The sequence below is a fragment of the Brachionichthys hirsutus genome, chromosome 3 (genome assembly GCF_040956055.1).
Source record: "Brachionichthys hirsutus isolate HB-005 chromosome 3, CSIRO-AGI_Bhir_v1, whole genome shotgun sequence".
Lineage (NCBI taxonomy): Eukaryota > Metazoa > Chordata > Actinopteri > Lophiiformes > Brachionichthyidae > Brachionichthys > Brachionichthys hirsutus.
In genome coordinates this window covers 10,364,666-10,436,754 of record NC_090899.1, presented here as the reverse complement: position 1 = coordinate 10,436,754, position 72,089 = coordinate 10,364,666, and the positions used below count along the sequence as shown (strand labels likewise).

General features: G+C 41.7%; 4 protein-coding genes across 4 annotated transcripts in view; all 4 read right to left on the bottom strand.

Moving 5' to 3' along the window:
• adcy2a (adenylate cyclase 2a) overlaps positions 1-12,439 on the bottom strand; it is a 39,818-nt gene extending 27,379 nt beyond the window's left edge. The window contains exons 1-2 of the mRNA XM_068756344.1: positions 11,807-12,439; positions 9,276-9,473 (exon numbers count right to left, since the gene is read on the bottom strand). Of these exons, the coding sequence (XP_068612445.1) occupies positions 9,276-9,473; positions 11,807-12,346 (738 nt within the window). The 5' untranslated portion in view covers positions 12,347-12,439. The remainder of the gene's footprint in view (positions 1-9,275; positions 9,474-11,806) is intronic.
• Positions 12,440-27,463: 15,024 nt separating this feature from the next.
• LOC137917352 (terminal nucleotidyltransferase 4A-like) lies at positions 27,464-33,384 on the bottom strand. Its single transcript, XM_068760137.1, has 12 exons — positions 32,768-33,384; positions 32,142-32,265; positions 31,444-31,490; positions 30,600-30,720; positions 30,389-30,496; positions 30,171-30,299; positions 29,352-29,565; positions 28,905-29,031; positions 28,715-28,818; positions 28,396-28,577; positions 28,126-28,263; positions 27,464-27,895 (listed from the first exon to the last, which is right to left on the bottom strand). Exons 1-12 carry the CDS (start codon positions 33,382-33,384, stop codon positions 27,464-27,466), a joined length of 2,343 nt encoding a protein of 780 aa, XP_068616238.1.
• Positions 33,385-34,313: 929 nt separating this feature from the next.
• ice1 (KIAA0947-like (H. sapiens)) lies at positions 34,314-43,023 on the bottom strand. Its single transcript, XM_068758720.1, is given in 13 exon segments — positions 34,314-35,066; positions 35,355-35,453; positions 35,576-35,676; positions 35,796-35,986; positions 36,256-36,416; positions 36,516-36,678; positions 36,882-39,224; positions 41,677-41,759; positions 41,873-41,910; positions 41,980-42,056; positions 42,176-42,284; positions 42,697-42,761; positions 42,934-43,023. Coding segments are annotated over 13 exon segments (3,702 nt in total). The 3' UTR covers positions 34,314-34,884.
• A 552-nt stretch (positions 43,024-43,575) lies between these two features.
• On the bottom strand, positions 43,576-71,679 carry LOC137917857 (focal adhesion kinase 1-like). Its single transcript, XM_068760595.1, has 36 exons — positions 71,607-71,679; positions 68,126-68,412; positions 67,603-67,769; positions 66,877-66,964; positions 66,517-66,596; positions 66,376-66,438; positions 66,235-66,289; positions 65,777-65,917; positions 65,568-65,645; positions 65,160-65,267; positions 64,507-64,624; positions 64,122-64,152; positions 63,585-63,655; positions 63,206-63,223; positions 62,462-62,518; positions 62,126-62,146; positions 60,863-60,960; positions 60,637-60,721; positions 60,407-60,507; positions 59,644-59,759; positions 59,462-59,562; positions 59,230-59,319; positions 58,890-59,094; positions 54,946-55,057; positions 53,777-53,815; positions 52,955-53,032; positions 52,428-52,616; positions 52,007-52,132; positions 50,358-50,420; positions 48,409-48,448; positions 47,834-47,937; positions 47,582-47,590; positions 46,284-46,439; positions 46,078-46,158; positions 45,824-45,909; positions 43,576-45,387 (listed from the first exon to the last, which is right to left on the bottom strand). The coding sequence occupies exons 1-36, from the start codon at positions 71,677-71,679 to the stop codon at positions 45,261-45,263; spliced, it is 3,462 nt and encodes a 1,153-aa protein (XP_068616696.1). The 3' UTR covers positions 43,576-45,260.
• Positions 71,680-72,089: the final 410 nt, after the last annotated feature.

Sequence of the window (72,089 nt, the reverse complement as noted above, 5' to 3'; positions counted from 1 at the left end):
GTGGCAGCCCGTGTTATAAGCCACTGTGAAGGAAGTAACATTAATTTTCTAATTTGATTCAGTATCAAACGTGAATATATATTTATATATATACACACATAGTAAATTAAACAATTAGGATTGTCTTTAAATCATATAAGGGAGAACTTGGAATTTATTTCTATACAATCTCCATACAAATTGGCAATTGCTTTCAGTACTATTGTGCTGCATGATGCATAACTTGACAAGTCTTGGGGAGAGAGCAATCCTCCAGAAAGGCTTTATTTCTCCATTATGTTAATGCAGCAAAGCCATAATCCCATTATAGTTGGTCCCTCATAATATGACTTGTTGACAATGAAATCCTACGACAGTTTGAGTTTTTATTTTTCATTGCAGAAGGATGACTCAGTTTGACATGATGGATACAGAGCACTTAAATTCACAGGCATCATAAGCATCATAGCATAATTTATCCGCATACATTTATCAAATGAAACAAGAACACAAAAAAATAAAGCCTGTAATTTTGACTTTGTTCAATGCAACGAAACATTTCCCTTGGCAGACTGTTGCTTCTCACAATAAAACGTGCAAGAGAAATGGCACCTAGTAATGGCAGAATCGAGAAGACGAAGAGAAAGTTATCATGGTAGACGTCTGACACAAATCATCCCTTTGTTATTATGGCGCTGTGTTTGATACCCTCGAGTGCAAAACTGTATTGTAAAAGACTAAATAAAAAATGAAAATAAGGTTAGTTATTGGCAAAGCGATGCAGGCAATTTAGCAGTTATCTGTATTAGCAGACTTTAAATGGTAAATAAGCAAATTATAAATGCTAGACTTTATTTTTCAGTGCGGTGTCATCTTTACTCAAGCCAGAATGTGCTGAAATGACTGACCAATCATTTTTAGGTATCAGCTCCCCTCATTGTTTCCTCCTCCAGTTAGCTGCTGTAGCTGCCCACACTCCAACAACAGCGTGGGCAGCTTCTGCACCTTCTCGGGATAATACTTTCCGTCTCCTGCACTCATTAGAGAACAGCGGTTTTAGAAGAAATGTGACAGATGATGCAGTGCAGAGTTATTAGGGCATTCCCCGTCTTTCATATTAATATGAATGAGACTGGCCCAGTCAGACTACTGAAGGAAAACGCCAGGTCTGGTGTAGTGTGTGTGTGTGTGTGTGTGTGTGTGTGTCTTCATATCCTGTAACTTACTATTTTATAAAATAGCTAGTCTTAGTAAAAAAAAACAGTTCAGAAGAGCAAGGGGTCCCAAATATCACTTTATATGTTGTGTTTCATTTATTTTCACACCTTTTCCAGCAAAAAGCTTTTTGTAATCTGTGCGTCACTGCCTGACCGAGCTTTAATTGGGCACAGCCTTATTTCATTCTTACAGTGTGGTGATATATGACTAACAACAGAAGCTGGAGTCCAATCGCATGCAGACATTTGAGAGCTTAATGAGACAAGGCTGCAGGAAACGAAAACGTGGCTGGAAATAGAAAAGAATGAATGGAATTTACATAAACTAACAAAACTCTCCTCTCCCTTCTTTATTTCTTTCCCATTTGAGTCTGTAAAACACATTTACCATACATTTCTTTCCAAGGTTATTCCTTATGTTTTGAGTTCCCCGTGATTAAAACAAACCAAATAATTTATTTGCATGGTGGCCATTACTAGATTCTAAAATGTCAAAAATCTTGTCTTGGAATTAAAAACACCTTGAAGGGTGGAAATGAATATAACACTGAAAGGTTCACTGTCTCAGTCCTACAGACATCTGATTGACAGACACTTTCATTTCAAAGCCATTTCAGATTTCTAAAAGCAACTGCGACAAGAACGTAATATCATTTTCCCCACAAAAATGCAAAGGAAAACAGGAAGTCAGGTTCATGGATCTGCTGTTTAGTAAGATTGCTCACACAGTGATTTTTGTCTCTCCCCCCCCCCCCCCCCCCCCCCCAACACACACACACACACACACACACACACATGACCCAGTTTAAATGAGCAGTTGCCATGACGCATTAGGTCAAAAACCAAGGACACTTTGTCCCCGGATGGGTAAAACAATTCTGAAAGTTGATATCAAATCTATTTAATAGGAACTTCAAGCTTAAGGATGAGAGAATACAACTAATACAGCTCTTAGTGGTGAGCATTCATGAGACTGACGTGTAGTATGACTATAACTCATGAAGCTCAGACACTAAGCACCCTACAGATTCAAAGCTATGGCTGCTGTGCAGCCGCGTAAATATGGAAATGCTTTTGTGTGATGTCTTTAAATAAACCCAAAGATCAGTTTATGGCCAACTGTGGGCAACAACCAGATGGCATTGAGAGTCAAAAGATTCAAACAGTAATAAAGCATCGCAATCATTCAGACAAGCATTGGGTTAAAGCACTGGAGACAACTCGACTCACTGTAATGCAACTTCACTGATCTTATAATATCTACATCCCATGGCCTTACTCTGCTTCATTAAAATATCTGTTTGATGGACTAAAAATATGCAGGGCTAAGCTAAAAAGCTTCACGGCTGGAGCAGCACGAGTCCCACAGCACCTACGGGACATGAAAGTTGGCGTTGCACTCGAGGGTTCCGAGTTCACCGCTGCCGACATGAATTCAAGCAAGATTTGGAGCATTTTCTTTCAGTGATATATATTGTAAAAATATTTCTTTACTTACAAAATAAAAGAATTGTAATAAATAAAAAAGAAATAACTCCCGAGTCACATTAATATTTCAGAGGAAGTTAAACAAATACATCTCCCCCCTTCTTAAACAGAAAGTGCCAATAACGCACTCACTTGCAGAAGTTAATTGCTGACAAATATCATCTAGTGCTGCAGAATAATTTGCTTAGAGTGCAGAAATCCTGCTTCCAAATTAATGCTGTGAAATCCAAATTCATTACTGAAATAAGAAACTGGACGAAGGATGATTAAAAGTCTGCAAGGGGATAATCACTTGATAAATACTTGACACTTAATGCAGTAATAAAACTGAGGAGCTACATTCACAGCGGCTAAAACAAGCATAGGACCCTCTGACAATAAACCTTTTTATGGTTTACCAGTATTCAACTCTGCCCCTGCCCATGAATCAATTCCTTGATAATGACAGAGGATGGGTCATAAAACACATTTAAGAGACAGAGTGTCAGATTGCATCAGGCGTTTAATGTACCAACTGTAAGAGTTTAGTTTACAGGCTAGATTTACTGTGCTTGTTAAAGAAATACATTTACATTTCTAATTACTGACCAAATCTGCAGGGGATATATTAAAGATGCTTGGCACAACACATATTTTCTCTTTTTGCCACAATCAATTAGATTCTTTTTTTAAAAGTGGCTTAATTACCCCTTTTAACACGCTCCTCTCAATCTTTCTGCCATTCATTCCCTTTTTCTTTTCCCATCTCTTTTAATGGTAGTCCCTCTCTGATTTCTTTCCACCGACTGTTCTTAAATATTCCACCAGAGCAGGGCTCTACCCTCAGCCCAACTCCCCTTTCCTCAACTCTTCTTGCCATGCCCACCTCCTCTTCCTAAAGCTTAAGGAAGCTGGCTGCAACCTCAAAATGGGAGCGTGTGAGTGTATAAGTGTGACGGGGAGGGATTGAGAATGAGAAAGGAAGAAATAAAACAGGTCCAGACATCTCTCAGCAAGGGGTAGAGGCTGGACCACACAGATAAGCCCATCTCCTCACTGTCAGCAAACACAGAGGCCTTTGTGCAGAGAGGATAAACATCCCATTGATGTGAAAATGGTCAATTATGCACTGTATACAAATTCATTCGGAAGAGATAGTATAATAACATGCATTCCCTACCAGCTGTTAGGATGCCGAGGTCAACACAAACAATGTAGTATAATGCAGTTATTTTAACAGATGATTGTATTCCCATTATGGAGTAGCAGCTTCATGCCACTGGAGTTATACAAAAAAATATATATATATGAAGGATAATGCAGGAATCTAAACTGCCTTTGCCAAAACCAGAGCAGAAAAGCAATTTAAATATATTAAATGTTAAGTTCCATCTGGACTCAAGCTGCATGAGTTATGTTTCTTGAACAGTCCAGCCAGCTTGTTAGTATGTAAAGGATTTGGAGAATCTAATATTCACCGGTATAAAAAATAAAATGAGAGGGATATGTTTAATGGAATATTGCTGCTGTATAAGTTGGGTTTGTCTCACTCATAGCTCTTCAGCAAAAGCCAATACAACATTAAATAAGTCTTAGTAACTGTAAAGAAAGTGCATTATTCTGTCCGGAACTATAAAACAGTGTTTTATAAATGAAGGAAAAATAAATCGAAAAGCACTCGGAGAGCGCAGACCTCCGCCGAGCAGCTCATTCCCCTCATAATTAGATTTACACTGATTTGGTTCATCACTAAAACGTTCTAAATTGTTATTGGTATGTTTACTGTTACATTTGGATTTTCATTTGGGTCTAGTCATCTTGGTGAAATCATTAAATCAGACAACCTTCTCCTGCAACTTAAATTATTTTCTTCCTCAACTTTATGACACAAATGCCCTTAGACAGTACACAAATGGTAAAAAAGATCAGCACAGGGTATAAAAAAAAATCTAAATTAGGCTTGAAATGCAAAAACTTATCCTTGAGAAAAAATTAGAGAACTAATCATTAATTATTCAGGAATCTACATCGAATGATCAATTAAATAAAAACTGGAGTAACAGGCAGTGAGTGGTTCTTCAAATAATCCCTGAGCAATCGCTAAAGTTTTCATCTTTTCTGAACAGTCATCTTTTGTATTGAATCAATCACCATGCAATCGGAGTGCAGCTTTAATTCTAGAGGCTGAAAAAGGTTTTAGAAACTGCAACCTTTCATGTTAGAAGTACGTATCAAGTTTTCCTGGGCACACATGTAAATTGACATAATTACCTTTATTATTAAATATTTATTTAATTTAAAAATGGTGTACTTTTGGGAGAATTCTTTGAAGACAGAAATACATGTGCATTAAAGGACGCTGGGCTCGTCTTCAGCAAGTCCAATGGACGGTTTGGTTCAACTCTGCTGCATATGATTATTCATTCTGTCCCAACACACTTCAGAATTCATCCAACTACGTCTGTTAACCGTCACATCAACAGACAATGTGTCCTACTGTATGTACTATGTCATCACACGACTGCCACCATCATTTACAGGCGATGCTTTAGATCAGTCATTCCTTTTGTGCACTTTGTATTTTTGTCTTTCCATCACCTCTCCCAAACAGCTCCACTGTGCATCTCTGATTTGTCCATAGATTCTCCATTTCCTAGGATTATTCAGGGAGGACTGCCGCCTCTGTTTGAGTCGTTCTCTCCTGTATTTAGTAAGGGAAGTATAGGAGTTGGTGATTTGTCCCTATTTTGCTAGGTGAGTTAAAGATACACGATGGTGACTCACATCATAAAGAATTAGAAAAGTTACATTTTTAATCAACATGGAAAAAATATAGACATAGAAAAATAATAGAAAATGTCTGCAAACATCCTCTGTAAACATTGGTAATGGTATTTGAGAAACCTTGTTCAGTTGGAAGCATGATGCACACACCTCGCACACGATGACAGGCAGAACTCTTTGAGGCATGTGCATGTGCTGCATCATGTCCAAGGAATGATGACAAGGCCTTGGACTTGCCCGACAACGGTCACCCAGGAGGGCTCTACTAACAGAACCAGTACATCCATTAGCCAACAAAGGGCCCAGTGGTGAATCTGGGAAGAAACCATGCTGCAAAGCAGATAACTCAACGGCGAGCCGAGGTTCCCCCTGCAGGAGTTCATTGATCAAACCTTCAATGGATCTGCACTCTGATGTAACACCAGAGTAACAGCAGAAGCCACCCCAACTAATCACATCACCAAGTTTCTCAAGCCCCTGAGGGATGAAGGGGTAGAATCCACACATAGCTGTACCCCAGCTCTGTAAAGCAGAACTGTAGATTTGGGTGTCAAAACAAACAAAAAAAACATCCCACTAGTGATGCCTCACATATCACAGCCTTTTAATACATTTTTCTTAAAAAAAAAAAAAAAATATTGAAGGAAAGCTATCTGAACATTCACTGTTGATTTATCCTCTTTCAGCATTAGCGCCACTCTCGTTTTGCTTTCACGACTTAATATATTTCTAATAACTTCTCCCAATACTCCTGCTTTGTAAATGATTCAGACACGGAAGCCAGTTATTTAGAACCTATTACTGGCATCTCAGCAACATATCCACAAGTCCTTCTCACATTTCTTGAACTTTGACTATGAGATGCAACATTTTGAGCCAGTGATGAGGAAGAGTGAAACCGCTTGAGAGACAAACTAAAGTCAACATCCTGAATGATGTTGTGTCGATAGATTTTGACTGATTTTCCCCATTACAGCTAGGAAGGAAGGAAAGATGAACATCAAAAGACTGAACATAAAGATAATCACAATGAAAGTCATTTTAGCCTAAATAAATCATATATTTCTTTTGAATCTGGGAGATGCACTCCAAGTACGGCACTCCTTTCATTATGTTGAATTGTGCATTTCAAATATGTCTAAATTCTCCATATGGACTAATCCTGGGTTACTGACCAATAGCACAAACATGCTCTCTAGATTCTACATTTATTCTTTAGTTTTTTGATTCTTTTTTTAGCTTTACTGACTGCATGATGGGATTATAATATATTTCCATGATGGCTGAAATGGATTCACTGTTCTCCCCTAGCATTAAATTAAAATAAATAAAACATACTGCATATATTTCATCCCAAGGTAGAGCTATGTGAGTCTTTTATCAATTTATAATCTGTCTTTAAAATCCCAACAGAGTGCAATGCCTTCAGCATTAACGTCCCTTTAGATAAGTGCTAATTAATATGGCTAAGTAGCAGCAGTCTGCGAGAATGAATAGCGTTAGGGTTAGCCTGATATTTTTTTCCAAAGAAAGGAATAAATGAAGCAGCTACCTCTTTGTGATCAGCGATGCCACACAATCCATGTGTCATGCCGATCCCAATTTCAGCTTTCAAATGATGAGGGCCTAATGTACTGCGGTGTTTTCAATGGGCCCCGTTACAGGAAATGCATACAAGTGTAGCAATGAAGATAATACTGTTTGTCCATTTTGCCACATTTCCTTGTGAATTCAATAACGCTACAGGATTTATTATACACAGTTTATAAATGCAGCACATGAAAGAACGCCAAGAGCAAAGAACAATACATACACTGTATTCCCATGTTATTTTACTTCATACCAGCCGACTGGTCCTTTCGATCACTGTGACTTTGAAATATGATCCATCTGTGTCATTAATGCTTAAGATGTAGAGTGATCAGCTCTCCCTGTCAACATGCATCCGCTGTCAAACTGAATTTGCTACCTCCCATTAGCGATCGAGCAGGAAGCATGAACTATGACGTTTGGTGAAGTCAACATTAATACAGTTTTGACATGTATGATTTGAGTTAAGTGTGAAGCATAAATTACACCTGCCAACCTTGGGGAAATAGAGCAAGTCAGTAATGTCACCGATCTTTCACACTACTTTAATTAACACCAAGTTATTAACCTGCTCACCACCATAAATATATTTACCCGACTCTCCAAGGAAGGAAACAATACAATCATATTCTTTAGAATAAATTCGTAATGAAAACAGTGACTTTTGGGAATAGACAGGCGTTTGTGGGCACTTTATCTCCTCTCTTTCCAGGCTTGGCTAAAATAGTGATTATGAATAATGTGTTTGAAACAGCATGTTAAAAGATCTGCAATAAGCAGAAAATAATTACTTTATGTTAATGACTTAAATGCATGATCACCAAGGAGGCTACCGTAGAAATTCTAATGCGAATGTATATTTGCTTGAAGATATCAGGTGTGCATCTTTTTTCAGCTCACTTTCACGGTTTCAGCTTTACTCATCCAACCCAGCAAAGGAGTTAAAAGCACCACATTTAGAATCAGCTGCAGTGACGAGTTGTTAATGAGATGAAACTGAATTCATGTTTTTATCAATCTGATAAGGGGCCGGTTCCGGGCTCGTACATGTAACACCACTATAAACTCATGTTCAAGGTAACCCAGGCATCTAATCCAACTGAAACGAAATACTCTGTGGGAGTGACCTAACTTATATTAATTTGTCTGTGATAATTATCTACTGATGACGTGACGAGTGGTGCCATTTTCTAGATAACTGAGTGGCGGGTTTAGACAAACAGTGAGGGTACAAGATGTATCGTTATTGCTCGCTCATAGGACATATTTATGAATTCAGTGTCATTAAAAAAATAATCTACTTTTAGCATTTTTCAGGAATGCCTGGTTGAACTCAGGAACAAGGTTGGACAGACACTTTGGTGAGGCTTGTGAGTTCAATTGTGTTCGCGCAGTATGCAAGTTTAAATGCAAGATGCAGCAGAGCTTCATCTGCCAAAAGCAGCTTTATGCAAAGTTCATATAAACAAAACATAGCAGTACATTTGTATATGAAAATGCTGGCAGGTCTGCATAATGTCTTCCTTCATAATTGTTTGAGTTTTATAAGATATCAAAGAGGAGACTGATAAAGAGCTATATCATGTGGTGCATTTCAAAGAATCACCTGGCTCTCAATAGGAACAAACCCAATGAGCCCCTGATGAACTGCAAGGTTTCATATAAGGATGCTGCTGCAATAAATACACTGTACATAATATATAAAATCTACGTTACTCCCAACTTTAGCGTACTGTTAGACATCAAAAACCTGAAGACGTAATGCCTCCAGTCACAGCTGTCAGTGAGTAGCTGTTTGAGTTTATCATTAGTTAGGAGCAAACTTCAGCAGGAGAGAAATCGAGTGAATCGCAGCCACCATAAATCGATCATGCTGATCGATTTCATGCTGTTCTCAGCTTATCACGGAAATAATTTTGGGCGAGCATAATTTTTTAAGGCTTACTGTTAAATCTATGAATATGTTTGACAAATACAATGATCAATGTCCGGATTTGCACGTGATTAGAGTCACCGCCACAACAAATGTCCTGCATTGTAAAATAATGAATATCAATAATAAGTCCTTCTTAGTAGTGAACCATATGCTGTGTTGTATATTAAAATTCTCCTTAGCCCTCAAATTACCAAATAATACAAGGTAAACTGATTAAATAATTTACAAATAACTTTTGCTACATTGTGATTTTTATAGACCCATTGTTACATTGACTACACCACAAAATACATTTGTCTTACCTGATCCCAAGGACAGATGATCCCCCCAAAAAACATAAAAAGGTATCCCATGGCAACCAGGCATGCCCAGATGACGAGGGAGAAAAAACGCAGAAGCTTCTTGAAGACCGACTCAATGCAGACAAGCACAAACACCGCCAAGAAGATGCCCAGTGCCGTGGAAACGGTAATTAGGAAGGCCACATGGTCCTCGACATTCTGGAGAACAGGACAGAAGAGTAACAGTACACAGATAGACAAGGTGTTTACTGAGGCAGATGTATGCAATGCAACAGAAACATTAGAGTGAATGTTAGTGGTGCTAAGATCATCCTGTCAGAAGGCCGGTCAAGGTTAAAGATCATTTCAGTGTGACTGAATGTAGAATTCAATGATCTGAGTGAGGGAGCAGCTCCAAAAAGCCCTCTGTGTTAACCGGCAGCAAAGCTGAAGCCCCATATATAATGAATTTGCTGCTGCTCGTCTGAAACTCACTTAGATATGAAAGTTGCAATGACATTTTCAGGAGTTTCTTCAAGGTGCATGAAGGAAACCGCACAGTGAAATGAATCTTTGGTGCTCCCTGCCATTGCACATCATTGCTTTCCCAGTTGTGTGTCAGAGTGCGGAAAAGGGTCCGAATATGGAAATGCAGGCAAGGATGTCTGTGAAATTCATAACTTCTCAGACCCCTTTGTATTCGTTTTTTTTATATATATATATATTTTGTTTAAATTCAAGGTATGTGATTTTCTTACTTTGTATACCCATAAATAAAGGCATGGCTTTGTTTTCTTTCCCTTCAGTCTTTGAAAACTCCACATACTGTGTAAGTGACAGCACATAACCCAAATTAACGAGTAGATTACTTCAAAGTCTTAATCACATTGTCATTTCAAAGTATGGAATAACTGAACATGCTGTATAATGTAGATTGATGTGTTGGTTTTATTTATATCACTGAAACATTCCTCATTCTGTCATGGATTTCAGAAGTGAGCTGACCAATGGGTTTTCTTTTTCTGCCAGTCAATCCCATGTGGCTTCTTGTTGAATTTACCCTCCTTCTCTCCATCTCCTGCTTTCTCCTCCGTTATCCCCTTCCCCCCCACCTTCCCCCTGTCTCTTTCTCATGCACACAGTCAATGCACTGGGACAGAAAAGGATACGAGTGCTGCAGAGAGCCAGAGAGAATGTGTCGCCCAGAGCAGAGCTCCAAAACAGAGCAGGATTTAGGTCAGCCAGCAGGATGGAGGGATGATAGGATGAAAATAAAGGGGAACGACAGAAATGAGAGATGGAGAGAGATGACAGACACACAAATAAGTAAAAAGAAAATAAGGGATGGGGGGAGAAATAATGGACAGACAGGAAAATGTATTGAGATACTTGTTTGTTGAGAGCCCGCAAAAAACAGAATCTACAAAATGTCAAGTAGGAGATTACTATAACCGAGCATTTTAAAGGCATTAGCTTCCATTATGGGTCATCAATGCATCTAACTACATTAATATTTAATATTTATGCAATTCCAGTTAATCTGACAAAATCATCAATTATGTCATTAATCTATGGCTGAAAAAAAAAAGTCAAAAGAATGATGAATTATGACTAACCAAAATGTCCCACATGTGCCAGACAGGGTAAATGAAACAATTCGACAAAGACATTTTGTTGGATGTTATAAAAACACATTCAACTATTAGACAAGGTAAATTATATCAATATAAATATACTTCAGATATTTTGTACAATTGACTTCATTTTCTAAATAATTGGTGTTTCGGCTCGACTGCATAGAAACGCAAGGGTCGGGTTTCCAGGCTCTGGTGTCACAACAATCTGATGATTCCAGGAAAAAAAGCAAAAAACCCTGTGCAAAACTTTTAATTCTGTCTTCAATCAGCAGCACAATCTGTTGTCACTCTGTGCATTTCATGATGTGCATTACAGTGTTTATTCGTGTACGTTTGTCAATGCTCTTCTTCTCACTGTCTTTCAGTGCGTTTTAGACTAATCCTCCTTAACAGGAGGTGCAGCAGTGAACGGGAGCGTGTACTCTTAATGCAAAAATGTGATATCCTGACGACAAGATTATCTTGGTATTGTAGTGTCCTCTGGAATGATTTATTTGTTGTGTTAATTTTCAAAAACTTTTTTTTAAGAAGCATATAATTAAACAGATTATGTTAAATGAAAGTGTGCATTTAAAAATGTGTATTACTTGAGAACCTTTATTTTAGTGCCTGCCTTTCACCGCTTTCAGGCTTGTTGAGCAAAGATAACTTTAAAACCTCCACGGGGAAGCAGACCTCCATTCTGTCATGCAGTCAACCATGAGGTCAGACAATAACTAAGCCCCTTATCCCCTCCCTTTTATCTCACCCTACTCTTTACATTAGTGCTGCAACGAGGAGCGCATGCTGCAAAGTGCTTGCATGTGTGTGTATACTGCTGGTGTTAAACCGGCACAGCGTGAGTATACACATCGTCTGAGTCAATGAGAGAGCGAGAAATATCTCGTTTCTGCATGTTGTGAATGAGAAACTTACCAGTCCTGAAGCAAAGAACACAGTCAGCAGAGCCAGGCAGGCTCCCATCACTATGAGCAGCAGAAACACAATCAGGGGATGCTGCTGGCTCATACAGTAGTAGGACTCATACAACCAGTCCGGGGACTTTTTCCTCCTCTCTGGACCGCTTCCTCCTTTATTCTCTTCAATAGAATCCCCTGCCTGCTTCAGGAGATACCGTTTCCTCCTTATTGCCTCTTGCCACATGGATCTGGGAGCCGAGAGGGAGTAAGAGGAGGGAGATAATCTAGAGAGGGCAGAGGAGGGTGTCACTACTGAGGAATGAGTATTTTCCACCACAGATGAAGAGCAGTTGTTCTGTTTCACTCTCCTGCTGTTGCTGTTCCTGTTCGGGACCCTGGTCCGAGAGGTCCTGGTATCCAGTGTATTGTCTGGTTCCTCTTTCACCTCCTCCCTGAAGTCCTTCAGGTGGAGATGACTGAAGGCTGAGTCTGAGTCTGAGGCAACATGCTCCGGCTGGAGGGGTGGCAAGAATGCACCGAGGGTAGAGCGCAGCATCCTCCTCTTTCTCCTCCTGCCAACATGTTGGAGCGGTAAATGAAGGGGAGCGCAGAGACAGAGCTCTTCAGAGTGAGAGAGAAAAGTGGGAGGGAAATGAAGGGAAAGGGGAGGGAGAAAGGGCCAGGGGGGTGGGGAGAAAGAAATAGAAGGAGTAGCAGCAAGAAGAAGTCAATGAGTCAAGTCAGAAGAGGAGAAATTACTATACTGACATGTACGCTTTATATGTACAAAGAGAATAATCATTTGAGCACATTAGGCATCGTAACTAAGTGGTTTCTAAATGAAGACTCAATCTATCTGTGCACGTCCGCAGCTCAGAAAGAAGCACAAAAAGTAAACGAAACAACCGGCGACCTTAAATGTGTGATTTCATGAAGGAGAGTGTGCAGCCAAAAATGGTGAAAGTCGTTCTGGCTCAAACACTGCTCTTACAAAGATGAATAAATAATGACTCTGAAGCACCTCAATGTAGCTCTGACCTTAAACCATCAATAATTCTGTCAGTGCCTTGATGAAGACCCCCCCCCCCCCCCCCCCCAAAATGAAATGCTTTACTATATCTTGTTTACCAAATGCGTGACTCAGCCATTACAAACCAACGAAGAATAAATCTATTAAAATGTCAAACTTGGGGACGGGACAACGTCCGGGAGCTCCGATAGCCGACAAGCGACACTGTCGTGTAACCGGGAAGGTGGGCTTTTATTTTCTTTTAGGCCACATTGCTCAATAATTTACCAAGTGCTGCTCTGTGCACATGAGTCACGCCAGATGAGAAAGCTGCATAGATGTATAGATAATATCAAGACAGTGCCGAGGTGGAGGAAACAAAGTGAACGTTGAATAAAGTGAGAAGAAGATGGATTGCACAGGCCAGTGTTTAGCACAAGCACAGCGACAGCGTAAACGCCGCCCTGCACTCTTTCACTGCCTTCCTTATGAGCAGCAAAACATCTTTTGTGCTATCAATTAGTCGCCACTGTAATTGTTTTGTTCTACGTTATCCTTTGCATTGGCACATTATCTGTACCATTTTCTCGCCTGATAGATTAATGTCCCGATGGTGAGGATTACAGCCTCATGTAATCTCATTAAAGAGCTCTCTACAACAGGGTTTGTGGATTTGATTAACGGATGAGAACTGATGGAAGAGCCTTTAATAAAGCAGGATGCAGAAAACAGGTCTTTTCCACCAATGAGATGAATGGGGGTGGTACAGAGAGTAGACTAATCATTTTATCCTCACACCATTTCCCACTTCAGCAAATCCCTGTTTCACATGCTTTTCATTTTCCCTTTATCCTCCCTCCATTCACTATAAGGCAAGTTTTCCATCTTTGACCCACTTCCTTTCCCCTACTTACATTTACTGCATCTCACACACCTTCTCTCCCATCTCTTCTCCAGGACCTCATTATTATTGACAGGGTTTGAAGTAGTAATCATGACCCCGCCACTCTAGACAGTGCAATTTCATGGTGGAATTATTTTTCCTGACTACGCCAGATGCAGAAGAAAAAGTGCATCTCGCAGACAAGAAGCTCATGACAGAAGACCAAATCAGTGACGGTGGCTAACTTTGTAAAACATTAATTGTCCCAACCGCTTAATTCATTATCGGGTCGCGGGCCAAGCTGGAGCCAATCCCAGCAGTCAATGGGCGAGAGGCAGGGGACACCCTGGACAAGCCGCCAGTTCATCGCAGGGCAACACAGAGACATACAACCAGCCACACACACACACACTCACACCTACGGGCAATTTTAGTGTCACCAATCAGCCTAGGCTGCATGTCTTTGGAGGTGGGAGGAAGCCGGAGAACCCGGAGAGAACCCACGCAGACACGGGGAGAACATGCAAACTCCGCACAGAATGGCCACAAGTCGGAGACAAACCCGCAACCATCTCGCTGTGAGGCAACAGTGCTTACCACTGCGCCACCGAGCCGCCTTTGTAAAACAGATGCCAGTAAATGTTTTGAATAAACAGCTTTAAAAAAAATGTCATTCAAAAACAGCTGCAGTTCTAATGACATAATAACAGGCCTATTTCAGTGCAGCCATTTTCACGTGTCACAGTAGGACAAGCACAGGTGTAGACAAGAAGAGTTATAATGCATGCATTTCATTTAGTTTCAGTCTTAATGCGCTGTCGAGTGGGAAGCTCGAATACAGCAAACCACTGCTAATATAATTAGTAGTAAACCATTAGCAGCAAATGTAATCAGTTGCACCCAATCAGTTAGTTACTCAAGCATGGCAAAACTGGATTAAATTCATACTGTAGTTAAGCAGCGATTCCGTTCGTGCAGTACATCGCCAATGCGCATCGTCAACAAAAATAAATCACAGCGGACTTGCACTGATTTGCTCACAAGTCCTTCCATTTTCTTGTAGATGAGACAACCGTCTCAAATTTATATCATATCTCTAAATAACCTATAATTTGTTTTAAATTATGTCGACCCAAAAAAACAGCAATTACACTGAAAAGTGTGCTAATGACAAACGTGTTTGGTGTTGTGTGCTCATGTCTGTGTTAAGGTGAAAGCTTCTTAGACCACAAAGGAGTCAGAAAGTGGTGAGATAAATGCAAGGCGCAGTCACAAGATGAAGATGATGAATGCAGCTGGCAGATCTGACCTCTTCAGGGTCAATAGGAAATCTGAAAAACTGTGTGTTTCATAGTATATTGTCAAAGACATGCCGTATGATCAGTAGTTGCAGATAATGAGAATGCCATCATGTTTATACTTTGAGTAATGCGTCTTTAGAGATTTCAGAGTAACGAGTAAGTGCTCGACAGACACACATGCATTGAAAACTTTGTACCTAGGATTTCCAAATTTGGCCAAGAACACAAATCTGTGACACTCCATGCAATTTCTCAGGCCAGAATGACATGAGAAATAAACTAAAGCCAAAGTGTGCAAAGGTGTTAAGTGCTTCTTTACCACAATCTATCTGCAGGAGACTCTCCACACGAAGTGTCCACTCCGACATCACGCCACAATCCATCTGTCATTACCAAGAAGCTTATGGCTGCACTTCCCTTACCAAGAAAAAACAACGAGTCAGCAGCTCTTTATTAGAACATTATTTGACCTACATGAATTGCCTCAGACTTATTAACCTGAAGTGGCAGGTTAATAAGTACTAAATACTATTAAAAGTTATTACTTTTATCGTCTCTTTACCTGGACACACACTTTATGTCGCCGTTGTTCACTTGACAGTAAATAGAAAGAGATAGATACTTTGATTCTAAGGGAAATGTTGGGTCTCAACACAGGGTTTAATTATAAGGTTATGTACTGTATGTGTGATTTCATAACAACTGGGCAGCCAAATATTTTGTCTCATGATGGCAACTATGAATCCAAATATGTGAAGATGCATGGACGACAAACGCTGTTTTGTACATCTGTTCTGAGCTACTCGAGAATCAATGCAAGTGCAACAGGCAGAAGGTCTGGCTTCCTCCATGGACAAAAGAGACAACAAATAAACGTGTTCATTTTATGTGATTGCACCCAAATTCGGTAACAATTATAAATATACAAATAATTTATGAACCAAAATGCATAAAAATCCAGTTAAAGCCTGTCTTGATCCAGTTGTGTAGCCTTCAATCCATCAGTCACTTATCTAAGAATGCTAACGGGGGGAGTGTTGTCCTTTGAAGTGTGGAAATCTGATGCACCTTCCTGGACAGATTAGGTTGCGTTTATGACTTTGACATAAATCTATTCACTTTTTTGTCTTGTGGTTCCCTCCTTTTCAACTCCCTGTTCCTCCCGTGACTGTCCTGCTAACCTCTCCCTCCCATCTTTGCGAGTTTATTTCATCCCCTGGTGTCTTGCAAATGCAGATGAGGAGATTTAATAACAAAGAAATACACAGACTTACAGGCAGCAGTGTCTGTAGATGCAGGGAATGGAAGAGAACCAATCCTGAGGTGTAGATGAACCGAAAATCCAAGTATGAGTCAAAACCAATCTTCCAGGAAAGATAAAAACTCACAATAAAGAAAAAGTGATAATTTATGAAAATTTACAAAGGGCTGAGACAAAAGCAACTGTAAACATCGATCACTGACAGAACAAACTGGAGTCTGAAGGGGGGGGGGGGGGGGGGGGGGTGATGGCAGCAGACTGGGAACAGGTGGGGATGAGGCACAGGTGAAAATAATTAACTGAAGAGGCACAAACAAAGACAGGAAGTGTACATTTAAAGCAAAGCACATAACTATCACAATAAAACAGGAAACAGAAAGCACAGGACTTTTCAAAGTTAAACTGACATGACGTTCGTTCTCATTCTGAAATGTGTCGTAATTCTGTCATGCAATCGGGTTGAACTTGACTTTTACTTAACAGAACTATTGATGGTTGTTTTACATTTATAGGCTCAGTGTCAAAAAAATCATACTTTTAATCTAATCAATTCAATATGTAAATTATTCTACACGACATACTATGGATTAAAGCTCTGTAAGATTTCTAAACTGTTTGTTTCTAAATGTCTTCAATTCTCATCTGGCATAACCTAAATCTTAAGATAGAAGTATATCCCAAGAGTATAAAACTTTAACCCTTCATTGTCTATGCATAAACGCATACATTTCCACTTGTAAGTGTGAATCAATTATGTATTTTTTAAAAACTCATTATTTCTCTCCATATTTATGTAAATTATATTCTTATACATGATTAATAGCAATTATGTTGACCAGTGAAAAAGTATGAATACCTGGGAATATGGACAAATATATTTGGTTAATAGATAATTTTTCAACTTCCTATCTTTATTCTGTCGAGTGTGTGAACGTGCTGGAGGCTTTAACCCAATGCAGCTCTGTAAGAATATGTATATGCACCTCTATACTAGTTATGTGATATATTCCTCAGCCCCAAACTGATACCTTAACTGTAATCTAATATCAGCATCAGACCTTAAACATCAGACATCCCTTTGAACCTAGTAAAAACCTGGCAAAATCTCATTGCGCTGAATTTTTCCAGCAGGAACCACATGAGTCGTGTTTATGCTGATAAATAACACACAAGGTGCAAGAATTAGGATGTGGAGGAAATATTCTCAAAATGAATGTTTTTTTTCCTGCTTCTCTTTGAAAAGGACCTGAATTATTCAAAGCTTCTCCGTGGCACGAGGAGAAAAAATTGCTGTCGTTTACAGTTGAGAACGTGTGACGCAGTTTGCCTCAACCGTAATTCATCTTTTATTCTGTGATTTACTCCAAACAACTTCTGACACTCTCTTTCATATACCCCCTTGATTATTAAATGCATTAGATTTACACCGTAACATAGCACTGATATTAGTCTTATAATACAGTGTTAAAACATTTAAGAACGTCAGTAAAATAAAGATTAAAACGGAAAAGATGAGGCAGTGAATGCGTCTCTGCCACTCTAAGGTGAGAGGATCACCTGACAGTTTGATGTAGCCTTGTGTGTGTGTGTGCATGTGTGTGTGTGTGTGTGTGTACCTTGTATGTGCCTTGTGTGACAGAATGAGAACAGCCAGTCCGTGGTCACGTCAGAGGACTTATCTTTCCCTTTCACTCCCTTTTTACAGACTCAGTACACAAAGAGAGAGTCACTCGGCTGCTGCCCTTCGCAGTGTAAACGGCTACACTTCTTCCCTCTTCCTCCTCCTCTGTTATGGTATTTAACATCTTGTATGTATATATATATATGTCTCTTATGTCCTCTTACCTTAATATTCATCATCTCTTGCTACCTCTCCATTTTATCCCTGTTTTTTTTTTTTTTTGCCTTAGTAACACAATTTGCTCCCATGCTGTTGGGTATTTGGGTGGATCCAACCTGCACTGTACAAGAGACAGTTATCAGGACACATGCATAATATATTGTATAGCCCTTTCAGTATGCCTGTCACTCCTGATGTGTTAGTTACCTTGACAACATTTATTTATAGACTTTTCTGTTGCCACAGCCATTTTGACGGGTAAAAAAAGTGGCGGGCAGTGGCAGGAAATCAAATGTCAGGTGTTCTTGTTGAAGTTCAAGAAAAGGAAGGAACACAGCTGATCTCACAGGATAAATATTCAAATAAAGGTCAATCATAAGAACTCTATTAGCATAGAAATTGCAATTTCAGACTAATTAAAATCAAGAATACAACCAAGTTACTAAAATATCCAGCTTGTGCCCTCTGGCCTGAAAGGAGAGCAGCACTCTTTTTACATAAATCTTTCTTCTTCAGTATGTCTACTTGTCTCTGCACATGTGAGAAGCTACCAACAAGAAAGTAGAACTGGAAATTCAACAAAAGTATATCATCAAGTGTATGAATGTTTAAAGTATAGAGATAAAAAGACAAAAGAAAAAAGGTAGGCTCTTTCCAAAGATTGTTGGAGCAGGCCGTGGTCCGAGGGTGAAATAAGCCACTTTCTCTTACAGCTCCTCGCTCCACACGAGCGTTTCGCTTCATATACATTTCTGATCATCCTCGATATTCTCATAAATAAAAAGGTTTGAAGTATAGCTTTTCCAAAGCTGAAGTAGCAGCTGCAGTAGGAAGGCATTTCCTAGGGGTGGCAGCTGTCACCCAGCGCCACCCCAGTAGAAGCCACACGACATTCTGCCCATGTCATGGAGATCACAGCAGAATAGTGTGACCGAACACAGACAGACTCTACACACAGCTTCTGGAGCAGATTGTGTTACTGGACACAAACTGTGGATAAAGCCTCATCATCATCATCATCATTTAAAGGACTTGTTTTCAGGTGAGTGACACGACATCCATTTTCGGAACAAACCTGCCGTCTTGATAACCATCAATCAGTCGTGGCCAGAAACGTTCTTGCTGGTTTTTATTTATTTTTATTCATTATTTATTGTTATCTATAATTAGGTTTTAATTAATGTTGTTCTGCCTTTTTTTCAGCCTTTTTTTACTCCCCTTATTTTCTTCGTGTGGCCCACATACTCCGTCGTACTTTTTGTGAGTGATGTGGAGATTAGAATTAAGCAATTAGATGCCATCCAATATTGTCATGAAAATTCATTTTCAGTGACACTTGAGGAAGATCTGGATCTTTGCCAGAGGAAGCTAATCATCCAGCAGTCAATTTACCTATCATTCTCCTCATCCCAACAGCTTGGGCTATATCCAGCTGTCAAACTGAAATGTTGTCAAAGAACTATAGTTCTATTTCACACTATGATGCTTTTAATCTCATGTGAGACCTTGAATTTAGATGAGGTCGGCGCTAGTTGCAGCAAAGACTTAGTATAGTTTAGTGCTGATCTGTGCAATATAGATTTAAGGCTGACAGACCATTAAACCTTGAACACATCCTGTTATAATGGTGAATGCTGCCCATGCAGTACACACCCTCCCCTCAGTGTGAGAACCTGTTTACCCCTGTTCCATGCAATGAAACAGAACCAGCCCTACTTTGGTGAAAGCATATTGTACATGTGGAGTAAACTGATATGTGTTATGATGAACTTATGATGTACATTAAACTAGAAAAACTCTCAGAGAGCGCAGACCTCCACCAAGCAGCTCATTCCCCTCACAATTAGATTTACACCGTCCACATGGTGATCTGGATCATCACCAAAAGGTTATAAATTGTCCTTTGTATCTTCATACACCAACTATGAAAAGTAAAAATGAATCGGAGTTGATGTGCATTTGTAACTGATTCTTTAATCCATAAATGGGTTTTTCAATGTTAAAATTCACTATTTTTCCCTGACTTCATTCTGGACGCAATCCGGATGAAATTTGGAGGTGAGATAGATGTCCGCACCCTACATGACTGTGTCAAATGCCATGAATATTGGTCAATAATCAACCGAGATATTGAGGAACACATTTTGAAGCTGCATTGACTGTAATGTTACCGGAGCCAGGATCGCTTCTGGATTATCACCACAATTTAATCATCTGTTCCTGGGAACATGCCCATCATTTCCTGAAGACAGACCAATGCTGGTGAAACCCCGCCTAGGCGGAGATCATTAAGTCATTTGCATTTCCACTTTATTGCACTGATTTATCATCAGATTTAGAATACCTTTATTGATCCCAGAGGGAAATTCTGTTTGCGGCAGTGCTCCACTCAACAACACTTAGAAATGAGAAATTGAGAGTAATAATAGAAACAATAGAAGGTTTACAATGACCCATTGTATATTTGTATTGCTCCAGGAAGGAAAGACCTTCTATTGCATTCAGTTTTTGAAATGGGGCGGTCCCACTGAGCCTCCTCAGGAAATAGATGCGGCTCTGGCCTTTCTTTTAGAGGGCTGCAGTGTTCCTAGCCCAGTCCAGTTTACTCCCAGATATTTATAGTCCTCCACTGTGTACACGTTGACCTCTTGGATGGAAACTGGGGTCATTGGAGACTTTGCTCTCCTTAAATGTAAATGTAAATGTATTTCATTGTGTGAGTTTGTACTTTGTATCTGCATGCATAATGACAAAGAATAAAAAAGATTTAAGAATAAAAAGATTCAAGATTCTAAGATGAATTTTGTTTAGGTCCGCCACCGGTTCCTTTGTCTTTGCCACATTGAGCTGCAGGTGGTTCTGTCCCTAACCACACCCCTGTACTCAGACTCCTCCCCCCCTGATGATACATCCAACAATGGCCCAGTCATCAGAGAACTTCTGAAGGTGGCAGGACTCTGACCGATAGCTGAAGTCTGTGGTGTCGAGGCTGAAGAGGAAGGGAGAGAGAACAGTTCCCTGAGGTGCCCCAGTATTACGGATCACTCCGTTTGACACGCAGCTCTGCAGGCGTACATACTGTGGTCTGCCAGTCAGGTTATCAGTAATCCTGATTGGCAGACCGCAGTATGTACGCCTGTAATCATTTAATAACTCAGGCAGACTGTGCAGCTGAATATATTTATCACGAAGCCCTGACATGATCGCTGTGTCCCTCTCCGTTATCTGTTACATATCATATCACACAATGCAGCATGATGTAATTTAAATCTGCATTATTAGATATTTTTGGGGGGTCTCCGGGGGTACTACAATAAGTTTGATGGCCTGATATATTGCATTAAAAAGTTAACTTAACCAAATAAGTTAGGAATGAGAGATACAGGAATGACCCCAGGAAGACTAGCTGATGCCACGGTGTCAACTAATGGGGATCCTTTTTAAATAAATAAATAAATGTACAAATGAACTGAATCTATCCTACTTCTAATACCCTTATATTTAAGAACACACAGGCTTGTTGTGAGTCGATTAAGGCCATGCTGCAGTGATGTTTCCAATATTTATTGACACATGACATTCATTTTCCCCCAGATAAATGAGAACGCCAACCTACAGGAAGAAATATAAAACATTAAGGCACTGTATTTGCAAACACAAAGGTAACTAGAGTCTACTCTGCCCCCCAAGGGTCTTTAGAGCCGAAATGTTTCTTAGAGCTGCAGGAAAAAAGATCCATTACTAAGAGAAAAGTGGATCGTGTGAAGCAGCTGAGTACTGATGGCCATAGGTCTGTTGTGAGCTTTACGCTGGAGGGAGGCTGAAGGGAGCTATTTCACGAAGCAGAATGCAAAAGTCATCCGGCCCTTTTTGAATCAGAGAAGAAAGAAAATCTCAAAAAAGAACTAAATGTACACAAATTGATGACAAGAGACTTTGCATACAGTCGAATCACAGTGATATATTTGAAATTATGAAACAAGTAGGAAAATGAATCTCTATGAGGCTTCAGCAATCCACTGGATGAGGAGTTACCTTTACAATCAAAAGGAGTCCTTGTGTTCGATGGTAATTTCAGTGTCAATATCTTTACACATGACACAACTAGAGATTTTGCATGAACTAATATGGGGCAGCTGTGGATTAGGAGGATGTCCAAGACCTGGAAGGTTGGCGGTTCAAATCCTGCTCCATCCCAGTCGTTATCCGTTGTGTCCCTGGGGAACACACTTCACCATCCAGTGTCTCACACTGGTGTATAAATGTGAATGCATGCTTGGCGGTGGTCGGAGAGGCCTTTGGTGTGCCTCAGGGCAGCTGTGATTAGAGATGGGTGTGACTGTGGAGTGAATGAATAATGGATTTGGCACTTTGCATTCTTAGAAAATCCAATCCATTATTATTATTAATAATATTAATAATAATAATGACTGAATTAAGGAGCTCTCTGCAGCCTGAGCTGCTCATAACGTTGAATGGATACGTGAGAATAGACTCACAGCATAAACCACAGCTATTACATTCAAGGCCAAACATTTCACTAATAATTTATGTCTATGAGGATCGTCTTATGAAGACAAAGCTGCTGGGATTGACTAGATGGGCAGCAAACGTGAGATAAAAATAGAGTTTACATTGATATCATGCATTCAAAGGTATTACTCTCTTCCTTTTTAGTGACACCGGTATTAGTTTCCATCTTTCCCTGTTCCAGGAAGCTTAGAATAAAGCTGCATCACGACAACCACCTTCTTTGGTTGGTGTGAGGTGGAGCGCGGAGAGAATTCATGCCAGTCTGCCATGACATCGAGTGGAGGGTATGTATCCGTTGGGTTTCTGTAGGAATATCGAAATATCGATCAGAGCAAAAATAAATAGATTACGTGAGAACCCATCATGCTCCCACCAAGAAGGCCGGCAGGGGATATATAATTTAAACAAAAAACAGCCAGTAAAATTAGTTGAAACAGTCAGAAAGTCAAGTTATAAAAGACTACAAAAACACATTAACAATGATTCAACTTCATTTGATGTGTTGCGTTCAAATTTGTTTGCTCGACATGTTCCTAGATCTTTTGCTAGAGAGTAGAGCTACTTTCGTGATAAACACGGTTGCAACTGAGTAAACAATAAACTATGTATCATTCGATTTATTTTACTGCATTTGATGTGTGACAAATGTTAAATGTGTATTTGTTGCTTTACGGAGCTACTTGGACAGTGATCCTATATCAGAGGACAGTTGGGTAAGTAAAGATGTTTCAGATGCAATATAAATGAAAAATACAAGTCTGTGACCCTGCAATCACAGACGGGTCCATTAGCATGGAAAATGACTGTTTCTACCCTCATCTTGATTTCCTTCTGTCATCTCGTCAGTCCACTGAAACAAAAACATGTCAGCTGTTATCAACTCCATTTGGTTCACTTTGAGATCTCATCATCTGCCTTTATGTGGCTCCATGCTGTGAGAATCGTAATCGTAGAGATGTGTCTTCCATCCATCCTGGGAGCACAACAAACAGAACCGTTCATACTTGAGACGGTGTCTTTGATCACATTTTTCTCCCTGTCTGTTTTTGATTAAAAAAAATATGAAGGGACAGAAAGAGAGTCAGACGGACCTGAGGAGCAAGAGAAGAAAAACTGGGCTGGGCTGGGCTGCTGGGCTGCTTGATGTTTGACACTGAAGGACAAACAAGTACCACACAAAAGCCACATAGAAACCATGCAGACAAAGAATGGCACAGTAAACTTCAGATTCTGATACAAGATAATGTATTTAATGTTATAGATTCAGAATTAATATGTAGAGAAAGGGATGATGATATGATCTGATGTTTACTCTCCACATTGAGAGGAGTCAGCTGAGGTGGCTGGGGCATCTATTTCGGATGCCCCTTGGTGATCCGTATATGTCCCACTGGGAGGAGGCCTCAGGGAAGACTATGTCTCTTGGATGGCCTGGGAATGCCTCGGGATCCCCCTGGAAGAGCTGGAGGAGGTGGCTGGGGAGAGGGAAGTCTGGAAGCCCCTGCTGAGACTGTTGCCTCCGCGACCTGGCCCCGGATAAACAGTGGAAGATGGATGGATGGATGGATGGATGGATGGATGTTCACTCAAGAGTGAACCAAAGAAGCACCTGACCTACGCATAACGCCGCTAATTCACTTTTCATGAATGAATGCACATTTAAGGAAAGGCTGCAAGTCTGAATAAAGTAATGCAGTGTAACACATCTGGCAACACGGACATCTCCATTGTCCTGGCAACAGACTGTCTTTTGAACAATAATTGCAAACATAATTTCATCCAGAGAAATTTGCATTGTCAGAGTGGGACTTGAGAATGTCCAGACAGCTTCAGGATAGACATAACTGAGAACTTCATACCAGAGCGATTTGAAAGGAAGGTCCTTGTATACTTTTTTATACCTGTATTTATCAATCATACAAAGATTTGCACAGAAAAAGTTGTGAACACTTTTATATTTGTTGCCTGTGCAGCTATATTGAAAAGTAAACTGCAGCGATCACCTTTCCTCATCCATTGATAGGAGAGGATAATTTACACCAAAATAAAGTCCTGATTTCATTTTCTCTGTTAAACAGAATCTTTTTGTGATTTTGTTTTCCAGTGAAGTGCAAACAAACCCACAATTTTTTTATTTCTTTTAAATAGCAAAACAAGTGTTCTCTTTCCTAACCATTGATCTCAGAGGCTGCCGGCTGGAGGCCGTTCCTCCTCCCCCTGAGGACGGTGCGTGCGTCTTCCAGCTGAAACAGAGGTGTTTAAATAATCACACGCACATGTTGCACCACTAAAGAATACAGATAACTGCTGTATGCAGTTAAATGGTTTCACATCTAAACACTAATGCGTGTGTCATGTGTGGGCACAATTTCATTACTGGATCACTCCAGCCCTTCCCAACTAATCTGGTTAATACATCCCCGGGGAACAGAGCCAGCGACTAACAATATTATAAACTATAGCCTGTGCCAAAGTATCACTATCATTTAGTCATTAATGAAGGAGGCAGGATTCAACAGTGCTTTGGTCAGCAGTTCTGAGGATGAAAGGGATTCGTTGAAGACCGCTTTAGCACTCTATTTATTTCAATAAATTGAAACTGGCTCCTGCCACCAAGGCTCAGACGACTGAACCTCAGATCCCATTTCCCCTCTGTAACACTACACTTCCATGTAGCCTGCTTGCAATCGGAAATGTAATGGTTTTAAAAGGACAACCAAGCACTCAACCAACAACGCCGCCATCAGAGATCATGAGGACAGAGCTTCCAAATTGTTTTTCGGGCATGACATTGAAGGTTTTTGGAAACTGTAACAGAAATGAAGTTCCGTTATGTTCTTCAACAACACTACGGTTGCATTTTATAATGTGGAGGCATTTTAATGTGTGCCCTATAAATGGATAATGGGACAGTAAGTTGTAATACTATAACAAGCAAAATGCACACACCAAACCAAGTGGTTTTAAAATGTTTATTTAAAAAAATAGAAAAACTTGCATTACAAAAAAAAAAAAAAAAAAAAAAACACACAAGTTATACATCTGCGTCATTGAAACATAGCCCATCCATAATTGCACACAAGCTGGGAATTTTGGTCTGTGGCAAAACGCGACAATCCATTATCCTCTAGATGGTTGTTAAAAGTTCCACCGACAAGAGGATGAGGTCGCCGATACCGTGGTAGTCCATCAGTTCAGTATACCGGGGGGGGGATTAAATTCAGCAAATCTTGGCTTTGTTATTGGCTCTACTAAAATGCCTGCGATGTTGAACCTATGATGTCAAGAATTCAAGTTCTGACAGGCTATTGTATAAATTATTTAACTCGACACGCTCGCCTTTAAAATACTGACATGAGATATGAGAGAGGAAAATCTCTTAGGCAACTGCCTTCTACCGAGGACCTTTGACTTACAAAAATAGACAGACGTGAAATTATACAAGTACAGTAGAGGTTTACACCTAGAGAACACATCTACAAGCTGAATGTAAAAATGAAAGCCAAGTAAACATGTCAGTGCTTCCAACAAAAGTGTCATCAGGAGCGCTGGCTTACAAACAGCACAGAGAGGAGATCTGGTCATTCCAGAAGGCAGCTAACCTGTTGCTTTCACAAATCATAGGCGATAAGGCCAAACACAGGACGTCTGCTGGTAATAAGTAGCACCAATGGATCGAAATGGCATGAAAGTAAATTGCCAAAGACAAAGTTCCACATTTCAGCCCACAAGAGGAAATACACCCAAATCAAGTCAAACCACCGAGTAGCGTGATACGTTTAAAACGAGGAAGAACATTTGGACAAACTGGGAACATTTTCAAGTAATCATAATGCAATGGTAAATTAAACACGAGTTAAACGTTGGCTTTCATGGGATTTTTGGCACATTTCTCATATTTCTATACCACAGCGCCCCCTGCTGTTGGAAAAGCAGTACAAACATTTCCTTCAAGGCCTTTTACATCCAACTATTGCACAGATCAATGTACTTAAGAAATAAAATCGCAAACTTGGATGCGGGGGAGAACCCCTAAAATAAAACTAAAATGTGGAATAAATTAAATAAAAGCAAGTCATTATTGCACACAAATGCAACAAACAAAGTGGTAATGTTGACAAACAAAACACAATAGTGCCAAAGTGACTGAGAAAAATCCCACTGTGACAAAAACAGAACAGAAATATGACTTACAAACACACACACACAGACAAAAACAAAAACTTGGTACATTCAAAAGAGTCATCACAGTTTAAGCACTTAAAGATAAAGGCTCTTTTTGTGCCATCACACCAAAACATCAAGTCAGCTTTTTGCTGCATAGGTAGAAAGGTAGTGATTCGCTTCAGTTCAGAGAACTATTTGTAGATGATAGTCCAAGCTGTAAAAAGCTCTAAAGAGCGTAGCCACATGACCAAACGAGCCCAATGTCCGATCATACGGAGCCAACAAGAGGATTGATATTCTGGTTCAGTACTATGGCACATGATGTGGCTTTTTAAGACATTCAAGTTCCATGGAAACTATATACACACACACACACATAACTGAACTCCATCCAGCCAGTGGTTATTTGCAGCTGGAAGGAAGTGACAGTGATGACAATCCCCAGTCAGCGAACTACGGTAGTAAAGGAACTCTGTGCTGGTGTGCATCCAATAGAGAGGAAGGGTTTCTGACCGTCATCAGGCCAGTGTAATCAGAAGGAGAGCAGATCCGTCTTTCCTCACCTGCGAGTCCCTTCAAGCATCACTTAGTGGCTGCACAATTTGAACGCGTTCGACCTCAGGAGAGCTTCAACCGACAGCTTCACCACCAACAACTCAAGGTTTACCAAGTCCGGCTTTCATCGGCTCTGGTTGAAAGCAAGAGGACTGTCCCGCTTTTTGCGTCGCCAGGTGTTGCGGTTAAACGGCTGCTGGTTCCTGAAACCGGTTGCCGTGTTGTGACCCTGGAGGACAAACCGCCGTTGGGGACTGAAGTTACCTTCAGAGTGCTTTTGACCTTGGTTGTGCTTGAAGCCAGCTTTGTGTGGCTCCGGTGACACATCGGAGTTGGATCTCATGGTGAAGGTTTGGCTCTGATGCCCTCCTACCTGTGGATAGTGAACCCGGTGGAGAGGGCTGAGGAGGGGGCTCGCGGCGTGGGTGCGCTGGGGGACAAGTGCAGCTTGTGCCACGTGACTGTGCACAACACTGATTGATGGTCGATTCTCATGGTAGAACTGGCGATGTGACAGAGGGGGGATGCTTAGGTTTTCTGGGAGGGCCATCCTAACCTGGGGGGGGTTACACAATAAGAATTCTGCTAGGAGAACTTATTGCAGAATCATTCATTCATCTCCCTGACCGCTTTGACCACTACCAGGTCAATTGATTGTAAAAATGTCATGTTGGAACAGAAATGAAGGGGAAAAAAAGTCCTGTCCCGTCAAGCTTCCTGAATTGAGAATTATTAATCAAATTTTTTGTCCCTGAATCTTGTTTAAAAAACAACAACAACACTAACCTGAGGAAGAGGGTGGAGGAAGCCTGCTGGGTGTGTGGCTCTCAGATCAGTCCCCATCTGGATTACTGAGTGCACTGAAGCCAGTGAGAGAGGGTGGAGATGGATATGTGCATTGCCGTTTGAGGGCGAATCAGACTCCTAGAAACAGACAAGCAGTGTTGCACAAATCAGAGAGCGATCATGTTAATCAATGATCTTGAGCGCCGCTAAAGTGGTTGGGAAATCCCAAAGAGTTAATCCTCTGATGAAAAGAACATCCTTCAGCCTTACGATGTCACTTCCAGAAGAGGAGAGCGAGCAAGCAGAGGATGATGATGACGAGTGGTGCTGAGGGCTGGAGAGGAAGACTGGAGAAGGTGAGAGGGAGTCACTGAGAGGGGAGGCAGTGTCTCTCTGATCCTCGTCAGAGCCCAGCATCAGCTTGGCAAGGTCTTTTTCGCAGAGCTCAATATCTAGGATGACACAGAACACAGCTGTTGGACGAAAGTTGGAACTGATCCAACATCATCTGAGAACAACACATCCGACTCAAGATGGAGAAGCACGCAGGATCATGGTAAGACAGAACGCGAGGTCGTCGTTGGGATACCGTGGTTCTCCAGCTTGGTAGACGGTTTAGCTCCCCACTTCTTGATCACCCATTCCCTGTAGGCCAACACCTCTGGGCTGACTTTGATGATGCGTCCTAAGGTACTGCAACACAGAACAAGGTCATTTTACCAATACTGCAACAACAACAAAAAAAGGCAAAGGTGGAAAAACGCCATTAAGATGCTAACCTGTCATACTCTTTGTTGGGGTAAGCACGTGCAAGAGGCGAGACACCATGACTCAGAACCATGTAGGCAAAATCAAACACCTGCTTGACTTGCAGAATGCCATATGAACTCCTGCCCACATCGTTACCTGTGAGGATGACAGAATTAAAAACATGGAGATCACAAACTGGTACAGTTATACAGTACTATGTTTACTAACGCATGGGCAGGAAACGTGAATTTTTTTTTTTTAGATTTGAGGGAGGAGGAGAGAACCCACGCCGACACAGAGAGAACATACAATCTCTGCACAAAAAGGAATGGAACCCTTAACCTTCTTACTGTGAGGCGATGTCGCTACCCCCCGTACCGGGACGGAAACATAAATACTTATATTCCTCATGAAAATGCGATTATTTCAGATAGTAAATATTTGCCACTGGGGGGGGGTCATAATTCCAATCTGACCTGATTGTATCGGATCTTCTATGCAGAGCATGGATGGCCTGTTTCCACTTCCCAGGCTCTTGAGCATGTCCTCCTTGGACAGATTAGCCCCTCCATTCTTCACCCTGATGGCGGTCTTCATGTAATTAAAATGACGGCCATACAGCTCAAAGAACTCGATCAGGAGGAAGCCCAGGTTGATGTTAGAACGCCGCGTGTCAATCCGAGGGTGTAACTGTGAGTGGGATGAAGAGGATAGCTAATCATCAGCTTCCAGAGAGAATGCATGACAGGAAAATAAACTACACAAAAATAATAATAAAAAGGAACACCTAAACAACAGCGCAACTCAAACTCGGACACTCCTGTGAAATCAACCTGTCCAGAGAGGAAGCAACGGTTTGTGAATCAATTTTAGCTGCTGAAAGAGAAAACAGCTGGAAATAAGAGGCAAGTAGAAAAACAACCGCGAACAAGGAGCGCTTCTGCAGACCATTTCTCTGCTCTCGTCCTCTCTGGCTGATGTTTGGGTGATTTTTGCATTTTGACATCAATGTGATGTGATTTAAATAAGAAATGTGATCTTCTAAAACACATTCACATCATATGTCAATATACTGTGGCTTTTACTGTACATGCATTGTAATGTGTAATTATACAAGTTAAATTGAGCATCAGCAACACCCTCCTCCATCTCGTGTACAAATGGAACAATGTTGACGCAGCAGCAGATCAAAATACCAAAATGGAATCTATTCAAAATACTGACAATTGTGTAATTTGATAAGAATGCATTTATACAAGTAAAGAAATAAAGGTAGAGTGGAACCATGCGTGTACCTGCAGAAAGCTGATGGCCATTAGAATAAGGCTGTAAGAGCTGATTCCTCCAGTGAAGACTTCATTCAGATCTCGCTGCAGCAGAAACTGCTTCAGGACGAAGATGAGGGGCGGAAGAACCGTGTACTTCTACGAGACGGAGACAAACATTAGAAAACATCCCTAGCATGGGGTTAGGGCTACATTGTGTTGCAAGTGTCGAATACTATGAGGAGTACCTTCAGATAACTTTTGATCAACTGTGCTGCTTTGACAGCAGTCTCTACGTTGAAGCTGATGTCCACTTTGACCTCGGTCTCCTGGTCAGTAAGTTTAATGATCGGCACCTGGGGAAGGACGAAGAGTCAATATTTCACCTCGAACATTCGGTTCTGAATACAACTCGGTGGGCCAGAGAGGTCAGAGGACACCCCGGCCCGAGGGACTGACCGTAGCTTTGTCCAGCACCTTGATGGGATACGAGCCAGCCACGTTGTCCCTCTTCAGCGCTTGTTCCAGCTCCTGCAGTGGGGGGTGGATCCACTTCCCAAACACCACCAGGTCAATGTCACTAGAAACAAACACAAAATCTGTACATTTAAAAACTGGAACTTTATCATGCGTTCAGTCAGAACGTGTTGAAGACGTTTGAAAGGGGGGGGGGGTAGTGAAACAGCATTTTCTGACTTGGTCCCAATTCATGGTGAATGTTTATCATTCATTTTACTGAATTGGCGCTACGTGGGTGAAAAATAAAGGCGGTGATATTTTGATTCAGCCAGTAAGGTAAGAAAAGGGAAGGGGGGGGGGCATTGCATTGATTGGAGGACCCTTGTGAACTGAAGAAACAGGATGTCCCAAAAGGTAGTCGGCCCCCTTTTTTATTCCCCAAGCTGGGAAACTGAACCGAATGTTCCCATAACAGGAACTGAGTTCATTGTGAATCCCCCCAAAATAAATGCAATTTACCAAGTTACAATACTTTACTTTGACATCAGCAGCTTAAAACTGGCTCAAGAAAGTAACTTTTAATGCAACCCCCCCCCCCCCCCCCCAAGTATAATTGATTTAGCACAGCACATATCCACACCCAGGCAATAAAGTTAGAATTAGATTATGTTTCTTTAATTGTCTGGTAAGATCAGCTCATCAGGAGAATGAATCATGAACAATATGCTTTTATGACATTGTCAGTCGAAATGTAATGTTCTCAAAATCCTTCAATAACATTGTGTTCAAGGGATATCACATTGTGGGGCCTCTGTTGCGTCCCGTAGCAACACACATGGATTACCTGGTTGGAAGATAAAGTCCTGTGCTGAAGCTGCCAAATATCTCCACCTGCAGAAAATACAACAAATCCAAGAGAGGTTCAGCTCATTGGGACAATTATCAGCTCGACAGCTCATGTCTCAATTAGTTTGGTCTGTAAATGCTGGCAGTTTGGATGCTGAAAAATGTTTGGGAGCACAGCGCCAAGGAAGACATTTTAGTATTCCCCAGAATGTTTTGTTACGTGATGACAAGTTTCAAATGTTTTCTAAAACAAATAAAAGAAATAAAAGATCTGGCCGACAGCCTCTGGTTAAGTTACCTAAAAACTCTAATGATATCACAACTAATTTAACGTTAGGATTGCTACACTGCTGCAATCCTGAAGGACTATAATCAATAGTTTGAATGAAGCAGAGGTTTAATACGCGGACCTATTTTACCGGAAGTTTCAAACGCTAGGAAAATCTAAATTCCAGGTTCTGTGCAGCGATATTCCATGTTATTACGGACAGAACTTCGGTTTACTCGGAATGATATTTCCTGGCCAGCGATCTCCCAAAGCAAATGACACAGATGCACAACCAAAGCTTGGAATAGTAACCCAAAATGCTCTTTAGAGGAGCGAGGGAAGGAATTAAACCCAGTGTGGCCCAGTGGGACATCCCAGAGCTACCGTCCCGCAGCCCCACACGGGAGCGACGTCCTGCAGACACTCACCCGCGCCGTGGGCCACAGGTCTTTAATGACACCCTCTATCCTGCTCACCACGCCTCTTCTCATGGCTTCCTCCTCCGGTCGTGGTGAGATGAAGTTAAAAAAGTCCACAATTTCTTCGTGAAGCCTGTAAATATTTAAGGAAACAGAACTGGTGTCACGGTTCCGTTTCAGAAGAGGACCAGCAAGCCAACGGATGTGTAGGAGAACCTGCACCAGCAAACAGACGAAACTCACCCGCGTGATTTATCCGGGAAATATTTAAATGCAATGTTTTGCATAAAGAGAAAATATATATAAATATGGAGAGAGAATAAAGTATCTGACAGATAAATGTTTGTTTCACTAAACCTGTTTTGGGTCAGCCGGGTCAACAATTCTGAAACGAATTGGCAACCAGATGCAAATGCGTCAGCAGATGTGGAGACAGATGTGGAGACAGACGTGCACAGATGTGAGAGGAAACGTTTGAGGTCCTCCTAGTGAATATTGGACTTTATGATCGTGACTCAAACGGTGACCGATAAACCCGATGGCCGTTCCTGGGGAGGAGGAGGAGGAGGAGGAGGAGGAGGAGGAGGAGGAGGAGGAGGAGAACCAACAACCACTTCTGCGTCCCACGCCCTCACCCATTCACGCCCGGGCTGTACCGCCGGGTCTTCCACAGGCTGCACGAGGAGTCTCTGCTGCGGAACGCGTCGGCCCGATTCCCCGGCCTCCTGCGGCCGGACGAGTGCGACTGGTTCCCGTGCTGGTGCTTCGTCCCGGTGGGGGTGTGGCCCGCGCTGCGACAGTGCGGCGGAGCGCCGTGGAGAGGCCGCCTCAGGTTCACCTCGTTCAGCTCGCGTTCGCCGTAGTGCAGGAACCGGCCGGCCTCTTCGGTCACGTTCATAATGTCGACCCGCAGGGAGGCTCTGGAGGGCGAGGAGCTCTCGGCCTCGGAGTCGAGCGAGGAAGAGGACGGCGACAGGGAGCCCTTCCTCCGGACGGTCCCCCGCTCTCCTCCGCCGTGCCGCCCGGGCAGCGTCCCGAACACTCCCCCCGTCAGCGGCGCTCCGTCGGGGCAGAACTCGCCGTGCGAGGACGTGGAGTTCGCATTTCGCGCTGCGGAGTTGCGTCGGTGGTGAACGTGGTTGTCCACGCCGGAGGTCACGCTAAATCCCTGAGAGGTTTCCCAAATGTGCATCCACAGGGAATTGGCTGGTCCCTTCTGCTCCGGCTGGATCCAGGCGGTCCCGGGATCCATCGAGTTGAGCCAAAGAACCTCGGCGAGGAAAATGGCGATCAATTCAGCCAGTAGTCACCCAGCAGTTTCGTTTTGTTTCAAACGAACAAAAAAGCTCGAATCCTACCGCGTTGATTGACTAACCGTCCGCGCAGCGCTTCATGTCTGGGAACTAGTTGGGCTTTCTCATCCGGATCCACTCCCCATGCGAAGCAGCCAACATGGCGCACCCAACCGGACAGATCGCAGACTGCGCATGTCCGAGGGATTTAAATCTTAATGGACACACCCACCAGCTTCAACAATAAACGTCATCACGTCACGTTCCGACGGACACCGGAAGTCGGACACGCCCACGGCAGGTTTAAAGAGAACAAAGGCAGAATCAGAGGATTAATATATCTGTGCAAATGAGCATAATAGTTTGAAGGCACCAACATATTTATTTCCATATATTACACGTTTTTAATGTATTTCGTGTATTTAAATTTTAAGGTAGGAAGTTCTGTTATCCCACAAAATTTTTACGTTTGCCCCCTCCAAAAAAAACATTTGCCTATCACAATTGAAAAAATAAGAGAAGCATTTCAAGAAGTGATTTTGTGCTCAAATATAGTTCTCTAAAGAGTACAGTACTATGTTTCGCTGATACACGCTTCTGAGAGCATATGCATTTCTCAAATTTGGCAACTTCATTTCAAATTACAATTTAAAACACATCTGAAATGTTTTCAATTGGTGTTTCGCTTATTTAATCCCACACAGCAATACACATTAATTAATGCTCTTATATTGTCTGAGCTTTTGTTTTGAATCCAGTTCCCGTAAATCTTACCACACAAACAAAAGAGATGAATGAGACGTGATTTGTTTAGAAATATAACTGGGTCATTGATCGGCGCCTAAGTTTTAATAGTGTTTATGTTGTGAGCAAACAAGTATGAATGGCCGTTAAAGCCACATTAACTATTGGGCTAATATGTTCATTATTTAATCCTATAGGATTAAATTATTGACTTTAATATTTCATACTGATGCAAACAAGAACATAATCTGAACAATTCACTTCTGAAACTTTAAACTGTATAAAATAATTGTGGCATTTTCATTAAAAACTACAAACTGTCACACCATATTGACAAAGACTTGGATGATGAAACATTTACAGTGGTGCTACAACTAAAACGGAACACACGTACACATTTAACAATATTACCAGCATTACCTGAGTGTAGCAGAAGGAAGGCAATCATGCCAGTACATTCATTACAGGAGGACAATTAAAAATAATGGAAGAAACATTTTCAACAAAGTCAGACATATTAACTGTAAAGTGAAAGTGCACATAAAAACAAATCAAAGGTGCCTAAAAGACAAACAACTCCTATTATGACCAGTCAGGAAGATACAATGAGCTACAAGTTGCATAGTGCGATTGTCAATCATACCGTCTACCGTCTACACAATATGTACAGACTGGCATACGTGTCCATGGGGATGAGTACAGCATGTGCACCTCATTCAGCAATTGACTTGTCTGCAAATAGATGCTAGCTGATTAATGCAGCTGGTTACAGCAGGAGGGACGTGCCGAGATGTTTCTCCCCTCCATCCTGCAAGGGCATCCAAGGCTTGCTTGGGGTTGCAAGGGGAAAGGTCATATATGGAGTAGATGGCTGCAAGCTGGACCTCCCAGGGGACACCTAGGAAGGAAAGACATTATCAGATTACTATATTTTAGTAGATTGAATTACGGTACTTGTTTTGTTTCCCCAACCTTTTAAGCATATATATTTAGATATGCCGCAATGGAATGTAAATTTAAAATCTACACAAAGACAAAGCTAAATAAATTCATAAAATGGTAAAATATTAAATGTGTGTTTCAAACTCCACAATCGGTGAAAGGCATGTGTAGAATACATTGGAAACATTCTCAGTGCACAATCAGGGATCATTCTGATTTCATTAAGGCTGCTCATGTTTCATACCTTCCGTTGTTCCATGCCTGCCAAATGTGTTGATGATACTGGCTACAGTTTTCACAGAGGAAACGTGGCGCTCTTTAATTCCCAGCTGACCGAGGAGACCTATTTAAAAAACAAACGAGTAAACAAACAGAAATCCTCAGCCGTCTTCTGCACATTTGTAAATTACACATCACTTCAGGTTATAGTTATAACCAAAGTATGTTTGTGTAAACATATCCGACCTATGAGGCGCAGCACAGTGGCAACCGTCACATCAGAGATGACTTCTTTTTGATCTCTGGGCTGTGTCATCCAGGAGTTCATCAAAGGCCACAGCTCCTTGCTGTCAAAGGAAAACGGATGACACAGGGTAACATTTGTTCACGTCTTTGAAATAGTTTGTTTCACAGGTAAAATACACCATTAAGCACTGCCAGCTCATGTAAAAGTAAAAGAACACACCCCAATAGATTTTCATAGGTCCACTCCCACTTCTTGTGTGCACAAAGGATGTGCAGCGTGAGGACGTATTCCCAAGCCTTACTTCCCAGGTCGTCCCCATGCCTACTGTGCTTGGTGAAAGACAGGCTGGAACCTGATCTTGCATCAGACAGTGTCGTGGCGATCAGCTCGTCAATGTCACAGGGAGGGCTCTGCAGCGATACAGGGAGACAAACTCTATGAGAGACAGTTGCACAAGAAGAGGCAATAAAGAGAACCTTAACGAAGGTCACAAATATTAGTAATCAATAAAGGTATATAAAACAAAATGCAGAAAATGTGTTTCTCAAGTTAAATGGCAAGGATTCCCCGAGTCACCTCGTTTTGACAGAACGATATTTTAGTCGAGCTCGAGTTTAACGAAATAAAAAAAATCAACATGATAGATGTAAATAGAACTCAAGTCCAACAAATACTTCACCTTCTCCCAACCAAGAAATGCTGTAAGGCAGTCGAGGAGATGCGTTTCTGCTTTCAGTTTGGTGACAGCGTGTATTGCCCGACACAGAGAACTCCTGCGTGACAGAACATCGGGCCACGTTGTCACCATGAATAAAATCAGCTTCGCAGCATCTGGGAAGTCTGCAGGGACACGAAAGGAACATTTCCCATCAGTCAATGCCTGCGGTGTTAAAAAGGTAATGTATTATCCTTTACACAAGCACGACACAAACGGCTAACCTTCTGTGAGAATGCTGTAAGCCAGGAGCAGAGCCTTCTCCCAGTCTCCCTTCTGTCTGCAGAGCCCCGTGTAGACTCTGCAGAGGGCCTGTAAGTAGTTGCTGCTGAGCTCTCTCCTCTCGGCTTTTAATTTGTTTAGGACGGCGACAATCATATCATCGGCCTTTAACTGTGAAGAAAAGTGGGAAAGAAACAATTTCAGTTCACGTGTACGTCTGAAAACACTTCCTTCTGCAGCTATTCATCAGCAGATTTCATCAGGGAGGTGACACGTCTTTTCTCGTATTGCAAAAACAGATTGTTAGAAGAAGTCGGCGAATGAAAAATGTGTTTCATATATTAGACAAATTAACCGCCAATACTCACCAGGCTGCTTTGACAGATGTCAGCGATAACCTCCTTCTCCTCGCTTCTCAAGACAGGCTTTTTGGGCAGGTTACCAACATACACATGACTCTGAAGCACAGGCAATAGATCGAAACACTGGTGCTCGATCTTATTTAAAGCACTCACTATCAGATCTGGCTCATGGGCGAGCTGTTTGGGCCTCAGAGACTGGGGCGCTCTGCTCTCTTCTCTGCCGTTTGAGGAGGCAGCCGCCACCTCCTTGTGACTGACAGAGGAGGAGCCGTTATCCAGTCTGAGACATTTGCTGTTCTTAGACTCAGGCAAACTGACGGACGGCCTTTTTTCTCCTTTCGCCTCGGTCTTGGTGAAGGCTGTTGAAGTGGAGTTAATAGCTTTAAAGCCAGACATCTGGATGGTGGATTTTTCAGGCAGTGTTCCATTCTCTGGCAAATTAATGAAATTCACATTCCCTTTGAGAATGCTCAGTGTTCGTGCATGGGCTGAGAGCTCTGGGTACATGGTATCAAGAATCCTCATGGAGTTTTCCTGCGAGGGGCTAGAAGATAACAACGGGGAGGACATCATCCCAGACGAGGGAAGGCGGCCTGGGACGGGCACAGCATGTTCAGGAGTGGCAGAGCCGAACTGCAGTGGTGACGAGGGGACTCGATTCGGAGGAACTGGACTATCATGCAATGAGGAAATCAGTTGACTATTGGGGATGGAGGAGGCCGAGATGGGAGCAGTGGGTGAGGGAAATGAGAGCTTCCCAATAGCCTGCCTGGGGCTGATTGATTTACCCATTTTTGGAGGCGTGCTCAATGGGGTCAGCAGGAGTGGAAGAGGTGGGCCCATGTCTGAGAGAACCGTATCAATGCATCCTGGTTGGGGTCCGGTTGAGCCTCCCGCTGAACCCGGCCCCTCTTCTCGGTTACTATGTAGCCGAAGCGTTCCATGTCCTTTTGTCTGTGATCCCATCGGCGTTTTTGGTTCATTTGTGGCAGAAACCTTCTGCGTTAATGAGCTAATAAGACTCACAGTGCCTAATTTGCATTCGTTCAATTGGGCCGCATCCTTGTTACTGGTGGATTCTGCATCCAAATTGGCGACAAGCTCTGGAGCTTTATCTGTTGAAATTAGTTCCATATCAGCTCCAAAATTGCGTTTTGGGGGATTTGAGTCAGTTTCCACAGTCTTTAATTTGGTAGTGGGAAAAAGACAAGAAGGTCTCAGACTCCTACACAAAAAGTGTCCACTTTCAGAGTCAGGAAGAGTTTTTCTCTGAGGGTCAGAAGGCAAAGGTCCATGGTCACCGTTCAAGTTCTTTGTGCCATCGCCACCATTTTTTGAAGGAATATCATCATTTGCTTGTTCAGATTTCAGGTCATTATGGGATTTGGCACCTTCCACCTTTAACAACGAGGTTTCAGCAGACTGACTGTTTAGACCAGTTGAGTCTGAGCGACAAGCTCTCAGATCACCTGCTCCAGTCTCTGGAAGCTCCTCACCAAGAGGTTTTATGGATTCATCCTTTTGAATCCCCTCTCCAGCGTTCCCATTAGAGACGCTACTGAGGTTGTCGCTGCTGCTCGACTCATCTTTTCGCAGCTCTGTGTTCTCAGTACCACATCCTGTCTTCTCCTGATCCTTCAACACCGTGACATTCTTACTGCCCCATGTCAAGTCACAAGAGTCCTGAGGAGTTGTTCCCATTTCTTTACATTTTTCTGTATTTATCATATCTGCTTCTCTCTCAGAGTCAATTGTTGAGGAAGTCATTAGCGGAACATTTCCATCTTCCTCAGATATCTTTACAGTCATATCATTTTTGGGAGGTTCTCTATCATCAGCAGTGTCTGATTTGGTACCAGTAGTGTCACCCGGGTTTGTGTTTACATCCACGTTTGCCGCAGACTCTGACTGATCGGCCTTTGTTTTTCCTAGACCATGTTCAACAGACACTAATGTGACATCAACCAAAAGCACGGTGTCTGAAGTGGAAGACGATGAAGACGCTGATACTAACTGCGCAGTTGTTAGCTCCTGCTCCGTCTTTAAGTCTTTCTCGCATTGCATTTCTTTATCATCTGTACCATTTTTGTCTTCCGTGTCTGTAATGTCCCTCAATTCGTCGTGTCCCGAGTCCTTCAAGTGATTTGCACAGGACACTTGTTCCACTTTCTGTGTTTTGATGACTGTAAAACCCACATTCTCCTCTGTTGGTATGACAGAGGATTTTGGACTCGTTTCTGATTTTGTGTTGAGTAAGGGCTCTTCTTGGTGAAAAGGGACAAAGTCAGAGACTTTCGTGGAGCTTTCTTGTTCTCCAATATCTGTGTCCATGGATGGCAAGCCCTTTTCCTAACAGAGAAGAAGACAAATTACACAGGTGGAATGTGAAATAAAGTTTGACCTTGAAGAAAACAGTTTCATCACTATTCATAACACCGGTAATTTTATTCACAAAGGCACATAGTCCAGACAAAGTTTTGTTCTGTTGTGGATTAGAAAATACCATTAAATCAAAATATGAAATACAGAGCTAAATCACCAAGAGTCTTTAACTAACCAAAAAAGAAAAAAAAAAGCACAAATAAAAATATTTGAACTCACGAAATCTGGCAGTGGTGAAAGGCAGGGAAGCAGCGGTTTGAATAAGGCCATTATCTCCTCACAAGATACTTCAGGGCTGCCGGAGGCCATGGACGACGCTTCAGTTTTATGTTCCTTGGATGATCGCTTGCTCTTTTTTGGATTGTCTCTTTTCTTCTTAGCACTTCTTGACTGTGGATAAGCTTGATGTTTGATGGCTGTCAGATCAGGAGACAGTTTTAGCTGCGCATTAGTGGCTTTTGTCTGCATGGCGGAGCAGTGAGATTCCCTGATCTTTTGAGACGCAGACTGGGATGTGTTACTCAGTCTGGTTTGAGGAGCAGATTGTATGACTTGCTTGAAACAGGAATCTGACAAGATAAAAAGAAAATACATAAATTAGATCAGCGTGCTTTTAAAAGGATAATATAATGAAAAAATTACAGACTCAAGTACATCAGCAATAATACACGGAAAAAAGGACTTGGCGATGCCTCACCAGGGAAGTGCTGCTGCTGAGGTTCTACACATGCCCATAAATTATCCAGCAACATCCGAATTTTTTCTGAAAAAAACATAAAAACAATACATATAACTAAATAGTTATGAAGTAAAAAATAGTAATATATAATTGTATTTATTTAAAGCTAATCACACACATTAGCTTTAAAAGCTATTATTTTTTGCTTGTAAAGCTAATGCATTTGATTTGCTTCTCTATAAATATGAAACGAATACTTGACTCTGATAACTGCATACCTTTGTCAACTTGAGGCTCCTCTGGAACATTTGCTTGAGATGATGTGCTTCTATATTCTGTTGAGAAATTATTTTTTCAATTTTAACTGCTGTTTTTTTGTTAACATTTACAAATCAAAAGAAGGTGATGTGGTAAAATAGTTTTACTTAAAACTAGAACTATTAAATCCAGCTATGAAACACCGTAACCCTGTATTTATATTTGCATGTGTCCATTGTTTACCTTTAGTCCTTTCTCTTTCCAATCTCAACAGTCTTACCTGCAAACAGAAATAATATAAAGAAAAGGTAAGTCCAATAGCACAAAGTTATTTACAATAGTTTCCAATTATAAAGTTATTACTGCACCTGGAGGTCATCAATATTTCCTTGGAGTAGGATTTTGTATTTGGTCAGGTGGGATATGCGATGATCCCTTGAACAAACCGAGTCTGAAATGAATCGGGAAACAAGAAATGCTAAATTAACGATGATTCCTTAAAAGAAAAAACAAATTGGTATTGCGGGAAACTCAAATACCAACCTTCAAGCAGCCTAACTTTATTTTCTAGCGTGGCTTTTCTGTTGATGAGAAAACAGGGTGGCAACTTTTAACATGAAATAATTTAAGTTATTTAAAAAAAACATCATGAATAAATCATAATATAGCCCAACAAAGTTAAACTCTCATAAGAAATACCAAAAGAGTGATGGCGAACCAGGCTAATTTGTCAGTCCCAACAATTGGAGGTGGTCAGGGGGCTGGAACTTTGTTAGGTATTGATGCTCCACCCAGGTTATCTGGATACCGTAATGTGATGAGTTCACAGATTAAGCCTCATACTCCCTGCCTGAAGACAGTCAGCGCTGGTCCGCTCACTTTTAAACATGTTTTAAAAAACATTATTATTATAAAACAGATATTTTCAAATCTGGATAATTGTGTCAGCACATTTGAGTTGGATCAGCACAGGCAGTCAGATCTGATGGAGCAGCTGACAGTGAAATCCGACTGACCTCGTTCTTGAGGAGGTATAAACAACCCATGCTAGAGAACATATGTAATGTTGTACTCAGGTTGTATATTTAATGAGTTATAATGAAATCTTGACGTGTGAGATTCACTACCGTTTCAAAATCATGTTTAAGACTACGGTACAGAGAAGACAATCAATGTAGATTCTGTGTGTTGTTTGTGTGATAAAACTTTATTTAAAAATCAGTCTGACAAAATTATAGTACTCACGTGTCAGAGATCTTGAAGTTCTCCTCTATTAGTTTTTCAACTCGATCTGCTTGTTCTTGAGATTTATTAAAAGATTTCTGAAGGTGAAAATTAACACAAATTATGAAGAAGCCTGAACATCAATTGATCAGATGTGTTTAAAGCTCCTGACAACAATGGCCTAGTCGCTGTCTGGAATTAGATTACAGCAAATTCTAATGATCTGAAGTAGAGTTGAAGATCACCTTTCCTGCTTACCTGTGTTTTCAGCAATTCACTTTCTACCAAAGCCATTTCCCTCATCAGCCGACTATTTTCTAGTGACTGGATTTCCAATTGCTCTATGAGTTGGAAAGAAAAACATTAGGCCAAATTTCCAGAATGTATTTCACTTTTACGTTGAACACTTATTGAATTATTCACTCTTCAACTATAGAATAAAAATGTAAATTACCTTTCACCTCTATTAGCTGGCCTTCAAGTTGTTTTTTCCTAATGGATATAAAAAGTACAGTTTACCACGATATCACTATTGGCATTATCATGTTATTTATCACTTACCTTGTCATTGTGTCGCAGTTCTCCTGCTTCAGTTTTTCCATCGCTTCAAACATCTGTTCATAGGTTTTCAGAGCCTCCTATAAAAAATAAGGAAATACAGTAATTAAATAAAATTGCGTTTAACATTTTTGACAGATTTATAAAAAAAAATGTGAAGAACAATCTTGAAATGAGGTTCCACACATGAAGAACACACCTTCTTGTCCACCAGCTCTTCTTGTTGAGATTCATAATCAGTTGTCTTTTTCTCCAGAGCGACCAATCTGATCTGCAGCTCTTCCACTTGCTGAAGCCTGATTGACTCACTGCATAAAATATATTAATGGTATGAATGTGGTGTTGTTATAAGAAACAGAAAACAGAAAAACAGTCTGTTAAAACATGATGCTGTTAAAAAGGTCTTTGAACTAAACTGGTGGATATCAAAGACGTAGCCGTCCCTAAATTATATTTCAAAATCAATCAACTTGTTTCTAGTCAATTTATCAATGCATGTATATCTTCTTTATGAAACCTTTATCAAAAAAAGCCAGAAAGATTTCAGAGAATTATTCCCTTTACATGACAAGTTACAATTTACAATACATTCAGGTTACACCTGCAAAATGCGTTCCTTGATCAAATACTCCATTGCTATTGTTATTACTAATCTTCCACGTCACGGCTGACTATGTTGTTCATATGGAGATCTCACCAAACCAACAGTAATTGATCAACACTCACTCTGAAGCGATTATTTTCTTTTTCAGCGCCAGAAACGACGACACATACTCGTTCAGGCTCTGCGACAAGACAGGGAAGAAACAAAACAAAATGTTTACAGCATAAATGCTGACACCTTGATTTGAACTAGTCGTATAATGATACATGCAATGTGCCATTTCCATTAGATAATGTTCATGTTCAAATGACAAAGTAAGAAAAACAACTTCTGTCAAAGAAAAACGAGCTGACCTGATGCAGAACCGAGCAGTTTTGACATTTCCCGAACGCCATTTCTGCGGAGATTACTATCGTATTGGACCGACTGTCCGCAGGCATCATGATAAAAACGAATAAAGAAACCCGACAGCGATTATTTCACACAAACCAAGCAGACAACCATATCCTATTTACACGAACGCCAAGCAGGTTTAAAAAAATGTCAACACTTTCGCGTCTCCCACGTTGTGCAAGGACCCAAATCAGGACCCCTCACGGCAGCTTCATTAAATGCCGGTTATATTAAATATGACATATTTCACTCCATATATTAGCACACTAAATTTAACACGCGCACTTAGCCAGCCATCATCAAGCTAGGTGTTAGGATATATAATTATTGGTTAACTAAAACGGTGATTTTAAGTCAATCGTTTTTTTGATCAGGCATTTCAAAGGGGCGTTACGCTATGTCAGACTGTCGGGGTCGGGGCACCGTCGTGATGTACTGCAATAGACAAGTGGAACTGTAGGATATAACTTTGCAAACTTATAATGGAGACCCTTTCAAAAAAGAAATATTCAGATTTTGCATGAAAAGTGTATCTGTATTTAGATAATAGAATTTTAAATTACCGGTAATGTTTGTGCATTTGAGACAATAAAGGACAACAGTGGATTTCCATTTCATATTTTTTTTAAAAACATTTCATTTCATTTTTTTCTCCTATTTGACAAGATGGCTGCTGTAGCCTTGAAGACAAAATAAAAACCAGTGTTTACTAGTACGAGATTTGTACAATTCACCAGTATAGCTTACAATATACCAACATGAGCAGATTTATGCAACAAGGAGATAAAATAGTTTTCCATTATTTGGATTTTCTTTTTTATCCCTACTAAACCTGGATATTTGATAGTGTCATTGCTGGCTGAATATGGAAATCAATTCTGGGTAAAATAGAGTAAAACAAAAGTTTTCTTTTTTGGTGCTGTGCAAATACGCTCTTCTCCATACCTGTATATCATGCTCTCCCAGTACAGTCACCAGCATGTTTCAATAGTAGTATGATCTCCATGTGGGGTCAGTATTAACAAAGACACGTGTGATCTGCTGCACTTTCAGTTAAGGGTCATGTGGCTCCACATTTCATGTGCGTTTGTTTCCTGCTATGAGGAGGGACAAATCTGAGTCACACCTGTCAGAAAGTGGGATAATTCAAAGCACCAAGATTCCCACTGTCAATGTGTTTGTGCCTCCTGATGAATTCCCTTTGTGACACTGGTGGGTAAGGGGACAGATAAAAGTGCAACACCAGTCATCTCTGAGAATGAGCCAATCACACTCAGCGACTAATCTGAGACATGATGCATCCCCTTCCTCCCCGAGATGAGGAGTATCCAGTCACTCAAAATGGATCCTGATTGCTTTCCTAGTTATAATCAACAAATCAATGCTGGGATTGAATATCAACATTGAGGCAAAAGACGGGAAACACTGAGGTGGAAAACATGGATCCTGCTGATAAAAATAGACCACCGAGTGTGGGAAGGGAGTTTCCTGCCTGACGTTCGGCCAGTTGAAATCTTCATATTCGGAGTCTTTAAAACCTGCACAAAGAGGATCTGAGGAAGACTTCAAGTCGAACAGGGACAGTGAGAGCAAAAAGGAAGAAAAGTGAGTGAAACCGAAGAAAGGAGAAGGGTACTGTGTTCTTTCTTTAGGAAGCAGATTAGCTTCAGACTGTTGTAAAGCTTACATTTATTCTTGCCATCTCTCCTTCCATCTGTCGTCCTCTGAAATTCCATAAATAAAACGTGGATAGGAGGGAAGACAGGAATGGGAGAAACCATCCTTAGTGTTTTAGAAGTGTCCATTCAGAACAGGAACAGAGAAAACATTTGGTTTGATCTTCCCATTCAAACGAATGCAACTTTAGTGAAGGAGAAGGTTCACATCGAAGGTTCAAAACACAGAATATCAACAAACGATCGACATGGCTGCCAGCTGATGCCCAAGTCCATTCCCGCAGCGTCGCCTGTTGCAGTCCGATCAGGTTCTGATTGAGAGTTGTTCAGTTCCCATAGCAAACACCTTTCCTCCCAGCTCCCTGAACCAGGAAGAGTTTTCACTCTGTTGGTGTCTGGTGGAGCGTTTTGTCCCAGGTCTGCAGCTTACACGTGATTCATCTATTGATTCTTCACAGACTCTTATGTTGTCCTCCAGTGTCAAGCCGCTCACACATGATTGACACCAGTCGCCTGGCAGCCTCTCATTTCCCACTGCTAACAGTAACCATGCTGATGCTGTCCTCCAAATACCAGATTAGCTCCTGTGGATCAGGCCGGCTGAGGTACGGCTAGTGTGGTCGTGAGTGAGCCATCATCTTTAGCCGTGATTGGTCGATGACGTCCAACAGGTTCTTGGCATCGACTGCGAGAGCGTGAGCTGCCGTCAACATCTGCTTCTTATAGTCCTGCTGTAGACTAGGACAGAACACACGCATATATTACTTATAGAGGGCGAGAAGTGAGATAAGAAATAGAAAAGTTTTAGCGCTTTGTGATGTGGAATCAGTAAGTGAAACATTTAAGGTGCAAACACAATCATAGCTGAAATGTTTAATGCTGTTAGTCAAATAGAAAAATAAACTGCCAGAGTTCACGATAACATCTGTCCCAAAAATGTAGCACCGTCTCACTTGTTTCACTATAGTGATCGATGAGGGCTGCTCCAAAAATAACATTGACTAAAGAAATTAGGCAAAAAAAGCAGACAGACGGATGGAACGTTTTATATCCACCTCCACTAGGCTTGTGGTGGGAGATGCTTATTGTGTCCATTCAATAAACAAGAAACAGCAATTTAATATTAATGAACAGCCTTCAAAGGAACAAGTTATTTTTGTTCATTACAACATACCTGGTCATCACATATTGTTGGGCCAACTTCATCTTCCCAATCAACTCTGCCAAGTCAGAGTTTAAGAGTTTTTGTGCCATCTCGATCTGTTAAAGAAAACCACATCATGAAACATCACTCTGACATCACCCAGCAGTAGTGCAAATGTTTAACAGGATTTAAGAAGAATAAAGTGTAAGTGGCTCCAAACTTCTGGAAGATGGTAAAGGAGTGTGTGAATGTGTGTGTACATGGTGAAGGGTGAATACTATTACTTCTCTGTGTGCATTGGCTGGGAGTTGTGGTAGAGTCTCATCCACTGTGGCCAACAACGTCCTCAATGCCAGACCCACATCCTGAAACACAGAACATTCAACAAAGAAGAAAGAAAATAATTACACAAGCATGCTTATGTGGCATTTATAAAATACTGCATTCTGTATATGTTGAAAATTAGCTTGAAGCCAACTCTGCTGCGTACCTTGACCATGGGAACATATTCTTCTGGAGGAGCCGGCTGGATCTTGCTTGACATCTCAATCACTGCTTTGACCAACCCCGTCACGTTCTCATACACCTTGTCATTGGAGCGGTCCAGGTTGGCGGTGGGGGGTGGGCTTATCTCTTGGGGCTGCAGCTGAACCATGAGAGGACAAGAAGCTATGAGCTACTGGCTGACCGGGTGGTATGCGTGTGAAGTGAGACAATGCTGTCGAAAAATATGAGTGCTCCTGTATAAAGTCAGTCAAGAACTGTTGATAGTTGACTTTACAAACTCCACATGATCAGAGAGGCACGTGTGAATCATGCCTTTTCCTAAATGCAGACAATGGGACGATAATTGCTGAATGAATGACGGAACAAAACGCCACATGTACGGTAGTTCTCTATTCTAACCACTAGATGAGTAACACAAACCAGAAACAGTTGAATAAAACAAATTTATGTAAAACTTGATAGATCAAGTCTTAAAAATCCATTTATCTTAAATTGACATTTTGCTAATCCCACAGGCGTTTAATGAACCTGCATCATTTCTCACATTTGTTGTCTGAACTTTCACCATCCTCTCTCTTTGCTGTGTCTTTGGCCATTTGATATTATTTACATACAGATGTTCCTCACTTAACGACGACTCAGAGCTACGATGGGTCTTCGGGAATTTAAAAAACGTGTTTGGCGACAAGGAATCGCTGATATGAGGAGCAGAACGCACGGTTTGCTGTATGAATACGTACATTGTACACATGTACAGCATAAATGGCCTATACATATGCGAATTGAAAAAAATGTAACCACACAAAGCATTTAACAATGAAATCGTTCAGCGGCGGCGTCTTCAGAACGTAACTCCGTCGTTAAGTGAGGACCAGTTGTATTTAATTCTCCTGGCCTGTCAAAGGTTTGCTGCTCTGAACCGTGCACACATCACGGCCTGGGAAGGCTGTTCCCCCCCCCAGCCTGTGTGACCAGAAAATCTGTCTAAAACGAAAAATGTACAGTGTGACAGGGTTAAATATTGTTAGCATAAACAAAAACAACTCTGCAGATTTGGATTTTAGTAAAAAAATAGTCGAAACAATACACGTGACACCAAAGACAAACTCAGGAAGAAAGACGTCTTTACCTCCTTAACTGGAAATAGTGCAGATGGTTTAATATGATGGACAGAAAAACCTGAAGTACCGTACTTATAAATAAAGCACCAAATGAATCTCTTTTGTGGCCAGCAATCAGACAAGACGCACAGTAAACACACACAGACGGTGTGCTGCTTACCCGCCAGGGCTAGGGGTCAACAGTAAGGCAGGGTGCAGGAGGAGGGGAGGAAGGGAGAGGGAGCAGCCGAAGGACAAGAAAAAAAATATTAACGCTCTAAACATTACAAAACGTGCAACCTTTACTGGGAAAAGGTTTCTTCTCAGTTCGTCAATGTTGATTAAGTGTTCTTTTTAATTAGCGTGTCTCTAAGCATGCTTGTGGGGAAGCATCTTCCCTTCGTCTTTGTGCCACACTGAGTTTTGTGCGTACCTTGACGCCGTCATTGTAACTGTCTCCAGTATTCAGACAAGCCAGACTTCCCACTTGGCTCTGAGCCCCAGGTCTAGGGGGCTTCTTTGGGGGTGCTGCATGTTCTGCAGGAAACAAAACAATCTCACTTTTCACAGTGTTCGTAGCCATGACAGGAGATTTTCATGCCACAATTACCCTGATGATTACAAAACCAGAAGGTTTTGGTTGAACAAACGTTTCAATATAATTGTATAAAAGAGTCGGTCGGAAATTTTCAAACGTTGAGATGTAAGACTATAAACCGAATAAAAATCTAAATATTAACTTTTCTCTGGCTGCTTGACGGACGGGTATATTCACTCAGCATATTGGGCATGATGTGCAGTCTGACTACCACAGCCCGATCCGTCATATTCAGGAAGAAACTGAGCAGATGCTGACACAGACAGACGATCTTCTACTACAATATAGCCATGTAACGCTATATGTGTGACGAACATGGTTATTTGGGGTTAGGCGAGAGAAAGAAGTGAGAATAAAACAATAGCGGTTGTGGTGCTGTAACTCCAGATCGTTATCGGTCTGTTAATTACCTGCTTTGCCAACGGGCTGGTATATGTGCTGGTTTCCCGGCTGCACAAACACACACAACAGCAAAAAAAATAAATATGATTACTAAGAGCCCAGTCAACGTAATCAGTAGTTTCACAGACATCACACTTTGTAAAAGCAGGCAGGGCATCTAATGTTCTCGTCACACAGCACAGTGTCTTAATTGGATTTTGTAAAACAGGAATTCACAGCCATCTCCAGGACAGCAGCCGTTTCCGCTGGCGCTGGCGTGTGGTCTGTTCTGGATATGTTAAACATGCTGTCTGGCTGCAAAAGGATAACAAAAACATGTTTCCTTTGCTGGTGCTCCCGTTTCCATCCAGACAAGAAACTGCAGCAGGTCTTCATGATTCAATGACTGAGCGTAACCGACGCCACGGAGGCCCCTGTCACGCATTTACGTCGCTGTAACTGTTGTTCAGCAAGCTTGAAGGCCTCTGGCGGTCCTCATTGTGTGAATAAACAACACAACGGCTTCCAGAGCCTCAGTACGATCAGCATCGTGGTCTGAAAACCCGAAAATACTCAGGAAACTCACTACAAAATGTCTCTCTCTCTCTCTCTCTCTCTCACACACACACACAAAAAAAGAGGGAGCGTTTCCCACCACAAACCACAGCCATTCTAATGGGAGGAGCAGGACATGCGGAGAGACGAATTACAGGGACAAAAATATCTGTCCCATGGCAACTTCAGTCTGCTATAACATCTTACTTCTGCCGGCATCAAGAAGACAGCAAAGATCAACATTCAACTCTGTGTTCAGCCCTCCGAAGTCACACACGTGGGACAAATTCACAGTAAAGCGCTGATGGAAAGACCTTTTAGCACGAGGAGAACTAAATTTGCTGCACCGAACTTCAAGAAAAAACAGCCCATGTTTTCGTTATGAAAAAAAAAAAAATCCAGAAGAGAAATGGTGGTGAAGATATCGCTCAACCATATCTGTGTTGGTGGTGGCCAAAGCTGGCAATCACTAATGCATGTTGTGAGGTGAAAATGTGCATTTGCCACTGTTCAAAAAAAACAACACACAGTTCCCAGTGCAAACAAGTGTGTGGTTAACTCGTAAGCGATCACACCTGCTAGAATCATGAATCTTCTTTTGCATGGACTGATGCTGCAGCATATTTTCATGTCTCCATATGATTAGGGCCGCTGATTCATCACTTAATTACACAATTAATAGTTTTGAGCTACAAGGACAGATGTGAAAACGCACCTGTCAAAAAAAACAAACAAAGATCGAGTCCAAAATGCAAACAAAGATCGAGTCCAAAATGCAAACCCTTTCTTCTGATTTATCAAAGGCATCAGGTGAAAGTTGAGGAAGCTGAAACTCCTTTCTGCCAGCCGGCCATTTACTTTTAGGACATATTTTAACTGTGTGTAACGACAAAATCCTCCAGCCTGTCAACACTGTCAAAATCATACCGTTATATTGTGAGAGACAGTAATACCCAGCATGCCGAGTTACTGCAACTCTAAGACTTCTTGTTTACATGTAAAGTATTCTATTAATAACTGTGGATGTGGGAATCCATTGACCCGTCACTGTTGGCCTCATCCCCACCAGGTCACTTCCTGTCCCCGTACCATTCCACTCCGCTTTAGTAAAAACAGAACACAAGCTGCAGTTGCAGGAAGTCCGACCACAAGGAGGACCCCTGCTACCTCCTCTGTGGAAAACACCAACAGAAAGATTTCCTGCATTATTTTATGTGATTGGGGTTTACTTAGTTAACACTAGATGGCATCTAACTAAACTCAGTTTTACTTCGTTAACGCTAGATGTGTCACATACATGTTGGTCAGGCGAAATTCATCCAGGACAGTTCAGCCCCCGTATTGATGAGCACATCCTACTGCATGCATCAACATCGACCCGGTGAGATGGATGGAGATTAAAAAAAAGGAAGGAGTGACTTACTGGCGGTTGGAGTCCACCTTCTTCTCTGTCCAGGCTTCCTCTGGAGCCTCTAGAGTCTGGTTTCTGTACAAACACAAGTCGAAATGATATATCCACGCACCTATAAGGTGAGACTCAAACCGTTTCGCCTCATTTTGCTTATGATCAGAGATCACAGTGAGAGAAGTCCTCAATTTACAGTTGGGACTCTTTTTTCCAAAAGACACAAACTTTGAGAACAGACAAGACCAAAATAGAACAACACTCAAACACAACTACACACCCAGCAAAACAAACGTGTCCCCCTCACACCTTTCCTTTCCTACCAGTTTGCCGAGACAGGACTTGAAGACCAGCATCGCCCTGGAGTTCATCAAAGTCGTGTGACGAGCGCTTTGTGCGCCGGTTGTTATGCTGTCGTCTGTATTAAACTACTTTTCTCTGTCCTGTTCCAACTCTATTCGATCTCTCTCTGCATCTCTCCGTCCGCTCCTACCACCGAGTGCTGGACCGTGTGGCGTGGCCCCTCCTCTGTACCAGAGGTTTCATTGAAAAGCCTGCAGATTAAACTCCAGCTCCCTGCCTCCAGCACGCTTATAGCTGACTCTGACCCATGCAGAACGGGAAGAAGAGGAGGAGGAGGAGGGATGGAGCTGCTGCCAATGAGCCGTCAGCGTTACAAAAATGTCAACCCCTCTTTTTCAACCATTCTGCCCCCTCTCCCACCTCTTCTTTGCCCCCACCCTAATGCATTATAAAAGCCAACCAGCCAAGGAAGCACACACATGTGGGAGTGCACCTCCCAGGGCTTTCAGAAATCTTGTGACGTGTTAGTTAGTGGCTGTGGGTCAAAGACGGGCTGTTGACTCGGCTGTCAGATTCTGTAAGCCCATCATTAGCACGGAATTCACCCAGGCCACACACACACACACACACACACACACTATACGAGTTGAGAGCAAAAACCCCTAACAGATTCCTCAGTGTTCACAGAAATATGTAACCCACAGAAACATTGTCACTTTTGAACCCTGACTCTTCTTGTCAGAGGATCAAAACTCGAGTCTAGACAGCAGCCATGTTCATTTCTTAGTGTGTGAGACTCACTGGAAAAGCGAGTCAGTCATAATGAATTTAATCAACTTAACTCCATAGCGCCCTTCAGTGTGCTGCACATTTAGGGCCAAGGACATTCAAGTTCCATAAACAAGTAAAGCAACTTGGAATCAATTATTCAGCAAACAGGAAGCCAGCGGGGTCATGTGACCTGACGTCTTGGCTACAGCGTTCCGAATCAGCTCTAATGTTCTCATGACTTTTTTAGGGTAAACCGGGAAAATGGAATTCCAACTTATTATCTTTTTACATTTATTCCACTTATATTAACTGTGATATCATCATAATTACATTAACAAAATACAACAAGACATGCATGACAGAAATTAAAATAAGTGTCTCAACACAACTGGCAGAAAAGACACCTCTGCATTCCATGAAAGGATAACAACACACAGTCAGGCACATATCACACAACAAAACGACTCCCACAACCACTTCTCCATAATCCAGTCAGTAAAATGTTTGATTTGATGCATAATATTTAGCTAAAATAGAGCAACTGCAGTCGTTTCTCATCATTAGTGTGTGTATTTAACGTGTGTGTGTGTTACCAGTAGCCTCTCCTCCTGCTCCAGCCACCTCTGGTCCTCCTCCATCTGCTGCTGTTGTATCACCAGCTGTTCTTCCATTAACAGGCACTGCTGGCCTATACACTGCTGTGTGTCTACTGCCCTGTCCTACACACACGCACATTTATATACACAAACACGCAACAGAAGACAAGCATAGCAACAGATATGTACACCACACACACACACAAAAAGAAACGTACACACACAGGTACACAAAACTGATGAGAACTGAGATGACGGACACACACTCACTAATATTGGGCAAAACAGGGTTGTTTTTGTGCCATTGGCGATTTGGATAACAACCTGCAGAGTCCCTCGCATGACAAAAGCTTTGCTGCGTGTGTATTTCCACACTGTAACAGAGTGTGTATGCACGAGCGTGTGCCTGGCTTCCTACCTCCACAGCAGAGCCCCACACTGCAGCGTCATGTCCGTGCGGGTGGGGAAGGAGCTGAGCGTGCAAGTGTGCGTGGACGTGATGGCGGGGGTGTGTGTGTGCGTGATGCGCGTCGTGCATGGCAGCTTGCTGGGGGTACAGGGCGCTGGGTACAGAGGGGAGTGTGTGAGGGCCGGGGTACCCTGCCATCTGAGCCAGGAATGACAAGAAAGAGAGACAGTCATATTCTGATTAATCCTGACGTGCTTATCTATTGCATGTTTATTCCCCGATTAATCTTTTCATGATTTATCTAAATCAATCTGAATAATTACCCTCTTTGAAAGAAGTCCAGTCACAAGTTACCCTCTGTGTTTAGAAATACCTTGGCAGACTAAAACCCAAAATACTGATGGCTTCAGGCTGGTGATTGGTTCAATTTGAACACCTAATTATATCCAAATCACACTTATGTACTTTCTGCATGCCAAGCACAAGTAGCAACATAGCATTTCATCCCCTGCCATCTCTGGACTTCATCTCTGTACCTGGTAGTGTCCAGGATGTTGGGAACTGGGGTAAAATCCTTCACTGGAGCGAGGACTGGGGTAGCCTGGTCTACTGGGCTACAGGCCGAAAGACAGACAGACGGCAAGAAAAAGATGAAGAGGGGAGCGAAGGTTGAGAAATAGAAAGGCAGATTGGGGGGGGGGGGGGGGGGGGAATAAAAATACTGTTAAAATGCTTGTTCATCATTTTAGCCAAACGGAACACCGGAAGACGAGAGACTGGGCCATTCAGGAGATCGACACGCAAACCTCCAGGAGCTGTTTGTGTGGCTGGGTTAGCTGTCAATCAAAACAGGAAACACCCACTGGGCTGCAAGTCCAAGTTAGTCGAACTGGTGCTAACTATGGTCTCTGTTAAAAACCAGTCACCGTGGAGAACTGATATTATTAATGTTAACATCTGTGATGACAGACCCCTGAAGTCATTCCTTAGATGTTATGTAGGTCTACGTCAAGTGTTGTCGTTGCATGTTCACCAAAGACATCGCCTTCAAACACTGGCCTTTTTTAATTTTTAGATTTTTTTTTTAAAGGGTTGCACGCTGAAGAATAGTATGATGAAAAAAGTTTTGAAAAAGGAAGCCTATTTCTAAACTGTTTTACGCAAATTGCTTAATCCAAGTTAATCCAGAGGTGCTTGGTGAACCTACAGCCTCACTTCCCGTCTTGGTTTCTGGTGATTTGTTGAGATGAAGCTGTTGAAGGTTGATGATGGAACACTTTGCCTCCTTGGAATGAAATTCAAAATGACGCAAGCATCTTTAACACAGAGTTCATTTCTAGCAGTGCTGTAGCCTCTACCTTCCACAGCCTCTCAAAGTAGCTTTCTCTGGACCACACCTCCGACAGCAAGACAGACAGACACGTGGGGGGAAACAGACAAACAAACAAAAAAAAAACAGGGGTGGAGGGAGACAGGGAAAGAAAAAGGAAAGAAGGAAAGACAAAAAGAAGCAGACAAGAAAACGTAACCGAGGACAAACGGATGCTCCAGACTCAGGCACAGCAGGGTGTGATGCTCACACACAGACAGACAAAAGGTTCTTAAACACCAGCCAAATGATATCTTGGAAGTTTGAATCTTCCCTTCGCCTGTAGAAGCAGTAGGATTCCATGGGAATACCCAATCTAAAATGGAGGGAGGGGGAAAAAAGCAATAACGACGGGGAGACAGATTGAAAGGATGAGGATAGGACAGTCACGCCTATTTATTTTTTCCAAAATGTGTAGAGGATAATAGAAAATGAATCTCAAGACACAGCTTTGTGGGAAGAAAAGGCAAGTACCGGTAGATCTTGCATGCAGAGAATATAAAAACTATGTGGCTTGAAAAAACCTTTAAAAATATATATTTTGCACGAATTTGTAATTAGATTTAACGTTGAAGAATGTTTTGTAATTTAAGCAAAACATTAAGTGCAGAAAGTCAGTTCTTAAAATCAAGCTGTCGGGATCCATAAAGAACAGGAGCTGTGGTTTAATGCAACATAAGCTTTAAAGAGTGTCGTTTTTCTTCATGTGTGAGACTAAATAAGGACAGACGTGACGCCACAAGGCTTACAGTGCAGCGCAAACAAGCTCTGTATCAAACGTTTCTGCACCGTTTGACTCCTGATGGCAGAATCCTGACTGAATAACAATCTACTGCTTTTCTGTTAATTATTTCTCTCTGCCTACGAGTGTGCCGTTGTGCATTTCTGTTTGTTGGTTGTTGTTGTTGTTTTGTCGGCGGTTAAGAGATATATTTGCACAAAACCTACAAAGTTCTTCAAGTATTTATAGCGACTGCGTGAATTCTACACTTAACACATTCTTGCAAGCAGCGCATCCACCGAAGCAGCCTGACAAATGGTCATTCTGAATGCAAACCAATGGCATTGCTTTGAATTACAACATGCCATAGTACATAGTCTATGCACAAGTAGTCCACTTGCACAAAAGCAGAAACATGAGATTTAGTCGCATCTTACTTTTGGTGGCGCGTCATCAGACCCTCCGGAGTCCCACGAAACCGTGACCTGTCTCCTCATCTCCATCCGGTTCCTCTCCTTCTGCTGGAGCTTCTCCTCCTCTAATATAGTGCTGGAAACAAAGCATGAAACAAGATGATGCCACAAAAAAGCCTCCTGGTGCCCAGCAATCAGGGATAGGTGCTTTAATATGGAAGTAATCAGACTGTTACGTCATAATTTAATGTCTCCGTCAGCACCTCATGGAATATTAATGTCTGTAATCAAACATATTTCAATCATCACCAAGCATCTTATTCAAGTTATCGTGTTGAATGTGTTAAAACAAATCAGAGGACAATGGTGGTGCGAGAAAGTACCGCCCCTTTCCAGATGTGCGCATCATAGTAAACTGTGTTGATTTTCAAAGGTCAATATAAACAATGACGACCTGCGTAAACAAACGCCGCATTCAAGCATTTTATTTAGGAAGACAAAAGAGCTATTCAATAACTAAATCACCAGCGTGATGATAAGTTATTTGTCCTCAATAGTTAGTTCCAGCTTCAGCAGCAACGACCGCAGCTAAACGCGTCAGACAGCCAGATCACTCTCGAAGAGGACGATCACTCTGTTGTGAGCGTTAGAGCTCTAACATCTGCTCTAACATCTGCTCTAACTCGCACCATTTGTTCGTTGTCAAAAACACTTTCAATTCTGCTCTGAAAGCAAATTAAACCCTGCGGGAAACGCTGTGTTGATCAGGTTCTCGCTGCAATCATAGTTCACCCAGATCTCTACAGAAACTCCCAGTAATATTACACAGCCATGTAACAATAATTACAATTCAAGCCGCTTCCAACCAGTTTGGGCGTACACAACATGTACTTTCATTCCATCATCTTGTCTTACAAAAGACTAAATGTGGTTCAACTTTTACTCGTCACTAACATCTCTTTGCTGTATCAGCAAAAACAAGACAGAAATTCTTAGGATACAATTAATAATAATAAAAAAAAAAGTTAATCAAAAGCAGAGAACCATTCCACATCCATACTGGCTCGTGTCGCTAAAATGATCCTTACTGACCTTTTCCTTAGGAAAACTGCTGCTCAAGCAAACTCAGAACTGCTGCTCAGAAGTGATGGCTCCTGAAAACCCGATCAACACACCCCACACTGCTACCATCTGGCATGGGTAAGAGCTATTTCTAGTAACATCATTGCCCTCCTGTTCTGTTGTCTCCTGCTGTGAGGGTCTGTGTCCTTGCACCTGTCAGAGGCTGTCTCCTGATAGGGCCTGTCCCTCATCAGGACACACACATGGCTTAAACACCTTTACTGTATACCGACAGAGGTGATGCTGAATAAAAGGGAAATGAACAAGATGCTCGCAGGTAAAGCTGCGAGCAGACAACACAATACCTTAAGAACAGGCCAATCCACCGGAGCCAGACGACGTCCAGACAGTCGTTCTGTTCGACTCGGTCACCGGAACCAACGATCTGAGAGTCAGGAGCTGCAAGCTCCAACCAGGGAAGCCAAAGCTGCAGCTCTACTTACATGTTCTTACTTCTTTCATTCTGTGTCTATTCTCTCTCTCTCTCTCGCTCTCTTTCAGTTCTTTAGCGCCTGGCAGTTGCCCACTGTGTAAACGCACACACACACACACACACACAGGTTGGCCCACCCTCTAGGAAAACTCTAGTAGCTGAGAGCTGCATATTTGGCAGCACTGCCCTATAATTGATATTATGATATAAAAGGCAGCCAAAGCAAACCAAACTGTTTAACCTTATATGTTATAACTTTCCCCTATTAATAGCCAATGACTACAGTTAACATGGTCAATATTGACTTGGTTTCTAAGACACTGGTATGATGGGGCACCGTGAGGGTTTCTCACCATTAGTTCATGCCAACGTATATTTCGTTGAGGGCAGGTCACACATACTTTCTACAGCAGGATTCCAGCTCATTAAGATATACAACCGCAAACATACTGTGCTCACGTCACACTAATGAGCAAACCTCCTAGTGAGACCCGGATGACCGATAAAAAGGTGAATGAGGGTTGGAGAGGATAAAAAAAAAAGAAAAGAGAACCCAGACTGAAAGGGTAGAATAGAGAATGTGGAGTAGACATAAGAGAGAGAGAGAGAACAGAACGCTGAGGGAATAGAGAGAAATGGAAGTGTAATCATGGCGGAATTTATAGTGTGACGCATGCCGGTGTTAAGCAAACTCGTAAAACCACAGGAGTTAAACGTGTGCTTTTATTTTCCTGCTATGTTTGTGAGAAGGAGAACAAGGCAGAGAGAGAATGCACACAGTGGAGGAAATGATGATGGAGGCGTGTTGCACTGTTGAATGTTCTGCTCTTCCACTCTGTCCGGGAAAATATTTAAAAAAGGCACATATTTCATATTTAGTCTTTCCTGGTTAATTCCAAATATTGTCTGTTGGATTTTCCTCTTCACTGGCACCTGTGGTGAGAGGCGGCGCTTGCAGGCATGATTTTGGACCTCACATCTCAAACAGTGAAGCCCGTTCTACGTCACTACTTCATCACTTTTTATCGAACGTGGTCATCAATCTGTCCTTTGTTCAACCGAGAGTTTACCGGAAAAGCAAGCAGAGACAGGAAAACGCGAGACACGCGAGCTCCACCTTCCCTCATCAGTGCCGAGTGATGGACACGGTTACGTAATTAATTATTTTAGATGCTATTTTTGAAATGACTAAGAAGTGATTTTTTATCGAGTGACATTTTAACTGCATTCACTCGACTACATGTAAGCAATGCATGTCTCACAGTGTTTGCAAATTGGAGTCAACATTTTATGTCATTTAAAACAACTGCACTTTAAATATGAGCCTGCGCTAACATCTGCATATTGATGAGCAGCCCCCCAAAAGAGTCAGTCAAAAGGCCACTGCTGAAGCTCACATTCAACAAGAAATTCATTCACTTTCCATTGTAATCAGTTTGCTGCTATGCAAACCCTGCTCTCATTCACCCTTTAACTCAGCACCACCACTATTTATGTCTTTGTGTTCTGTCTTAGCATGAGATGTATAATTCCCATAAAACTACAGGTTTGTTCATGTCTGAATGAGTCTGAATTGCTGAATCATGTTTGCTTCACTCCTTCTACCTACCTGCCCATCCTACTTTACAGCACTGAGAATAAAGATGAACAAGTAATATAATAGTTTCTGTAGTGTAACTCAGTATTTGAGTCTTTTTCTTTTATTCTTCCTTTACTAGTCTGTATTTGTACTCGGAAATGACATCGTACATGGTATTCGAGCTTCATCCACTTTTAATTTATTCTTTTTATAATGTGATCGTCGCCCCTCTTGGCAGACTCAACTACTACTACTGTACTTTCAGCTTGTCCCACAAGGGGACGCCACAGCAAACCAACTTTCTGCACTTCACCCTGTCCTTTGCATCGTCCTCCCCAACACCAGCCACTCTCATGTCCTCCCTCACTACGTCCATGCATCTTCTCCTGGGTCTACCTCTAGCCCTGTTCCCTGATAGCTCCATCTTCAACATCCTCCTACCGATATAGTCCCTGTCTCTCCTCTGGACACGTCCAATCCATCAAAGTCTGTCCTCTCTGACCTTGTCTCCAAAACGTCTAACCTTCACTGTCCCTCTTATTGCCTCATTTCTAATCCTATCCAACCTCTTACTCCAAATGAGAACCTCAGTCTCTTCATCTCCGCCACTAGTGTCAGGGTTATATGCTGTGATCTATCTACCAAGACAAGTGGAGTAGACAGTGACACCTGCTGTTAGAACGATGTAAGGATCACTTCAACACTCCAGAGGCAGAGCTTCACCTGTCCAAGTGTTTCAATAAGTCAGTGTGTCCTTGAGATACAAACCAAACAGCCTCCACATTCTGGAACAACACAAGCAGACTCACAAACCCGATTTCATTAAGCACATACCTTAGCTGTGTTTTGAGTTCGGTGAAGCGTGGCCTCTTGCTGGGATCATACGACCAACACTTTGTCATCAAGCTGTAGAGAGTAGGAGGACACTGCGGGGGCATAGCGAGTCGTTCGCCGTTCTCTATCCTGCCGATTACATCGTTGTTTTTCACACCCTGGAATGGTTTAATGCCGAACATCAGGATCTCCCACATACAGACGCCTGTGTTGAGAGGAAAACTCAATCATTGACAGACACTTATATCGACGTTTAAATGTTGCTAAAGCAAAGGAAATGTCAATTTAAAAGTAAACATCTGAAGTGACAAAAGAAATCTATCAACAGACTTGACCTTACCAAACATCCAGACGTCACTGGCTGTGGTAAACCGCCTGAAGTTGATGGATTCTGGAGCCATCCATTTAATGGGAAGTTTACCTTTAGATGCTGAAAAAAGGGATCAACTGTATTACATTCAGTTCATGCCAGTCCAAATAGTACTGATGTGTTACTATAGATCACAGAAAGTTCAACTGAGACAGCAAAGAGTGCATTTATGGAACTATACATGTACAGAGGTAGTATTCACCTTTGTAATAGGAGCTGTCTTCCATGTACCGTGACAAACCAAAGTCCCCCAGCTTCACACAGTCCACTGTAGACACCAACACATTCCGTGCTGCAATGTCCCTAAGGAGAGAAAAGATATTGGCCCTTGGAAAATGATCTAATCTGATTTTACCCTAACATGCTAGAGACCCTTAGCTATACCTGTGCACAAAACGCTTGCTCTCCAGATATGCCAGTGCCGTGCTGAGCTGGTATGAGTACAAGATGAGACTGGCCAAGTCTAAACTGTACTTCCTCACCTGGAGAAATGACCGTAACTATGGAGAACAACACAAGAAACAAACAAATGGGTATGAGGGACAGGACAGTATATTATAAATGTTATATTAGAACTGTGATTAATAGATGTGGTATAAGAGAGGACATAAAAAGGGCAGGAAGTAAGAGAGAAGAACAGCAGAGGTAACAACAATAAAATGAGTAAAAAACTGAAAAGGAATTTAAATTATTGCAACAATAAACTGAAACTAAGTGTGGAAAAGTCAGCAGGGACATTATCCACCTTTTCGACAAAACAATCTGTGTAAACCATAAAAGTACATTGAAGTAAAGCAGCACACAGCAGTTACGTGCCATTTTCCCTGCTCATGTGGGTTTATGAAAACCAATATCAACCAGCATAAACAGAAATAAATACACATTTGAATCATTGATTGATTATATCCCGAAAAGACCAAAATCATTCAAGACTTGGTTTTTTGCTGCTGGCATTTTTAAAACTCTAGAAGTTCAAATGAAATTAAAATGTCACACAATAAATATTAAAAGAAATAGCCATATGCTCAATAAATATTGGACGTCTCAATGCTTACTTTATAAAAATGTAATTTTAAATTTAAACATGTCCATGGATCCATAACACAAATAGCATTATTCTCAAAACTATTTCTTATTTTTGCCCCACCTCCCCGAGTGTGCAGAGCTCCATGATGATCCAGACGGGGTTTTCTGTGATGACGCCCATCAGCTTCACAATGTGGGGGTGGTCAAACTGATGCATGGTCACTGCAGGGACATAAAAGACGGACCAAGGGTTCAAAAGTTTTCTTTGATGAGAAAAACAATGTGCAAATTCTTGAACAAGAAACATGGTTAGCTGGTAACACTGGAGACACACAAACACACACGACTTACATGCTTCTTGGAGAAACTTTTCCCGGACGCTGTCTGATGTTGAGTTCTTACATGTCTTTACTGCCACAGGCAAGGCTGGGTTCTCCTGCAGGAAACACAAACACATACACACACTCAGGTACATTCAATGTATTCAGCAAAATCATCTACAGCTAAATAACAGCTGGAGAAGCTACAAATCAACAGCTACAGACAATCGAGCGTTTGTGCAGGTGAAACAACATACCGGGCTGATGTAGACTCCTTGGTGGACGTCTCCAAACTGGCCTTCACCTATGCAGCGCCCCAACTCAATACAATCCCGCTGAATCTCATAGTCCCGTGCTGGGTTCACAACATACACGGACATGAGCACACGCACAGATGCAGACAAGAAAATAAGGTCAAAGAGAGCAGACCTTTAGATTATAAAACACACATCAGTTCACCTTCATAGATTCTCCGGTCTTGCAATTACGAAGCTTGTCAGAGTGCAAAACGGTGTACAGGGTTTGGTGAAGTCCCTCCTTCACAGGGTTGGAACAAGTGATTGTTGCTAGGAGTTATATAGCATTACAAAGTACCGGTATTAAGTATTCTTGAATGTCAATATAAAACCAATTGAAGTATTTTCCTACTCTGACAAGCTTAGCTATTATTGCAGTAGCTCACTGTCGAAAACATGCAGCGACAGCGTCACGGAACCACAGCCAGACATGCCATCATGTAATGCAGACAGCCAGCATCTCACAAGATGATCGGGATTGAAGCCTGTGAGCTGAAATGCTCTGCTCACAGGCTGATATAGGACCAGTTTGATGTTTGCATGATCAAACAGGGATTTTCAATGTGCTACGTCCGTTTTTCTCCTCTGAAAAATGTTGGCTGATGAGCGGCAGGTAGTTTGCTTTACCTGGCAGGAAATACAATGTTTACCTGACTTCATCCGTGTAACTGACACAGGAATCGATGAATAGAGCACATAATTGCTGCTCTATTCATAACTGTGCGCTATAGGTTTACAGGACCTCTCATGTAAACTGTGGCCATTACAAATGCACACATGAAGACTATTCAGTGCAATAAAAAGCCTTCAGTGGGAATGGAACAACATGTAAAACTGACCATAATTAATGATCGGCATTTTTAGTGTTACTGTATTTAAAAGCTTCTCTGCACTCCCTCCCCCAGGCCAGAGTTGGAATTAGGTATATGCTGAGTCAGCGTGCCTAGTTACATAATACACCTAATATCCTGTTGAGGTGCTGTCATGTTAAAATACACATTAAGGACCTTGTTCAACAAGCTGGACTTAGTTCTGAAGCTATCTTTCGACTCAAACTGACAACACATCACAGGTCAACAGAGGATCAAAATAAAGGCTTACAGATATAAAATAAATTCAGGATTTTATTTTACACTTACAAGCAAACACAAAATAAGGACCACAGAAACTATATCAAAGAGCCATCGCATTACAAACAGATTCATGACATGTTCCAGTCATTACCTTGATCTAGTCCATAGTATTCTGGGGGAAATGAGTTAGTGATAGGAGAAAGAAATAACTAGCTGTGAGTACAGATATGCTTTACTGGTGATCTTCATTATACTGTGGAGGAACTGGAAGTACTAAATGTCAATGACAACCAAAGTGCTCCTCATCAGAAAACACACCATTAGTTACCAAGAGGACAAAGTGTTAGTTTTAAACAGAAATTAAAACACTAAATAGAAGTGAAACAACACATGCACAGTTTATTTGTGCATGTGTTGACAGTTTATTTGTGAAAGTTTGACTGGATTATGACCTTTATTACAGCACAAAAAGGAGAAAACTGCTTACTTGAAGGCATGGTATAAGTGTCTTCCTCATCTATGATCTCTGCGTAGTCATCGGTTTCTGCAGAGCCAGAGAAAAATAGGATGAGAAAGAGTTCATGACCATCAAGTCTCACTTGGTGACAAACAAAGGGAAGATAAGAGAAGTAAAGAATGGATGAGCTCAAAACTAACATTCCAAATAAGCTGAAGATCATAGACGGTATTCACATTAATTAATAATACATTTTTGGCAAATCCCACTTTATGATCCAAAAGGGTTATAACATAAACTACATACACACTGAAGACACTGCCAGTAAAACAAGTCAACAATATCTGCATGCAATTCAAGAACATGAAAATACATTAACAGACAAAAGGAGTAAGACACCATCATTACACAGAAGTACCTTTCCAAAAGACTGTCACCATATCCGACTCCAAACACATGCAAAGCAAGTTAGAATTTCGAGTACGATACAAAAGTCACAGACTAAGAATGCAAGGCAAAAGAAAAGACAGAAAGGCTAACAATGGAGGGGAAGAGAAGAGAGAGAGAGGAGAGGAAAGAGCAGGGATGGAAAGGGGAAGGATGGAAAGGTTTGTTCTTTCCACAGAAAAACAGACTGAGTCATGGATAAAGCTGAAACAAAGAGAGAGCGACAGAGAGAACGAAACTATTCACACAGACACTATCATTAAATGTAAACAAGGATTTCTACTGGATTACTAATATAAGATGATTAATTGAAGGAATGTTGTTTACCGTCGCCACTAGTGTGACCTGCAGCAGCACAACAAGAAGAACACACACAGTGGGAAAGAGAAGGGACAATTCATTCTACGGTTGTATAAATAAATAAGGGCATAGGAATTACACAGAGGTCATTCTCATTTAATGCTGAGTGAGTGAGTTTGTCAGAGGACAGTTCTGGCAGAGTGAGAGACTAAAGCTCTCCATGCGGGCTCTTCACTGCCAACAGATGAGACTTTATAGGGGTGACAGGGAAGCACACATATCTGTGAAGCATTTATCAGCTCTGAGCAGCCACTGTCGTTCCTGACATTTAGAGCAGCAGACAGAGAGGCACGTTAGCAGGACGGAAACACACCGACAGGAAAGGAGAAAAGAGACAAGGATGTACCGGAGACACAAACTGCTCTGGTCCGCACGCCGTCCATCCGTTTTTCCATCCGCCTCTCATGATTCGACACCCTGGACCAGAAAGACACAACCATGCAAGATAAACCAGTGAATTCTGAATGAGGTCATGAAAATAGGAGTGTAACCAGTGGAACGGAGGACCCTTCTTCATCTGAACGAGAGAAGTCTATATTTTATTATGAACTTCTTTGCATCGTATAGGAAATTAAATAAATACATTTTTATCAAAATCAAGCTGTTTTTAGATTTAGGTCATTTCAAATTGCACAGGATATAAGCAGTTTTAAGGAGGCAGCTTTCAGATTCAAACATTTAAGAGTTTAAGAGAGAGACAACGACACACGGACACACTCACACCTACAGACAATTTGGAGTAATCGTTTCACCTAAATCACATGTTTTTGGAGGTGGGAGGAAAATCCACGCGGACATGGGGAGAACATACATATAATTCGCTGAAACATTTATTTCGCTGTATAAACAACTTGAATGAGACAAAAAGGATTTGTAGACTTACTTTGGGATGGAAGGCAGCGCCCTGTCCCCGTCTACAGAGATAAAATGAACACATATATGATACATAGAGGAGAAAGGCCGTATGACTATCACTTCTTTGTAGACGGGTATTTTTAGAATAGACTGGACAAACACATGCTGGTGATTCAAAGTGACAAAGTATAAAGCCTCATCAGGCACAATCAAACCTGTCTAGTGCATGAAAGATGGCTGACAGCCATTCCAACCTGGAGTATTAATCGCAAATGTTTATCTTTGCTTCACGTAACATCATCATCATTTAACTTCACACACGTCTCCTATTGTCATTCTACAAAAGACACCAAAGTATGACCGTATGGGCGTATAGTGAGGAGACGATAAAGAAGAATCGTGTTGTGTCCTACCTTTGTGGACTCTGACAATGAAAGAGTGGGCAGCAGAGGAGACAAGCCGACAGTACCCGTCAATCAAGTCAGCCATGTTTTCTGCTGTCGTCAATGAAGTCGTGGTGACCGTGAGGGGCTACACACACACACACACACACACACACGCACCCACACACACACACACACAAAAGCAAGAGTGAGACAGAGAGCTTCTTCAAAATGACACAATGAGAGCTTTATTAGGGTTAACGTTCTCTACCACCACAGAATCTACTGCACACACACACGCACACACACACACACACACACACACACACACACACACACACTCGACTAGCCCTGATAGGCTCATGTTTCTCTAGTAAGGCCTGACACTCAAGTGCAGATGGCAACACCTGCCTTCATCCGTCAAGACCATTTATTCTCTTTCCTTACAGAATTGTCTTTTCTTTTTGGCTGGAGATCATGTAAAACCAAAACATGACATTAAGCAAGCAGAAGCAAGTTCACTCAGTTTATTGGACATGGAAAAATTTGTATTTCTAACTTTCTACGTCAAACTGTTGTTCAAACTCAAACGTATCAGTGGTTTATCAGCTAAGAACCACCCTGAAATGGAGAGTAAGCAAATAGTATAGTGTGTGTGTGTGCAGGTGTGCACGCGCTTTCACCTCTGGAGCTCCTGCTACATTGAGCTGCAGCATGCCTTTCCTGTCTTTGTCTTCCAAAGGAGCGTACTGGATGGACTGAACCTGGTTAAAGTTAGCTAAGTGCGTAGGCTGCAGAATCAAAAACAGGTAGACACAAAGATTACAATTCACAAATATCTTAACAGCACATATTCCAATTAGTTTAACAGAAATAATCTTTTTCAAAAAACCAATATCATTCGTCATTCATTTCTATAATCACAACAGTGCTGACACTGTTAATGTGAGCTGTGACTCACTTTGTTGAAAATATTAACGTTGGGGGTTTTTTTGGGGGGGGGGGGGGGTAGCTTGTTCTCATTAAGTGTAAAGTTGATAACACAATGTTAGCAGTGCAGGACTTTTAGGTGGTCCGTTTGCCTTACTCACCGTCGAGCCCTTATCTGTGAGGTAGCTGATTCCTTCCTCTGGTCCAATAGCTAACTCTACTGATATTACCCAACTAGACTAAAAAGACAGACAGTTCAGAATTAAAGGAGGCGTTGTCATCATCAGGTCTCACTGTACAATCTGCTTAACTATTTTAGAGCATGCTGAGAAACGTACGAATGAAGTTTATGAACCAAGCATGGTCTTACCCCTAATGCACATTTAAAGCACTCTTTGTCAAAGCGGTAGATGGGGGAGAGTATCTCGACGAACTTGTGGATGCTCTGTTCATCGTTGAGGTTGGCAAACAGCTTAAAGGTTTGCTGGATCTGCTTACGAAGAGTCTTTGCCTGACAGGGTTGAGGGACAGAATTTGGTTTATTTACAATGGTTAAGTCTTTCCGAGAAAGCCAAAAAACGCAGACCAATGACAAGGAACCCCACGAGTGACAACAGGAGGTTTAACGTAATTTCATGCAATCAGATTATTTGAAAGTCAGCCAGCTAGTCATCTGATCTCCCCATCAGTCAGGACTTTCAGCAGAGCAGTCATTACCTCATCTGGCAGACGAAGCAAGACTAAATGAATTTCGGTCATTGCCATTTCTGTTATCTGAGCTTAAACAGGAGTTGACGGTTCCTGCATCAACAGCGGTTCAGGGTTTACCTTGAGGGAGTCCAATAGGCTTTTGGGGAAGAACCTTCTCAAACCAACATCTTTCCTGAGAATAACACACCACACATTTATATTTGAACAGATAAAAAGTGTGTCTTAAAGCAGATCACAGGCAAACAAAATCAATCTTACTCTAGTAGTTCATAATTTGATTTCTTATCAAGGGCATTTCCTGGCATCTCTCTGAAAAACCTCCTGTAATTCAGAAAGAGCAAAGTGTTAATGCAGAATCAAATGGCAATTCAGCGATATTCTGGAAAACTTGTTTCTCACCTAATTTCCAAACAGCCCAGTTTCAAAGCAACATCTTGATCCACCTGATCAGCTATATGTTGCATGTAGTCACTCTTGACCTGGATGAATAACACAGAACATCATAGTACGCTATGATGTAGCAACACTGATGTAAAGTAGTTTAAAGAGAAGCCATATACATGTTGCAGTCCTATGACATATTAACTTCTCTTTCATCATTTCTTTCAAACCATGTCTCAGTAAAAATGGAACAGACAGAAGGTTCCAGACCAGATTAAGTATGACAGAACAGGTTCAAGATGATTTATGATATCATTATAGACTCAAAATATTGTTCTAGTTAGCATTTCTCACAACTGGGACACCTTCCTGTCTCACCTGGTGGTAGAGGTAGTTGAGAGAAGGTTTGTCTTCAGAAAAATGGCTAAGGTAACCTTTAGGAAGGTATCGTATCCGCAACTCATACCTGAGAATGACAGAGACAGTTTGCATAAATAAGGGTTTGTGTTAACCTAGCAATACATTTAATGAAGCATTATTTATCAGTGTGTCTTTATTTTTGTTCTGCCAAATATTACATAGTTCCCAATGATGAAAGAGAGTACACAACATGCAGCCTCCTACAGAAAAGCTGCACCAAACGTGTTTCTCCCGACAAGGTCGAGTTAAATACTTGACAAGCAGGTTGTCACTGTAGCTTTTATTCAGATCAGAAAAACCTCCACCAGCAACACAGAACTATGCATCTTTAAGCTGCTTAATGAATCCCTGTATATTCTGTAAATATCGGCACTAGGAGTCGTCGTCTCTGTGCAGCCAAGCCTGTTACTATAATGTTAATTTAGCTGCCTAGATATCCATATATAATGGCCAGGTTATTAGCATATTGTGTAGCAGCAAAATATTAAGAAACCACGACGAATCAACCCACAGATACTTTAGCTATAGATGAAGGTGTCATCTGCCAGCTCTAATCGTCACTGATCTGAGCGCAGTGAATATGCAGACATGATCGTTATTATTCTACAGTTCCTCTTATGGATCAAGTGAAATTAGGAAAGAGAAGCGGATTGTGGGAAGATAGAATGACAAACAACTGACTACCTCCATTCCTCTTGGGGGTGCTGTTTCTCATATTTCTCCCTGACATGAGACACACCCAAATCAGGATGTAACCAATGGAGAGCATCAGAGTGCAGATGGGTCAGCCGGAGGCCCAGCGAGGACACACAGCGCAGTTTGTGGATCTCTGCTATCTTCTGGATAACACCCTGTCGAAACAAATGAAAGGATTAGAAAAATGACAATGGACCAAAAATATTTAACTCATCGAGTGCCGGCCATTTTCAGCTCTATGCCGAGTGCACCAGTTTTTGCGCATTTTTCCCGATGTTCCAAGCCCCACAGAACATTCTTTACTATGACTATACACACACCAAATGAAAGATTAAAGTATCTTCTTTCATCAGGAAAAGAAAGTGTCTTCCTACCATTTTTCGTTCTGGAGTTTTGGGCCGTTGAAGAGAGGCAGATTTCAATGTCAGGGTTGGCAATGAATGTTTGGGTTATAAAAAACGTCTTTAGACGTGAATGGCACACAAAGAGTTAAGAAACGTTTGTGACCTACCCTGACATCTGTTGCGTCTCCGTGCCTGATATTGCTCGCCCAGGTGCATGGTTCACTGTTGGTCTCAAAATAATGGAAGATCTTCAGAACCCGGTCCATGGAACCTGGGGGTCTCTCAAGGCCTCCAGCTGACCCGCTGGTAGCGACAGCAGTACCACCAGGCATCCCAGAACGGGACTTGACCCCACAACCACCTGCAGCAGAGTGATTGTGGTTGGGTTCCAAGAAGGAAGACGATGCCATGCCTGAATGCGATGCTCCACCAGGGGCTAACTGGCCGTCATATTCTGAAAGAGAGACACAGAGAGAAGAGGGGCTGACTTTGAAGCAATATGAAATCAACTGGTCTGGTATCCTGACTGGAAATGTATGTAATGATCTGATTTTGTGAATAGAGCATTTGAAATTGCAGGAGAATAAAAGTCATCATATTAAAATAAGCAATTACAATGTGAACGAAAACTGCTTAATCAGCCTTTTAAAACACATTTCTGAAAACGGTACCTCAGACAGTGAAACGCAAACACTCAAAAGACCTCCGAGTCACCACCAATCTGTCAGGCATAGATGTCGAGAAAAAAAACCCAAGGTACATAATCAAAAAACATAAAAAAGAACTCATGTGGCTTAAACAGCTGAACTCACAACTGTAGAACTGCAGGTTTAAACCTGGTACCAGAATTATATACTGTACATGTATATTTATATACACTCCAACACTTATAATAAACAGCACTGGAAAAGCTGATCACAAATCAGACAACCGTAACTCAAATGGGATGTTTTGGCTTCTGGTTTCATTCGCTCAAGAAATGACAAACTTTACATTTGGTAGTTTCATAATCCCCAAACGTTTCTCAGCTACATGGACTCCGTTCACAGCAAACACTTCGACACGTCACTGCAGAACATTTACGTGTATTATTGTTAAATTCTATTTACAAGAAGTGCTTTTGTGCATGCTGGTTCTCTATCAGTGCTACTGTGTCCCAGTACCTGAACTGTCAGCACTGTAATTAAGACCAACTACAAACAATTTAACTAAAATACGACTAAAAATGTCAAAATAAAAAAAGTGGTTCAACTAAGAATAAAGCAGCTACACTTTAACTCAAGACGCTTAAGTCAAAATAAAGTTAAAAATACACTTTGTTGTTGAAATATAAGCATGTTAAATTAGAATAAATGACATCAACTTGCTGATACAACTGACACAACCCCTTGTTTCAATCATCTACTGGCGCTCACTCGCTCCATCACCAATAAGATTAGACATGCAAATAAACTGACACAATAGAACAGCAACATAAAATCACATACACAACCTCAGCCCTGCTACATTGCAGCTTTGTGAAATCCTATTAGAGATGTAGACATACATACATTCCCTTGGAGCTTTCACATCGACTTACGTCATAAACACTATTACCGGTACATGACATGACATGAATGGGAGTATTTTAACCAGCTTCAGTAGCATTGAAGAGATTTTTTATAAGCTCGGCTTCTGAATCCAAATCTACCAACCAGTCTGCGAGTTATGTAATGTACTTATGTCACAATGAACAAACATTTGCGTGTCAATTATTCAGAGTAACTAAATTAGGTAATGTTTAATTCAACTCTCAAAAGATTGTTTTGTTGTGGAGATACCTTAATGCTGCATCAGTATTAATGTCCTTGACATGATGAATACAAAATCATCATGTCTGCGATTAGAAAGAGTTTTCATAGTTCTTGCTCAGGCACCTTTTTTTCATACCATCCATCATGGAAAGGAGTGGAACCTGAGACCTTCCTGTTTATCTCCTAAACAGAGGTCTTGTGACTACGGTCAAAAAGAATAAACATAAAAAAAAAATACAAATTAAAAACACTAAATGCCTTCATATGACAAAAGCATATGTAACTTGCAATATCAGGATCAGGCCAGTACAAAATTATTATACTCGAGTCGTGCCTGAATTAGGGTTTTGAAAGAGATGCACAACACAGCAGGGTACAAGTGTTACCCGCTTTAACACTGCACCAATTTCTTTTCAACTTAACTCCACTAAATCCCCACATGCACGAACTCGCACTGAAGTAGAGGAAAGGGAGAGGAATCAAATCAACTAGGCCAGGCAGGAGGGGAGCAGGCAGCTGCCAGGACGACTACCCCCTCCCTCAGTGGCGCTCCAGTGACGGGCATCCCACAGCAGGCTGGAACCCCATCTGCAGCATCAGCAGCAGCGGGTGGTTTCTATGCAGTTTAGCTGCTATTTAGGTTACTGATATTACTGCGACCCTGAAGGAGCACCCGTCCTGTTTTGGTCCATCACTGCGCTTTAACCTGTTTTATGCTTTTCTCCCCAAAGCCTCCACCTTTTCACTTGCTTTTCAGCCAGATCTGCGTTTTTCTCTCTCCATCCTTCTCCCTTCATTGGCAGCTCAACCCCCCCCCCCCCCCCCTCGCCTGCCCCCCGATCTCACGTGCTCTCAGGCCTCTCAGTTCCAGCCTTCGCATCTCCATTTGATCCTTCTGTCCTATCGAACCACCTCTGTTCCTTCCTCCCGCTCATCTTTCTCCCCTATTAAATCTCTTTTGGCCTCCTCCTCTTCCTCCTCCTGGATGCTACCAGAGGGACAGAGAACATACCGTACCGTACATGCATGCAGTAATGAATGTTCACTTCTGTCTGTTACAATCACACAAGTGAAACATTGCTCCGTCCTGTGTATTCCGAGTTGTTTCTGTGCCAGTGACATCACAGCTAACTGGGTAGTAATCAGAATCTTCTCACATGCTCCCATTTCACTAACCTCATTAAGGATCAGCACGACGGTGACCCAAATGGAAAAGAGAACTTTTTACATTTGACAAACAGAACTCAATGTTTCTGCAAACTAAATATTGGGTGAAAGCAAAAACATTTTCTTCAATAAAAGAAAAAGGCTATATGCATTAATAATTAAGTCAGCCATTGGCCCACTTCTAGGACATCATAGAAAAATCAATGTTTATTATTTTGACTGACAGCTGCTCATGCAGCATTCTGTGCCTCTGTTAAGCACTCAGATCTTAAACGACATCATTCCGTTGTCTTTTAATGCATCATATCGAACATCTCTTCTCAAATTTCTTCTCAAGTTTGATATGGAATATACAAACACAGCTCAGAAAAATGAAATCCATCCATCCTGATGGAAGATGAAGGTTGAGTCGAACAGCAAGATGCTTCCAAGAAGAGCGAGAAGATGGTAAACAAACACGGGACGATCATGAGGACAATTCATACTTAAATGAAAATAATGAAAGCAAGATCGATAATGGTGTATTGTTCTTGTTTACATCTGAGTAACAACTTTATGAATCCACTACAATGAGACAGTGAATCTCAAGGCTTTGGTGAAATTCAGTGCTGAAAGTGAAATGAAAGTTAATATCTATGGAATTAAATTTGTACCGACAGTTTCTTCTGGTATATTTATTTGTACATACTTGGTAGCGGGTGCTGTGCGTAGATGCAGGCCCCCTTGCTCCAGCAGAGAGGGATGCAGCCACTGATCTCCATTTGTGCTCTAGGGCAAACTGTTCAACATCTGGCCACAAGGTCCAGGCAAAGCTGCCGAGAACCAACGACAGCATAGAGCCTGGGACTAGGAGTGGCCCCTGCCCTCTCTTTACAAATACAAGTATGACAAGAAATAACCAATAAACGTATATCAAGATACCGCAAAAATGTATACGCCTTTAAAGTTGGTAACCTGGCTGCTATTGATAACAGATGATGTCCAGCTGCCTCCCAAGAGAGTCACAGGAACTAACAGAAAAAGAATCAATTGGAGCTGCGGTCCAGCGGCTGTAAGTGACGCCCAGTAAGAGGAAACAGGATGTCAGATATCATTTGCACTTCAGCATCTGATGACACTGCATGCACCGTCACAGGAGGCCACTCTACCAGCACTCAGCACCTGTCACCCG

Coding starts and splice junctions, on each gene's coding strand:
- LOC137917352 (XM_068760137.1), bottom strand. CDS start 33,384: ATGGATCCCGGGACCGCCTGGATCCAGCCGGAGCAGAAGGGACCAGCC. Junction 29,566..30,170: donor TGGCCATCAGCTTTCTGCAG/GTACACGCATGG, acceptor TCCCACTCACAG/TTACACCCTCGGATTGACAC. Junction 28,578..28,714: donor TACCAAGCTGGAGAACCACG/GTATCCCAACGA, acceptor GTGTCATCCTAG/ATATTGAGCTCTGCGAAAAA.
- LOC137917857 (XM_068760595.1), bottom strand. CDS start 71,679: ATGGAGATCAGTGGCTGCATCCCTCTCTGCTGGAGCAAGGGGGCCTGC. Junction 65,918..66,234: donor GCCTATTGGACTCCCTCAAG/GTAAACCCTGAA, acceptor CAACCCTGTCAG/GCAAAGACTCTTCGTAAGCA. Junction 53,033..53,776: donor ACTTTGAGAGGCTGTGGAAG/GTAGAGGCTACA, acceptor TTCGGCCTGTAG/CCCAGTAGACCAGGCTACCC.